General features: G+C 33.8%; 1 protein-coding gene and 3 long non-coding RNA genes across 4 annotated transcripts in view; 2 read left to right on the top strand and 2 right to left on the bottom strand.

Annotated features, from left to right (window-relative positions):
* Positions 1–8,448: 8,448 nt before the first annotated feature.
* Positions 8,449–9,822, bottom strand: LOC130049967 (uncharacterized). Its single transcript, XR_008798307.1, has 2 exons — positions 9,107–9,822; positions 8,449–9,048 (listed from the first exon to the last, which is right to left on the bottom strand). It is a non-coding gene; the product is annotated as an uncharacterized LOC130049967 (long non-coding RNA).
* Positions 9,823–17,241: 7,419 nt separating this feature from the next.
* LOC130049966 (uncharacterized) lies at positions 17,242–18,718 on the top strand. The gene is made up of 2 exons (XR_008798306.1): positions 17,242–17,360; positions 18,499–18,718. It is a non-coding gene; the product is annotated as an uncharacterized LOC130049966 (long non-coding RNA).
* Positions 18,719–23,588: 4,870 nt separating this feature from the next.
* Positions 23,589–24,491, bottom strand: LOC130049965 (uncharacterized). Its single transcript, XR_008798305.1, has 2 exons — positions 23,814–24,491; positions 23,589–23,709 (listed from the first exon to the last, which is right to left on the bottom strand). It is a non-coding gene; the product is annotated as an uncharacterized LOC130049965 (long non-coding RNA).
* Positions 24,492–63,495: 39,004 nt separating this feature from the next.
* LOC125679910 (uncharacterized) overlaps positions 63,496–64,852 on the top strand; it is a 2,607-nt gene continuing 1,250 nt past the window's right edge. The window contains exons 1-2 of the mRNA XM_056148229.1: positions 63,496–63,860; positions 64,519–64,663. Coding sequence (XP_056004204.1) covers positions 63,518–63,860; positions 64,519–64,663 — 488 coding nt within the window. The 5' untranslated portion in view covers positions 63,496–63,517. The remainder of the gene's footprint in view (positions 63,861–64,518; positions 64,664–64,852) is intronic.

Here is a 64,852-nt window from a genome sequence, read left to right as displayed (position 1 = left end):
CGTTCAAAAGTTTATCTGGCGCGACTTGTAATTTAGTTTTAACGGATACAAGAATTGCTGAAAGCAGTGATAAGCCCCAATTCGAAGGATCCAAATTAATCATTTCTTTAGTTCACTCTATGACTTAAAAAATTCTTGCAGTGCTCCTTTTCTGCAGCTGTAGTTAGTAGTTAGTGGCAATGACTAAACTTATAAAAATTATATTGTGTTAGACAATTCTTCACATAGCAAATCTCCTATAAGTGTCTAAATGGTATTCCATCGTACAAAGTCGATATGACATCGACACCAGAATATATCTTTTTCTCTATGAAATCCTCATATAGGAAGGTGAAGATAACGAACAGTGATCCATCTCGTAACTCCTATAAGCAATACAAAATAGAGAGGTGGGCAAACACGGACCCCTGGATATACCAGAAGTGGGATCAGATGTATATGGGCTATAAGGAGTAAGCACCCCCTGTTGACCGGTTACACCCGCCGTGAGCTCTATATCTTATTAAGGCAAACGGAGTTACCCTTATTCAATATCATTGTGCCAAAAACGGCCTAACAATCTATATGAAACAAGTCAGACAGATTTGACCCAATGATAGGTTGTATTGGCAAAGTAGATTGTTATAACGACCATATAATTCGCGAAATGCTGACTTTAAACGAAACAGTTGAAACTCCTTCACCATCAACTTGTTTGTCAGTAGCCTGCCTCCATATAAAAACTAATCATATACAGAATTTTTTCGCGATTTGTCTACATTTTGACTATACAGGACCTGTTCCGATGCCGAACATTCTTGACGTTGTGTCGCATCCTGTGAATGCATGTAGAAAGGGAAAGGATTGACAAACTTCGTTTCCTAAAAAGACGTCTGGTTTTAACGATAGTCTTCACTTATATTAGGGGCAAGATCAAAAATTCAATGTCTCACAAAAAACTAAGTTCACATAGTTTTCACCAAGACCCCCCCCCCCCTTTTTAAAACTTAATATGACAAATGTTGAAACTAATCGAATAACAAGAAAAGAAACGCACGATTATAAATAACACTCCCTATACCTTTTCTACTGTTTATTCACAAATGAAAGTGTACATTAAATCTATTAAATGTTCATTAATGTTTTAAATATTATGTGGTATTCAACAGTCGCTTGTTTTTTTCCTTTTTCCACTAAAGTGTAATCGATGTCGGATGACAGAAACTTGCGGGAGTTTTTATTCCCCTCCCCCTAACTAATTGAATTTAATTTTTCATCCGACATTGATTTCGTCCCTTAGGGCAGTTATGTTTATTTCAGAGTTCGTTGCTATTTCTGTGCTTTATATATAGACATTTCAAACACAATATGCATTTTGTATGATCCTCTAAAATTTACGATAAATAACTGTATCGTGTGCCAGCGTGGTGAGAATTCCATCGTCATCGAAAACAAGTGTTGTCTTGAATAGATGGCCGGGCGGTCTAGCGTGCTGTTCGCATGCTGCTAGGAGATATGGTTCCGCAGGTCGTGAGCCCAAGACTAATTAAAAAGAGTAACTACTCGATTTTACATCAAATCATGATACTATGCGCAAGTGTTTACTTACATTGATTTTTATTATTTATATTATCAATGTTTTATTATCATTATTATTACCCATGAATGACTCCCCAAATCTGAATTTGAAAAAGAAAAGCAAAAATACTTTACTTACATAGTTTTATAAAAGTTTTTAATACAAAACGCTTGCTCAAATGATGAAGATACAAAATAACTGAAACTTTTAACCCGAATGGCTTTCCATACTTTCTTTTTTAACAACCATAATTAACCCTTGTATCTTTAAGATTTCATTTATAATTGATTATTCATAACTTCTAAAGTAAATATTGTGTTTTATAATTAAAATTAATTCAGTAGAGGGTCAAACAAAATATTTTGAAGCTTTATTCGCGAAAGTTCCCCGGGAATGGAAGTCGGCAAAGAATATGAGATGCTGAGCAATATTGTATGTATAGAGAAGGTCTTAAAATCACCTGTTTAATACAACTGTTAAGCTGTTTAATCGCGTTTTTTATTACATGCACTTTAGATCGTTGTGTATAACTATTCCGATGACTGTCACAGTTAAGTTACTCCCCTTTACGTGTACGGCGTGCCGTAAATACCACAAAATATCGATGGTTTACTAAAATATTTAAGTCTAAATGTTAAATATTTCCCAATGTCCGATTTTGTCCGATTTTTTGTATGTTGTTAATCACGCTTTTGTTTATTAAATTCCGTCGAGTTTGTTTCTGTTGCAATTACTTTGAGGTGATTTGCTAGATTGACTAGACTACTAGCTTAAAGCACGCGACTGAGAGAGCGTAATGATTTGAAAAAAAAAATAGAACATCTGTTTACAAAGATCTCGCAGGTCACACCTTTGGATTAAGATTGTAAACTTACGTGGATTATCATCCCAATCTTGCGGTCTCCTACCTCCAAAATACAGTGCACCTTGCAATGTTGATAAAAGACATGGTGAGACGAAATGTGACGTCATGTCTATGTGTTGACGTACGTCATAATAACTACTGTGACAGAGGCTAGGAGTTCGTTTTATGCAACAAAATAGAAGCAATGTAAACAAACGGTGTTTTAGTACATAAATATAAGAAATGAACGTCACTTTTGAGCTGTTCATGGTCAGTATGAACGGATTTGGATTTGAGGCAAATTTCCTGTGAATCGCTAACGCGATTCACAGAATTTGCCTCAAATCCAAATCCGTTCATACTGACCATGAACAGTTCAAAAGTGATGTTCATTTCTTAAATATTTATATTGCAAATTGCATTTTCCTCTATGAACCAACCATTTTCAGCGCGCGACACAATCCGTTCACATTGCCTATGAACGGATTATGAACTAGCTTAAAGCACGCGACCGAGAGAGCGTAATGGTTTGAAAAAATAGAACATCTGTTACAAAGCTCTCGCAAGCCACACCTTTGGATTAAGATTGTAAACTTACGTGGATTATCATCCCAATCTTGTGGTGTCCTACCTCCAAAATACAGTGCACCTTGCAATGTTGATAAAAGGCAAGACGAGACGAAATGTGACGTCATGTCTATGTGTTGACGTACGTCACAATAACTACTGTGACAGAGGCTAGGAATTCGTTTTATGCAACAAAATAGAAGCAATATAAACAAACGGTGTTTTAGTAAATGAATATAAATATAAGAAATGAACATCACAATCACTAGCGCGATTCACAGAGAATTTGCCTCAAATCCAAATCCGTTTATATTGACCATGAACAGCTCAAAAGTGATGTTTATTTCTTAAATACACAGGGACTAGCTATATTAAGATGCGCATGCAGCACTGAAAACAGTTTGCAACACAAACATAAAAATATGGATATATACATAGAATAAATAAATATGCATACCTAAGAGACAGAGCGGAGTAAAAATAAAACAGTTAAATGTGTACATGTAAGCTTAGAAGCATAGTTAGAAGTTAGATCAAAACTTTAAGATTTAGGCAGGAGAGGCTGGAATTTGCATGAGCTGCATTTACAATTTAATTCCCCACACCAATTTTGAATATAATTTGAGAATAGATTATATGGTGTAATATTTCTTGCTTCGTTTGGCAAAGAGTTTCAGAGCTTTGCTGCCTCATATCTGAAAGATTTAATCCCGTACCTGGTTGTTCTAGGTCTTGGTACTTCCGCTGTATTTGTATATCTAAAATTGTATGAATGGTTTTTTATAACAACTAGATCTTGTAAAAAAAAAGTGGGGACAGTTTGTTGATAATTTTAAAAGTTTCTAAAGCTATTGTTCGCATTCTTCTGGTTTTTAGTGAAGGCAATTTAGATTGTTTTAATAGGTTTTCGTAAGTACTTTTATAGTTACCATAGATAAACCTCAGAGCTCTTTCCTGAATCTTTTCAATTTTGTGGGTGTTTTGTTCAGTGCAGAAGTGCCATGTCAACGGGCAATAACTAGAATTTGACATAATAAATGAATGATATATGGTTAATTTACCTAATTTGCTAAGATGTTTGCCTATTCGTTTAAGTACATTTAATTGCCTTGCATATGAGTGTAATATTCTCGAGAGCGACGTTAAACAATATACAGTGGAGCCTCGGTAATCCGGACGCTTCACCTCCCGGACGATTTTTCTAGGGAACGGAATTTTTATACATTATTTTGCATCATTAATCCGGAAATTCGCGTTCCGGATCCGGACGGTTACTTTTTACTATAAAATTGAAATTTGTACCATTATTCCGGACTGTAATTTCTTTAGAGAAGGTCTACATTGAAGAATTTTAGCAAGACGTAAATTATAAAGAAAACAAGCCAAACTGTCTAATTGAAGCGATTACTTGTACCCTGTCAACACCTCCCTATAATTAGGTGGTGTGTAATGATATGTCAGTTAGATAGCACGTGCCGATCGAGACATTGTATTGCCAATTTTCGCACATAAGATCTTTATTGCGTGTAGTGTTGAATTTTGTAAATAAACTTGTAGCATATTATTTTATAGTCTAGATCAATAGCCTAATAGTATTAATAAATTAAACATCATGCCGTAATGATAATGTTTTAACTGCTACACATATCAGTTATACTGATTCGTAAATTGATTATCGGCTTATGCAAATCTAAAGAGTGTAGATTATATTTCTAGATTCTGGATTTTATACTGTTGATTGGCGTGAATTATACTTATATGTTTATGCACATGTATATGTAGTACATTTTTAACGTTTAGAATGTCACGTATGTAGAATGTACCTGTGTACGATTGATTCTTGTTACGATGTTGTAGAGCTTTATTGCTTTCGAATTTTTAAACTCTGGGTAAAAGTGAGAAAATTACCATTTTAAGGAAAATGACAATTAAATTTTGTATGTACCCGTAATGTTAGTTTCACCCGAGTTTTGTTCCGTTATTATCACATCATGAAAATAACAGATGCGCGTGGCTAGATCAAAGCAGTAGTAAGTCTAGATATAATGAACTTAAATGATTTTGTCTTGGATAATACTAGAATAAGAAATATAAACTCTGGCAGATGGAATTTTGGTTAAAGAATAATGTCAATTGACATGATAATCACGAAATTCTTATATCAACTTTGGACGATGAGGATTGTCTTAACAGACCGCCGAATCCGTAACAGATGGAAATTACTGGCCTCTTTAAGAAGTAAAAATGTAATGAATTGTTCGAAGTGTAAATGATTATGTTAGTTACTATTTATTTACCAATAGTTACATAAAGTGCTTCATTATTTTAGTGCATACGGTGCACAGTTTTGTATATTTATTTGTAGGGCTCATATTTATGTACAATGTAAGCACAGGCAAATACACTGAACACGTACATTAAATTTTAGTGCTTTGAAATACATGTAAATATTAACATTATCATAATTTATTTACTAATGCAAATGGTTAAATCCAATGATAGAATGTGTTTAGTTTAATTCACTATGCATCAATAAAGTAGGCATATATTGGTTACTTATGTAAAGATAGAAAATATGCGATTCAGTTATCCGGACGCTTCATTTATCCGGACGATTTTGCTGGGAACCAAAGTGTCCGGATTAATGTGGCTCCACTGTACAATCAATCAATCTAGGAGTTTTGCTGTGGACATGGTCGCCTTGCAGGGGATGTGAAATTGTGCAGGCTAAATAAGCATGATAAATGTGGAGTTTTGGAAAAAGACGAAATATCAATACCCCCCCCCCCTCCCTAATATGTTTTTTAGCATTTTGAGACAAAACTTCCAACGATTACAAAAGCTATATATATATATATATATATTGTGTTTTTGAGAATACCAGGCTTTGAAAATTTTTCTTTTAGTTTTCTAACCATCCTTTCGTCATTAAAATATCCCTAAATGTACTGTTTGATAATAATTTGTACTGCAGGCAATTCCTGATTTGAATGTGAATTAGTATATTCAGACCCCCCCCCCCCTCCTAAAATTTTCAAATTTACAGTAAATCGTTGTGTCTTGTTTAGAAAAATTTACTAAACGATAAAATAAGCAATAATTTCCTCCACTCCCGGAGAAATAAATGACAAAATCTTTTGATTACTTGAATTACTTTATTAGGAGAACTTAATGTTTTCCAAAACCCCTAAACTTTGCATTATTTTACTAATTTCACGTTATTAAAAATGATAGAAAATATTACAAATGACTTAGATAGAAAACATATTTCAAGTCCTATAAAATCTGTAAAATCCAGGAACCTCTGAGGGCCTCGCCCCCTGGCCCCCATCAGAACTTTGCCTGGACCCACTGGGGGTCTCAGAACGGCCCCAGACTCCCTGCCTTATAAAGTGGCGCCCCCGTAAGCGCAAGTCCTGGATCCGCCCCTGCACACTACATGTAATAGGGGCAGTGGTGAAAATACACGGGCATATTCTTAAAAATAACATTTTACAAGAGTTGTAATCTGATCACGTTTGAAGAATGGACAATTCACTTCTGTTTTATTTAAACATAAAAATCTAAAAGTATCAGGACAACGTTAGCACCTTAAATTAAACAAACGCGTAATCTGAACTCGATGTAGGAATTGTTAACCTTGAATTGAACAAACACGTAATCTGAACCCCATGCAGGAATTCTTAAGCATGGTATTTCAATATTACAAGAGCCAATTATCCAGAAAACATAAATCTGATGCAAAGCTTCCGTAATAAGAAGAGATTTAGAGTTCTTCTAACCACGCCCTCGGAGGGAGTGGGCAAGAGCTGGGTTACACGAATGCATCACTTCGATATACCCCTGTGAGCTCGAAATAAAAGACACCACAGAGTCGCCCACTTCTGCTTCATACTTTGATATTTTATTGAAAGATATTAACGGCACACTAACGTTACTCAACTTTATTACAAACGGGAGGATTTCAACTTTTCCATCGTCAACATCCTATATTTAATTATACCCCCGAACAAAGTTCAGGGGGGTATATAAGAATCACTCTGTCTGTCCGTCTGTCTGTCTGCAGATTCGTGTCCGGGGCATGACTTCTTTGTTCTTTGACTTAGGCATAACATATTAGACACACAGGTGGATCACCATGAGACGATGTGTCGAGTACCTTCGTGACCTCTATATGACCTCGAACCTTGACGTCAAGGTCAAAATTAAAGGTTTTTTTTTAATAATGGATTCGTGTCCAGGCCATAACTTCTTTGTTCTTTGACATAGGCATACGATATTTGACACATGCGTGTATCACCATGAGACGATGTATCATGTACCTTCATGAACTCCATATGACCTTCACTTCAAGGTCAAAATTAAAGGTTTTTACAATGGATTCGTGTCAGGGCCATTACTTCTTTGTTCTTTGACATGGGCATACTATATTTGACACATGAGTATATCACCATGACACAATGTGTTGGGTACCTTCATGACTTCTATATGACATTGAACTTTGACCTCAAGGTCAAAATTGATTATAGGGTTTTGTCATACTATAAGACATGGATGTATCATCATGAGACTATATGTCATGTACATTCATGACCTTGACCTTTGACCCCAAGGTCAAAATTATAGGTTTATGCCATGGATTTGTGTTCGGACTATATCTTCCGTTTTCTTCTACAAAGGCATCCCATATTTTGACACTCAGGAAAGATGTAATTTATACCTATTCACAACACCCTTTGGGAGATTGGGGTAAGCGGGGAGTATTAATGACCATTGCTCACAGTACCTCTTGTTTTATGTAGAAATAAATCATTGTCACTTTCATATGGTCAGGAGACATATGGTGTTTATATATCTCATATGATTTGATACGCAAGAGCTTGTTCTGCTTACGGTCAGTTTTTAAATTGAAGTAGGCTACTGACAAGCAATTTGATTCTGCAGGGGTTCCAACAATCTCAATATCAAAGCATCTACAAGGAGTAAGGATGGACCACAATAGGCGAAACAAGTATTTTACGGGACAGAAAAGGACCCACTATAAAGAATTTCTCAATAGGAACAGTACTACCGAATAGCAGTTGATATTAAAACATGGACAGAAAGCGCGGATTTAAGTTTGATCAAACCATGGCCCTGTGGGATATAGTTTACAATTTAATAGGGGCGGATGCAGAATTGAAATTATAGGGGAGGTAACAGGGAGTGTCTCCTGTGTATTTTTTTTTTAAAATTCTGTCATTGAGATGTAAAACTTATACGGTACCAATTTTGATGCACCAGATGCGCATTTCGACAAATAATGTCTCTTCAGTGATGCTCAACCCAAATGTTTGAAATCCGAAATAACTATGAAGTTTTAGATCTAAATATAGCCAAAAACAGCGTGCCAAACAAGTGGAGCCAAATTCGTCCAAGGATAAGAGCTATGCATGAGGGAGATGAAATTAATGAAAATGACATAAAATTAAGTTGTTGGTTTTTTTTTTTTTTTTTTTTTTTTTTAATTGAATATAATTTCTCCCAATAAAAATAACAATATATCAAAAAATCTTCTCATGTATTTCTATAAGTGGATTTTTTTTATTGTTTATTTTTTATTTCTATCTAAGAGACTATGGTCTACATTAGATTTGAAAATGTATGGGAGAGGCTCCTTAAATCCGCATCTGAAAATAGGGGATAGAAGTTTTTTTGTGATGGCACTGAATGAAAATGCTAATTTCCGGAAAACTAAAAGCCAGAAAACCTGACGTCAATCTGTCATGTATAGTTTCGGTGGTGCGGAAACAATTATATAATCTCCGCCAAATTTCAATCTGTGAAAACTGTAAACAAAAGGAAACATCAGATCAGAGGAAATAGCTCTACAGAACGCGAAAACTAAACAGAACAGTGGATATATCGTACCCTCACCTGGATTTTCAATGTGTGAAGACTAAACAGAACAGTGGATTTATCATATCCTCACCCGAATTTGCAATGTGTGAAGACTAAACAGAACAGTGGATATATCGTACTTCACCTGGATTTTCAATGTGTGAAGACTAAACAGAACAGTGGATATATCGTACCCCACCTGGATTGTCAATGTGTGATAAAAGACCCAACAGAACAGTGGATATATCGTACCCCACCTGGATTGTCAATGTGTGATAAAAGACCCAACAGAGCGACCGTGGGTGTATTTTGAACCAGCAAACAGACAGGGACTTGCATGCAGTGGTTTAAACTTTAAATCTAACGTTCGTACTATGAATAAAAAGCCCGTATGTATATCAATGCGTGAAGCTGATGACTTCAGTATAACCATAAGGTATCTAAAGAGTTCTCTTGTATCTCTCGCTTAAAATCATCGACTTGGTATTGTTCATGTTAAACACTATCATAAACTCCAACAGACAATTTGTATTGAGTGGTTGTTAGATTTAAAGATTTGTGTCACTGATTTGCTCTGGTCGGTTGCAACAATATCTAACATGGATTGGAAGTTTAAATTTAAGAATTTGTAAAAAAAAAAAAAAAAAAAAAAAAAATATGAACGTTAGAATGGCAGCTCACTTCTCGCGAAGATCAAGACTTGGGTAACCAGAGGATGAAACTTTATGAAGGTTATATACGTTACGCATTTAGATAATCTGATAACCAGTTAGAACCGCCGGTGTTGCAGCATAGACTCCCCCCGCATAGACTTTCTCTCGCATAGACTTTCCCCCTGGAAAACAGGTCCGGGATATATTCTGTAATGAAGTGCAGTGTTTAAGGCAACAAATTCACCGTACCGACATTTTGTATGTATATACCCATATATTTTTTTCTTCTAAATCTAGTATCCCTTGAGTAGAGGTACATATGCACCCTCTTCTACGACCTAACATTTACTACAATTAAATGCAGCACAATGTGGCATTTTTCAAAGCTATGCGGTTAATACTTACATGTAGTTATACAATGTTACATCGGTCGGTAGCCAAACAATGTGGACACAAATAAATCCATTTCAAATCAGACGTTGTGCCAATCATTTCTTACTTTCCAAAGACTGAGACAAATCAAAATATAAATTAAAGTCAACTGCTTAGTTAAAAAACAACTCGAAGTATGTAGGCCCTATTACTAAATTACATAACGGACGATCATCATTGTAATCACAAAAACACATTCCATCAGTGTACGTAAACTTTGAATAAATCTACTCAAAATCATATTATATTATATCGCTATTTAAGATTTCAAACATTTCGGTTGAGCATCACTGAAGAGACATTATTTGTCGAAATGCGCATCTGGTGCATCCAAATTGGTACCGTATAAGTTTTACATTTTTATATTTTATTTACATTACAAACTCTATTAGTCAACAATATTCGTATATTTTCATGATTATTAGGCCTATACGTGTAATATACCTACACTAGTACACATTCCATCAGTGAACGTGAACTTTGAATAAATCTACTCAAAATTATATTCTATTTTTATATTTTATTTACATTACAAACTCTATCAGTCAACGATATTCGTATATTTTCATGATTATTAGGCCTAGGCTTTCTAAATACGTGTAATATACCTACACTAGTATCCCAAAAGTGTGTAACTTTTATTTTCTTATTATTCATTGTAAAATTCAGTTGAATTAAAATTGCAATAAACCTTTCATTCTGAAATTCAAAAAGAAAATCATGAAGTATCGTCCAGAAATTATAACTTATACTCCATATACTATATCAGTACTGATAACTAAAAATGCTTATTAAGAAATTGATATATTTTTTTTCTACCATTAAAATAATACTTGAACAGCGGGGATGTAAAGTGAGAAAGTAAATACCTGCTATATAATTAAACACAAGCAATTTTTATATACAACTTACGATTGTAAAATATAGACACCCCCCCCTACTCTACCATTAAAAACAACGATTTGTGAATTTTATACTTCCATTGGGAAACACGTGGAAAACAACTAGCTGCTTATGAAGAACCGTGCGTCAGTACAACAGATGATATCCATGATACATTTGCCACATTTAGGGTACTCTACATCTACAAGAACATTTTAAATGACGCTATTTCAATATTGTGGTGATTCGTATCTCGTGGGGTTCCGGTTAGAATAGTACCCCTTTGTTTGTCGATAGAGGCGGTCCTTCGCATAAGACCACAAAAACCGAGGTCCCGTGTCACAGCAGGTGTGGTGACATGATAAGTAACAACACGGTATGTAACAATGACACGGTGTGTAACAATGACACGGTATCTAACAATGACACGGTATGTAACAATGACACGATATGTAACAATGACATGGTATGTAACAACAACACGGTATGTAACAACGACGCGGTATGTAAAAACGACACAGTATGTAACAATGACACTGTATGTAACAATGACACGGTATGTAACAACGACACAGTATGTAAGAATGACACGGTATGTAACAATGACACAGTATGTAACAATGACACAGTATGTAACAATGACACGGTATGTAACAATGACACGGTATGTAACAATGACACAGTATGTAACAATGACACAGTATGTAACAATGACACAGTATGTAACAATGACACAGTATGTAACAATGACACGGTATGTAACAATGACACAGTATGTAACAATGACACAGTATGTAACAATGACACGGTATGTAACAATGACACGGTATGTAACAACGAGACGGTATGTAACAACGACACGGTATGTAACAATGACACAGTATGTAACAATGACACGGTATGTAAGAATGACACGGTATGTAACAACGACACAGTATGTAACAATGACACAGTATGTAACAATGACACGGTATGTAAGAATGACACGGTATGGAACAATGACACAGTATGTAACAATGACACAGTATGTAACAATGACACGGTATGTAAGAATGACACGGTATGGAACAATGACACGGTATGTAAAAATGACACGGTATGTAACAATGACACAGTATGTAACAATGACACAGTATGTAACAATGACACGGTATGTAACAATGACACGGTATGTAAGAATGACACGGTATGGAACAATGACACGGTATGTAACAATGGCACAGTGTGTAATAATGAAACGATGTGTAACAATGACACGGTATGTAACAATGACACAGTGTGTAATAATGACACAGTGTGTAACAATGACACAGTATTTAACAATGACATGGTATGTAACAATGACACAGTATGTTATTATACGTATGTATTTTGTAAACTTCTTTTTATGACGAACATTTAGATGCAATGTCGCAGTTTATATGTATGCAGGCCTGCTGCATACTATTATATTTAATATATGTAAGCTTGTTGGATGTATGCGATTTGTGATTTTGCATCTATTCTGTATTTTCATTATTTAATCAAATCTATATATTATGTAATTAAGTATACCACTTCTTATGGTTGGTATTTTATCTGCCATACAATTTTATCATAAGTACTAACTCACCACTTACTACATTATACATCTTTAGTTTTATACACATAATACATACTATCGAATAAGAATTATGGAGCCATGTCGTGCTACGAGCTGGATCCAGTTACAGAAACATGGTACAGGGTCTGAGGTGTAGCACCTGACGACGACCTCAAAATTCTTGCCTGATGACGATCTCAAAATTGTTGTCTGGCATAATTTTATAATTAATGATTAACAAAGTAATAACTAGTGGCACTCTATTATCAAAATTTTCTTTGGCGACCCTACCCTAATTCTTTTCTGTATATATTTTAGTTATTTCACATGTATATACACACCTACATCCATATTGCTATCACCTGTTACTAATATTAATAATTATGTAATAGTTATGGTATATTTATTTCGGTGTATCTTGAATTGGACGAAGGACGGAGACTCGTGCGATTACTAATTATTACCTTCTATTAGAATCCAAATAAATAACAAATATTTTAAATATCTAATTTTATATTTACTTATTATATTTTTAGAATTTTAATATACTTAAGGAATAAATTAAATAAAAATCATTATTAAAATTATTTTATAAATAAAAATGATAATTTATTTCATTAATTTTTGCTTTTTATTTAGTTTTTATAAATATAAGTTACTTCTTTATTTCATTATAATTTATGACATACGACCATCACATGTATGTGTCCGGCCATCAAAAGACAGTACCGCAGTCATCAGACGTGTTGGTACACGATGGTCCTTATTTATTTATATTTATTTATTTTTAAACCATGGGACAACCCATACGTCCCATACGGAGCATATGGAATGTTACTACAACACACTTCAACTTCACTATGTTGGTGCATTTGGGAGGTGTTGGAGGGTGAGGCTGGATTGCAATGAGATGGATAGTATTATGGCAGATAATACAGTCACCAATCGGTTAACGATATATAGTTAACCAATCCTACGAATATCAAACAAACAATGTAACAATGACACAGTATGTAACAATGACACGGTATCTAACAATGACACGGTATGTAACAATGACACGGTATGTAACAATGACACGGTATGTAACAATGACACAGTATGTAACAATGACACGGTATGTAACAATGACATGGTATGTAACAATGACACGGTATGTAACAATGACACGGTATGTAACAATGACACGGTATCTAACAATGACACGGTATGTAACAATGACACGGTATGTAACAATGACACGGTATCTAACAATGACACGGTATGTAACAATGACACGGTATGTAACAATGACACGGTATCTAACAATGACACGGTATGTAACAATGACACGGTATGTAACAATGACACAGTATGTAACAATGACACGGTATGTAACAATGACATGGTATGTAACAATGACACGGTATGTAACAATGACACGGTATGTAACAATGACACGGTATCTAACAATGACACGGTATGTAACAATGACACGGTATGTAACAATGACACGGTATGTAACAATGACACGGTATGTAACAATGACACGATATGTAACAATGACACGGTATGTAACAATGACACGGTATGTAACAATGACACAGTATGTAACAATGACACAGTATGTAACAATGACATGTATGTAAAAACGACACGGTATGTAACAATGACACGGTATGTAACAATGACACGGTATGTAACAATGACACGGTATGTAACAATGACACGGTATGTAACAATGACACGGTAGGTAACAATGACACGGTATGTAACAATGACACAGTATGTAACAATGACATGGTATGTAACAATGACACGGTATGTAACAATGACACAGTATGTAACAATGACACAGTATGTAACAATGACACAGTATGTAACAATGACATGTATGTAAAAACGACACGGTATGTAACAATGACACGGTATGTAACAATGACACGGTATGTAACAATGACACGGTATGTAACAATGACACAGTATGTAACAATGACATGGTATGTAACAATGACACGGTATGTAACAATGACACAGTATGTAACAATGACACGGTATGTAACAATGACACAGTATGTAACAATGACATGGTATGTAACAATGACACAGTATGTAACAATGACATGGTATGTAACAATGACACAGTATGTAACAATGACACGGTATGTAACAACAACACAGCATGTAACAATGACACGGTGTGTAACAATGACACTGTATGTAACAATGACACAGTATGTAACAATGACACAGTATGTAACAATGACATGGTATGTAACAATGACACGGTATGTAACAATGACACAGTATGTAACAATGACATGGTATGTAACAATGACACAGTATGTAACAATGACATGGTATGTAACAATGACACAGTATGTAACAATGACACAGTATGTAACAATGACATGGTATGTAACAATGACACGGTATGTAACAATGACACAGTATGGAACAATGACATGGTATGTAACAATGACACAGTATGTAAAAACGACACGGTATGTAACAATGACACAGTATGTAACAATGACATGGTATGTAACAATGACACGGTATGTAAGAATGACACGGTATGGAACAATGACACGATATGTAACAACGACACGGTATGTAAAAACGACACGGTATGTAACAATGACACGGTATGTAACAATGACATGCTATGTAACAATGGCACAGTGTGTAATAATGAAACGATGTGTAACAATGACACGGTATGTAACAATGACACAGTGTGTAACAATGACACAGTATTTAACAATGTAACAATAACAGGGTATTTAACAACGACACGGTATGTAACAATGACACGGTATGTAACAATGACACGGTAGGTAACAATAACACGGTTTGTAACAATGACACGGTATGTAACAATGACATGCTATGTAACAATGGCACAGTGTGTAATAATGAAACGATGTGTAACAATGACACGGTATGTAACAATGACACAGTGTGTAACAATGACACAGTATTTAACAATGTATTAATAACAGGGTATTTAACAACGACACGGTATGTAACAATGACACGGTATGTAACAATGACACGGTAGGTAACAATAACACGGTTTGTAACAATGACACGGTATGTAACAATGACACGGTATGTAACAATGACACAGTGTGTAACAATGACACAGTGTGTAACAATGAAACGGTAGGTAACAATGACACGGTTTGTAACAACGACACAGTGTGTAACAATGACACAGTGTGTAACAATGACACAGTGTGTAACAATAACACGGTATGTAGCAATGACACGGTATGTTACAATGACACGGCGTGTAACAATGACACGATATGTAACAATGGCACGGTATGTAACAACAACACGGTATGTAACAATGACACGGTATGAAACGATGACACGGTATGTAACAACAACACAGCATGTAACAATGACACGGTGTGTAACAATGACACGGTGTGTAACAATGACACGATATGTAACAATGACACGGTGTGTAACAATGACACGGTATGTAACAATGACACGGTATGTAACAATGACACGGTGTGTAACAATGACACGGTATGTAACAATGACACGGTGTGTAACACCGAGGTGAATGACTAACACAATTTTATTGATTTATTTTTGCTGTAAAGCGTCGCCATTTGTGCAACATTTTGTAGCAAATAGTTTCATACCGAGCGGGGACTGTACCTTTTTATATCCGTGTGTCTTTCGTGTAAATTCACACTCAACATGTTCAGGACGATGCTATAACTACACAAATACTTTTGTATCTCTGAGATACGGAGGCATTGAGGTTTATGTTTATGTTTAAAATCCATTAGGGTAGTGCATAACAGGCATCTAACCTATTGCACATCCTCGGGCTTCTCTCGAGAGAAAAAAAAAAAAGAGAGAGAGAGAGAGAGAGAGAGAGAGAGAGAGAGAGAGAGAGAGAGAGAGAGAGATTACTTTTCCCCTTAACCCTTAAAATGGGTGTGCGTTTTTTTTTATTTTTACTTTATTTAAAATGATATAAAGCAGTAAAAATGACTAAATAGGGGACATATTTAAACTTATATAATTTGTAAAATCCAGGACTCCTCGACACATAAAATTGTGCCCCCACTAACCGCAATTCCTGGATCCGTACCTGATTGATATAAAAGAAGAAGCGTAATTATTCCATTGATCTTCTCTATTGTGTGTTTTCGTCCATAAAGGAAAGTATAGTTTAAGTAATGGTAGATACGGTGCTCAATTCAAGAGTCATTCAGATTAAATGTCGTCATTATAACAAATTAAAAAAAAAAAGCAGAAACATTTACTTCAATCATTATTTGATGGTGTCATATTTTATGTTCAAACTACTTTCCCTAGTTTTAACCTTGTACAAAAGAATTAGGTTTATATAAATTTATTATTATATACTTTCAATTTCATCTCTTCTTTTTTCTTTAAAAGTTTGCGGGCATATATCACACGATATATGCCCGGAAACATTCCGGCCCGCAAACATTACGTCACAATCAAATTTCTACGCCGTTAAATTTCAAATTTTTCGTGTTTTTCATCTTTTACTCAGTTAAACCGATTAAGTTATTGTTAAAAATAAAATTATTGTTAGTTTCTAAATGAAATTGAAAGTATATAATAAAAAGGTTATAGACTTTGTATGGAAAATATGACGACCTCGTTTTTTGTCGCGAACGGACCTCGCAAGCTCGGTCCGTCTACGCGCCAAAAAACTCGGTCGTCATATTTTCCCATACAAAGTCTATAACCTATAATTCCTAACTTGCTTCCATACAGGTACAGTTAATGATGTTCACAAGGACCAGGTCTAAAGTTAGATGTCTGTGTTTATATTCACTTGAAATTCCAGTTGCGAGTTAGTTTGGGCGTAGTAGGCAAGGCGTGCACAGATATAGTTGGCACCCAGTGTTTTGTATATTGAAAATTTCACTTAATAATTTCTCTTATAGACCAGATTGTCATCGCTTCACTTCTGAGGTAAGTTTATCTTTATTCAATATATTTAGTAAATACCGTTATGCATTGCAAACAACTTTGTCATTTTCTCTTATCCTACAACTTTATAGTAAAAGTAATCTCAAGTTTGCATATTGTATATGCAATATTGTTTAACACGTCATAGTAGTAGAGGGTATATTATATCAAAGTAATGAGTAAATATGGGTAGAAATTTATGCTCATAGAGTCACGGCTACCCATGTCCTAAATCATAATGTATCGGTTATGCAAGAAAATTCGTTTGGAGTGTTTCCGGTTATGAGTTAAAAGAGAACAACACGTCGCTTCGACGGGTAGGTAGATCTGAGTTTTTCTTGCTTTTAATAATTTAACCACTGTTGACAAAAATCGGGGAATGTAGTCAGCTGTAGAAATGATTAAAGTATACGAAATAACCACAATTACCCATATCTAAAGCGGCTAGAGGACATGCCATGATTTTCCGAGAGGAAAAAAGGGTTGAATTTTGAATATTTCTCACGATTCTCGATTGTCGGGGTCAATATTGGCTCAATCAGCTAACCAGTCGAAATAAGTTGACACTCTAGGGACGATTTGTGCAAGTTGAAATTAAAATATTCTACTTTTTTGATGTTGGTGTTTGAAATTTGTGAAAATTTGATAATGCTGTTTAAGGAAAATTGCAAATTTCTGATGTTGAAATATGATTCTGTTTATGTATGTCTCAAATCTTAAAAAGTGTGATGACTTACACATCTTATTTGTTAATTCATTAGTTTGAACTCTAATAAACGGAAATAGAAAACCCCTTTTTTCCTCTCGGAAAATCATGTCATGTCGTCTAGCCGCTTTAGATATGGGTAATTGTGGTTATTTCGTATACTTTAATCATTTCTATAGCTGACTACATTCCCCGATTTTCGTCAACAGTGGTTAAATTATTATCAACATGAAAAACTCAGATCTACCTACCTGTCGAAGCGTCGTATTGTTTTCTTTTTTTCTTGCATAACCGATACATTATGATTTAGGACATGGGTAGCCGTGTATTAACGTTATGGTGGATTTATCAAATGTACAGTATGAAGTTTACGTAAATAGTAAACTGTTGTGTAACGATACAGTATGTATTCTTGAAGTGACATTTATATTATAGGTCCAAGATACAAGTAGATCAAATACAGGAAATATTGCCATTCGCACGTAATACCTCTGCCCGCCAAAGTTTGGGAAGAAGAGCATATGTGGAAACAGAAACCAACTTTAATTATTTAATGAACTGTAGTAAACAAAATAATGTAATATATATTATAGATTGTAAAGTAAACCAAAAATGTAATCTGTAAAAGTGGAGAAAATATATATGTTGTAAAGTGTTGTGCAATGTGTCATTTCTTTTATATTTATTTTGTATTATATATTTTATATTTATTTGGACAAGAACTCGGTCAATCTGTGACCGATGGTACGGTGACAATTTCATTTACCTCTCCAAAAGTGCGTAAAACTTATTTATCCGATGTATAGAGAGATCATCTCATTACTCCCCCTTATCGAATTATCCCCCGTTTACCGGAAATGCCTATTCATGTCTTTTAAAAAACCGACAGTACATAGCGGAGAAACAACATGACTTCTTTCTCATACTAGTGAGTGTATGTTTGTGTGTGTACCAAGGTCAATGTTCAAATCACGTCTTTCGCTTCACTGACCTGGTGTAAGGCCACTCAGGCGGTGTTGTAGAAATGCTATACCGCTACCAAGAAACGATTCCTTGTAAAACCCGAGTATTTTAAAACCTGGACACATGGGGAGACGGAAATGTTAAACTTGGAACAGTTTTGTTAATTTCTCTTTTATTTGAGGGAAAGCGGACATTTCCATGGGAAAAGATTTCCTCTATTCTTTTTTTCTTCGTCATTTTATTGAATCTTGAAATTTTACAAGTAAAAGAAAAAATGCTTAAACCTAAGACACACAAACTCATTCTTAATTGATATTTAATAACTATTTTGCAAAGCATTCCGTCTGTATTTTAATAAATTGTTAGACTTAAAGTCCGTGTGACTGATGTAGTGAATATCGGTAATTGTTTTTAAGTTTTTGTAATGCTCCCTGTCATACAGACAATAAATTGTTAGATTTAAAGTTCGCGTGACTGATATAATATTGTGTCGGTGATTGCTTTTAATTTTTTGTAATGGTCTCGGTCGTGAAATTGAAAAGGCTGCAAGAGACAGGGAGGAGCGGAAGAAACTAGTCCTTGCCCTATGCAACAAGGACTAGGTAGGTAGGTAATGCTCTCGGTCATACAGACAAAAGCCTTCTGGGTGAAGTTGGTGTGTCCTTTGCGGTGGCAGTGATATCTGTTTATTCAGGGACAGCTAAAAGTACTGAATAAAAAATTCGAAGAAAATGTAATAAATAAAACGCACTGCCTTATAACTTCCCTTAACCGTAATTCCTGGGTCCGCCCCTGACCACTACACTAAATTTTGATAAATTGCATTTAGTTATACACGAGCAGCACAGGCGTTTGTTATCTGCTCTGTTCTCTATCATAATAAATGTGTGTTAAGAAAAGATGTTACTGTGGTTCATTAGTCCACCTGTTAAATAATTAACCAAATCATAAAGATTAACGCGTATACTAATCGTGTATTTTCACAGCACGTGCTTTTTATAATAAAAAAGCCATGATTAACGTATTTTCATAAATAATTATCCGAGTCCAAATATTTATAATATTTCGCTTCAGGACAAACTTCGACCAAGATCCCGAGAAAAGGAGACGGAGTGGCTTGTTTTTATTTGCACTTTTGAATTCAAATTAAACGACACATCTTTTATCAACAAAATCAACCACAGATAGATGGGCAGACAAACAAAGGGACTGGTGATACCACTATACCTTCTTATAAACTAATAGAGTAGTTTTTGTGAAAGAACAGTTAATTGAAATGAATGTTAATAAATCTCGATAGAAATGACAGGATCACAGCTTCAGTATATATACATAATGATAATATAGACACATTTTAGTGTGAAGCAAACGTATCTGTTCATTTATTCTTCAAATATGCGCTGGGAACTGACAAAAAACCCTCAAAATGAAATAAAAGATATCCATAATGTCATTTAAATATTGTGTTTTAATATTTCAATATTACAAGAGCCAATAGACCAGAAAACACAAATCGGATGCGAATGTGAAGACAAAAGATATATCGCACCCCACCTGGATTTTCAATGCGTGATGAAATACCTTTAAAAGAAGACTAAGACTCGCATACAACGATTTAATCTTTAAATCTAAACGTTCATACTACAAGAACATGTTAGTTTATCAAGATGTGATGCCATACAAGATCCACTGAAGAGACATTATTTGTCGAAATGCGCATCTGGTGCATCAAAATTGGTACCGTATAAGTTTTACATTATGACCCCTGGGTCGAGGCCTCTGCTGGTGGACTGTTAGTCCCCGAGGGTCTCTACAGCCCAGTAGCTAAGTACTTCGTTACCTGCTTGAAAATACGGATGTATATTTAATTGCTGTTATAAAATTTAGAAATTCATTTCAAAATTAAGGATTATCTCCCTCATGCATAGCTCTTATCCTTGGACGAATTTGGCTCCACTTGTTTGGCACGCTGTTTTTGGCTATATTTAGATCTAAAACTTCATAGTTATTTCGGATTTCAAACATTTCGGTTGAGCATCACTGAAGAGACATTATTTGTCGAAATGCGCATCTGGTGCATCAAAATTGGTACCGTATAAGTTTTACATTATGACCCCTGGGTCGAGGCCTCTGCTGGTGGACTGTTAGTCCCCGAGGGTCTCTACAGCCCAGTAGCTAAGTACTTCGTTACTAGCTTGAAAATACGGATGTATATTTAATTGCTGTTATAAAATTTAGAAATTCAGTTCAAAATTAAGTATTATCTCCCTCATGCATAGCTCTTGTCCTTGGACGAATTTGGCTCCACTTGTTTGGCACGCTGGTTTTTGGCTATATTTAGATCTAAAACTTCATAGTTATTTCGGATTTCAAACATTTCGGTTGAGCATCACTGAAGAGACATTATTTGTCGAAATGTGCATCTGGTGCATCAAAATTGGTACCGTATAAGTTTTACTTTATCATACTACAAGAACATGTTAGTTTATCAAGATGTGAAGCCAATGACTTCAATAACAATCAGGCAACGTATCAAAATCACTCGTTTAGAATAAACCAGATGGTATCGTTTATATTCAACACTATTGTAAACTTTAAAGACAATTTGCATCGAGTGATTTTTAAAATATTTGTGTCAATGTTTTGTTCTAGTTGGTTGTAAAAAATACTTAACATGGGAGTTTAATTTATGAGAATTTGTATGATCTAAAAAAAAAAAAAAAAAAAAGAACCCCCCCCCCCCCACGAATGCGACAGATCGATCTAATTTCCTTTAATGGGTAGTTTTTATATCCACCCTAAAAGCAACATACGATAAGATCATCAGCTGAGAGTTCGTTTGATCGGCAGCTGACCTATAAATGATCTCCAACGTCAGGTTTATCGGCCTGCCCACTATTAACTCTGGCCCAGCGGGTCTTAAATGTCGTATATTGTTCAAATTTACCCCGAAGTGAATTTATAAGTAATTCATCAGTGGATCTCATAGCGAGCATTTTATCAATGACATCGTATTGAGGCTGTGTGTGTTCATCCACTGCATACTCATTCATATACTTTAATCTGTCCTCGATTCTCCTTTGAGTTTAAGACACCTCCTCTCTCGAAGATCAAAGTTTGGGTCACCCTGTGATGAGACGTTATGAAAGTGATATACTTTACACATTTTGATAACCTGTGTGAACCGTCGGCACGAGTTTTGGTGTATAACAGGTCCCTCGTCATACAGAGCTGCTCGTCCGAGCAAGGACAGAGGAGTTGTCTCCCGTTCTCCGCGTAATTCTGACACAGAGCAAACATTGGTTTACAGTTTATTTTCTGTGGTAACACAGGTTAGTAGAAGTTCCTAGATGATCTTTGACCTTTGCTATCCCAAAGTATTGTCTAATGCTATTGCGATTCTGGGTTAGGATTTATGAGTGTTTGCAGGGATATTTACACTATCTATCGACGGAAGGGTAGATAGAACAGAAATCTGAATAATGGATTTTCTCGCTTTCTTCAATTTTGCGGCATTAATCAGTCCCCCGAAAAAGACGTTTCCAGGATGAAGTTGGTTTTGAATGTCTAATGGGGCTATCTTGCGGTTATCGCACAGCACCTGTTCAAATTCATTGTTGTGTATCTGAGTATACTGGGTCACTGAGAGGGCAATTCGGATTGTATGTCGTTGTTGGTTTTACTATTACAATGTATTCCGGAAAAGACTGGGTTGGGTTTGTGCGTTATTAAAAAATGGCAGACGTTGAGTAGCATGTGTTTTGAGTTTGTGATAAGTGATCGCAATGTAGACTATATACATAAACACTCAGGATAGTAAATGAGTGATACAACATGGCGGAGAATCCAAAATTCCCCGATCCCAATAATATGTTGCTTAATGGTATGGGAACGTTTCAATTTGATGGGAGATCGATGCCTGTGTTGACCCCGTATTCGCGGGAAAATGAGCAAACCTTCGTGAAGAACTTATGTGACGAGAGTCCACCGTGGTCAGTTAAAACACCAGCGAACACATCGACTCCGGTAGTGAGTAGGTCTAATAAGCAAGGCATTAATGTACCTACATGTGGGGACAAACTTTCACTCCTTAAGTTTAGCGGATATTCACATGAAGATGCCGCCTTTAGGGCCGAATTTAAGGATGTATGGGACTGACATCAGAGTAATTAAAAAATCCTAAAAATGAGTGAAATAGATAGTATTGTACTCATTTTATCGAAAAAAGACATTTTTTTAGATAGGTTCGTGAGTTCGTTTCCATGGTAACGAACATCAAAGATACCCTTGCTGGAGACATTATAATTGACTGAAATTTACTATTTGTCTAAAAGGGGGTATGGAACTGACATCAGAGCAGTGAAAAAATTCCTAAAGTGATTAAAGTAATTAGCATTAGTTTTAATTTAACAGAAAAATTCATTTCTAAATAGGTCTTTGAGTTCGTTACCATGGTAACCATCATCAAACATATCCTTGCTGGAGACATCATATCTAGAACCTGTAGAGAACCCGGAAGTGTATGGCTGACATCAGAATAATTAAAAAATTCTAAAATTGAATGAAATGGATAGCATTATATTTATTTTATCAGAAAAAGACATTTTTGACATAGGTCCGTGAGTTCGTTTCCATGGTAACCGTCATCAAACATATCCTTGCTGGAGACATCATGTTCAAAACCTGTAAAAAAAAAACACCAAAAAACGGAAGGGTATGACTAATTTAAAAATTCTAAAATTGATTGAAATGGGTACCACTATATTTAATTTACCAAAAAAACCCACCTGTTTTGACATACATGTTGGTCTGTGAGTTCGTTTCCATGGTAACAATCGTCAAACATATCCATACTAGAGACATTATATTCAAAACCTGTGAAAAATATACGTGTAAGGTTGACATCAGAATAATTAAAAAATTCCAAAAATTACGTGAAATGGATAGCATTATATATATTTACTATCAAATAAATATATATATCAAATATAATAAATATTTATATATAATTATTGCTTTATGAAGGAGCTTTTTAAAGATTTGTTCCCTATATATTCAGATATAAAACTTTGATCCCCTATTGTAGCCCCGGGCATCCTACCCCCCAGGAGCCATGGTTTCAACAAACTTTAATCTACACTATGTCAGGAAGCTGCCATGAACATTTGAACTTTCCTTGCCCAGCAGTTCTTGAGAAGATTTTTAATTGACCCCTCCCTATTTTTGTAATTATCTCTTTTATACCTTTAAAGGTAGCATGGCCCTTCATTGCATGAAATTGGCCTGCTTGTTCTGGAAGTATTGTACTGGAGATTGATTGATTGAATATTGTTTTACGTCCCTCTCGAGAATATTTCACTCATATGGAGATGTCATCCATGCCGGTGAAGGGCTGCAAAATTTAGGCCTATGCTCGGTGCTTAGGGCCATTGAGCAGGGAGGGATCTATCTCGTGCCACATCTGCTGTGACACGGGACCTCGGTTTTTGCAGTCTCATCCAAAGGACTGCCCCATTTAGTCGCCTCTTGCGACAAGCAAGAGGGTACTGAGGATCTATTCCAACACAGATCCCCACAGGATTTTTGTGGAGAATTTTTTATAAATTTGTCAATATATATCTACTATTTCGCTATTATCTCCCCTTGGGGCAGGGTGTTACCCTTCATTTCATCAGACTGAACTTGCCTTAACCCAAGGATGCTTTTTGACAAGTTTGTTTGAAATTGGCCAAGTGGTTCTGGAGAAGAAGTCGAAAATGTGAGAAGTTTACAGACAGTCAGACGATAGACAATGGGTGATCAGAAATGCTCACTTGAGCTAAAAATGAGCTGCATTTCTTTATAAAATCATATCAAAGATAAAAATTCTGCAATCTAAAGTAAAATCAAAATTCCATTTGTAACTAGTTCTAATTGTAACTGGGACCATTACATATGTTCCCCAAACCAGTTAAAAAGTAAAGTCATTGTAAACCTATAGCAAAAATCATTTTATTTTAGCCTTTAATTACATGTAGTACGTTTACTATGATTTACTATGGTCATTTCAGTGCAAAGAAATAAAAGAAAGCAATGCACTTGCATACATGCACACACGAGTATGATTCCGTACTTTTGTTGATGTCATTCTAGTACAGGCCTTTCTATCATATACCCACAGAAAGAATTTCTTAATGTTTGCATCAAGTACAAGAAAGTTATAGTGATTTTAAAATCATCCAATCAGAAATCAGCACACGTGCGTGCACGTGCTGACCAGTAATTTTAACCACACCAATTTGTAAGGAGTACCAAGACACATGTAAAACCTAAAAATCAAAAGAATTTGATGAAAAACCAAAACATTATCGTCCTTCAAAAAATTAACTTTTGAAATATGATGCATGTGCATGCACGTTTGCGTTGGCATTTTTTGTTACACCAATATATAGATACACATATCATCTACTTATGAAGTGAATATCAACTCATTCACTTCATTAATAAGAGAGTTACAGATGTTTTAGTACATGTATTATCCAATCAAAAAGAAACGCACGTGCATGCGCGTGCAGATTGGTAATTTTGACAATGCAGATCAGTTAAGGATCTCAATATCTACCTATAATATGAATATCAAACCATTTGAATGAGCAACAAAAAAGTTACACTGATTACAAAATTCGTGTACGAAAAATGTGATGCATGTGCATGCACACGCGTGCAGACAACACAACTATCATTTTGCGTATATACAAATGATATACTATCATCCTAACAAGGTTTCATGTTGATTCCTTGTGAATTCTGATTTTCAATTTTTTTGTACCAAAATTGCAATGCACGTACGTGCGCGTACATGCGCATACAGACAAATTACTATTGTTTAGTTTTGCATCCCACACTCTTCCATGTTTCTTTCATGTGGGTGCATTGTTCAAATATTGACAACATGTATTTGAACAATTTTAGGTATCTATTAAAAGAATCAATAAATTATATACATGTAGTTGTGTATGTATAACTTAAAATAAGACATAAAATCGTAATGAAGTATGTGCCCCTATGATATATATTAATAGAATAAATAAACAATATTAAATTTTACAATGAATATCATAAGTATTCAAGATTATTACTTTAGAGGTTATTTTGTATGCAGGGTCCTGTATAAAAACTTATTACTAAGTATAAATTTTGTAGTAAGTTTTCTGGTTATTGGGTCAATGGCAGAGTCAACATAGAGAATTTGATCCATGGTTGTTGAGTGTCCATCATGTTTAGGGGCGAAATCAAAAGACCAATGTCAGGAAAAAAATTTAAATTCAAATAGTTAGGGGGCCTCAGGGGGAGTAAAAACTCAAATAAGTTTTTGTCATCCAACATCGATTTCACTTTAGTGGAAAAAAGACAAGTGGCTGTTAAAAACCACATAATAATATATTACATTTTACCGGTAATGAACATTAAATATTTTAAATGTACACTTTAATTTGTGAATAAACAGAAGTAAAAGTATAACAGTATTATTTATACTCGCATGTTTTGTAACACGTATACGGTACCAATTTTGATGTGAATTTAGTTTTTTGTCAGACATTGAACTTTTGATTTCGCCATCGCCCCTTAACGTGTTAAATGATTTAAGAATTCCTCTCAAAACTTAGAGGTACACTTGCATCAAATATTTGATGTGTGTCTTGCCCAAACTGCATTTAGTATTAGGACTAACTTATTGACAGGTGCAATTATATAAACCTAGATACATTGTACCTTAATGATAGCCAATAGCATATGATATAATGAAAAAGAGCCAAATTAATTCACTGAATATAACTTTCAATTAAGCTCAATAAAATAATTAGTTAAGGGTACAAATTCAATATATGTGAAACAATAATGGACTTTCAATATTTTGATATAGTCTGTTAAATTGTGATATTGATTTATTACAGTTGAAAAATCAAAGGGTCTTATAAAAGTTACTATATTCACATCAAATACAAAATAATATGTATTAGTAAATAGTTCGAAATAGTTTCAATTTAAATTTTACATAATATCTCTTATTTAGAGAATTCAGAAAATCAAGTATTTTAATAAAAAGACCAGAAGGATATGAAAAGTTAAAAGCCTACCATTATATATTTATTTGCAAGAGTTATGTATTTGCATCAAAATATCTGTATCTATGATGTAACCCATGTTTCTTTTTTATGCACAAGTAACTTATTTTGGTGAGTGTATACTTATTCATGGTGGGCAGTATATACATGTAGGTATGTATGCATTTAAAAAAAACTAGAGTTCCTTGCAAAATTATGCATATATAACAAAAATGTACATATTTATCATAACACCATGCTTGTCATTTTTTCATTATAGGACTTGGGCAATCTTTAATTTGCATATATATTTTAAAAACAAGCACAATATGATATCATGATATCAAATGCCTTGCAGCAAAATTATCCAGCTACCTTGACAATTCCCAAATATTGTTTACATGAAATAGATATAGAACAATTATATTTTACTCTCACATGGTATGTGTAACACAAAAAAGGTGAATACAACTAGATTTCATCATTGAATCTGTCTACATGGTCTAGCTGACATTTAATAGTGGACACTTTGGCCCGAAGAAACTAGATAATACATTAGGTGAATAGAAAACTAATAATGTTAAATAAATTTCTTTAATGAAGCGTCTTGTTAAAAAAAATATTTAGTGTTGTACATGTATAATAGTAGTGTCATAGTGTTGAAATTAATGAGGTTTATTGAAAAACCTGGCCGGAATGGACCGATCTCGACAAAAATACTACTTTAAAACTGATGGAATAGACTCGTTGAACTGGCAGTATCTCCTAAAATATTTTGAGTATTTTTATTCGGTAATGTTTCTGCACATCTGTGAAACCAGGGCTATTAGAATATATAAAAAGATTGGAAATGAATTAATAAGGTATATAAAAAAATCTTGCCGAAACGGACCGATTTCGACAAAAAATACTACTCTAAAACTGATGGAATAGACTCGTTTAACTGGCATTATCTCTTAAAATACTTTGAGTATTTTTATTCGATAACGTTACCGCACATCTGTAGAACCAGGGCTATTAGAATATATAAAAATATTTGTAATAAATTAATGAGGTATATTGAAAAACCTGGCCGAAATGGACCGATCCCGACAAAAATACTACTCTAAAACTGATGGAATAAACTCGTTGAACTGGCACTATCTCCTAAAATATTTTGAGTATTTTCATTCGGTAATGTTTCCGCACATCTGTAAAACCAGGGCTATTAAAATATATAAAAATATTGGAAATAAATTAATGAGGTATATTAAAAAACCTGACCGAAATGAACCGATCTCGACAAAAAATACTACTCTAAAACTGATGGAATAGACTCGTTGAACTGGCATTATCTCCTAAAATACTTTGAGTATTTTCATTCGGTAATGTTTCTGCACATTTATGAAATCAGGGCTATTAGAATATATAAAACGATTGGAAATAAATTAATGAGGTATATTGAAAAACCTGGCCGAAATGGATAGATCTCGACAAAAATACTACTCTAAAACTGATGGAATAGACTCGTTGAACTGGCACTATCTCCTAAAATATTTTGAGTATTTTCATTCGGTATTGTTTCTGCACATCTGTGAAACCAGGGCTATTAGAATATATAAAAAGATTGGAAATGAATTAATAAGGTATATAAAAAAATCTGGCCGAAACGGACCGATCTCGACAAAAAATACTACTCTAAAACTGATAGAATAGACTCGTCTAACTGGAATTATCTCTTAAAAAACTTTGAGTATTTGTATTCGATAACGTTACGGCACATCTGTAGAACCAGGACTATTAGAATATATAAAAAGATTGGAAATAAATTAATGAGGTATATTAAAATCCTGTCCGAAATGAACCGATCTCGACAAAAAATACTACTCTAAAACTGATGGAATAGACTCGTTGAACTGGCATTATCTCCTAAAATACTTTGAGTATTTTTATTCGGTAATGTTTCTGCACATCTATAAAAACAGGGCTATTAGAATATATAAAAGGATTGGAAATAAATTAATGAGGTATATTGAAAAACCTGGCCGAAATGGACCGATCTCGACAAAAATACTACTCTAAAACTGATGGAATAGACTCGTTGAACTGGCATTATCTCTTAAAATACTTTTGAGTATTTTTATTCGGTAAAGTTTCCGCACATCTGTAAAACCAGGGCTATTAGAATATATAAAAAGATTTGTAATAAGTTAATGAGGTATATTGAAAAACCTGGCCGAAATGGACCGATGTCGACAAAAATACTACTCTAAAAGTGATGGAATAGACACGTTGAACTGGCACTATCTCCTAAAATACTTTTGAGTATTTTCATTTGGTAAAGTTTCCGCACATTTATGAAACCAGGGCTATTAGAATATTTAAACACATTGGAAATAAATTAATGTGGCATATTGAAAAACCTGGCCGAAATGGACCGATCTCGAGAAAAATACTACTCTAAAACTGATGGAATAGACTCGTTGAACTGGCACTATCTCCTAAAATACTTTGAGTATTTTCATTCGGTAATGTTTCCGCACATTTGTGACACCAGGGCTATTAGAATATATAAAAAGATTGGGAATAAATTAATGAGGCATATTGAAAAACCTGGCCGAAATGGACCGATCTCGACAAAAATACTACTCTAAAACTGATGGAATAGACTCGTTGAACTGGCATTATCTACTAAAATAATTTTGAGTATTTTTATTCGGTAAAGTTTAAGCACATCTGTAAACCAGGGCTATTAGAACATATAAACATATTTGTAATAAGTTAACGAGGTATATTGAAAAACCTGGCCGAAATGGACAGATCTCGACAAAAATACTACTCTAAAACTGATGGAATAGACTCGTTGAACTGGCACTATCTCCTAAAAAACTTTGAGTATTTTCATTCGGTAATGTTTCCGCACATCTATGAAACCAGGGCTATTAGAATATATAAAACCATTGGAAATAAATTAATGAGGTATATTGAAAAACCTGGCCGAAATGGACCGATCTCGACAAAAATACTACTCTAAAACTGATGGAATAGACTCGTTGAACTGGCATTATCTCTTAAAATACTTTTGAGTATTTTTATTCGGTAAAGTTTCCGCACATCTGTAAAACCAGGGCTATTAGAATATATAAAAAGATTTGTAATAAGTTAATGAGGTATATTGAAAAACCTGGCCGAAATAGACCGATGTCGACAAAAATACTACTCTAAAAGTGATGGAATAGACTCGTTGAACTGGCACTATCTCCTAAAATACTTTTGAGTATTTTCATTCGGTAAAGTTTCCGCACATTTATGAAACCAGGGCTATTAGAATATTTAAACAGATTGGAAATAAATTAATGTGGCATATTGAAAAACCTGGCCGAAATGGACCGATCTCGAGAAAAATACTACTCTAAAACTGATGGAATAGACTCGTTGAACTGGCACTATCTCCTAAAATACTTTGAGTATTTTCATTCGGTAATGTTTCCGCACATTTGTGACACCAGGGCTATTAGAATATATAAAAAGATTGGGAATAAATTAATGAGGCATATTGAAAAACCTGGCCGAAATGGACCGATCTCGACAAAAATACTACTCTAAAACTGATGGAATAGACTCGTTGAACTGGCACTATCTCCTAAAATAATTTTGAGTATTTTTATTCGGTAAAGTTTACGCAAATCTGTAAACCAGGGCTATTAGAATATATAAACATATTTGTAATAAGTGAACGAGATAGATTGAAAAACCTGGCCGAAATGGACCGATTTCGACAAAAAATACTACTCTAAAACTGATGGAATAAACTCGTTGAACTGGCACTATCTCCTAAAATACTTTGAGTATTTTCATTCGGTAATGTTTCCGCACATCTATGAAACCAGGGCTATTAGAATATATAAAACGATTGGAAATAAATTAATGAGGTATATTGAAAAACCTGGCCGAAATGGACCGATTTCGACAAAAACTACTACACTAAAACTGATGGAATAGACTCGTTGAACTGGCACTATCTCCTACAATACTTTGAGTATTTTTATTCGGTCAGATTTCCGCACATCTGTAAAACCAGGGCTATTAGAATATATAAAAATATTTGTAATAAGTTAATGAGGTATATTGAAAAACCTCTCCGAAATCGACCGATCTCGACAAAAATATTACTCTAAAACTGATGGAATAGACTCCTTGAACTGGCATTATCTCCTAAAATACTTTGAGTATTTTTATTCGGTAATGTTTCTGCACATCTATAAAAACAGGGCTATTAGAATATATAAAACGATTGTAAATAAATTAATGAGGTATATTGAAAAACCTGGCTGAAATGGACCGATCTCGACAAAAATACTACTCTAAAAGTGATGGAATAGACTCGTTGAACTGGCATTATCTACTAAAATAATTTTGAGTATTTTTATTCGGTAAAGTTTAAGCACATCTGTAAAGCAGGGCTATTAGAACATATAAACATATTTGTAATATGTTAACGAGGTATATTGAAAAACCTGGCCGAAATGGACAGATCTCGACAAAAATACTACTCTAAAACTAATGGAATAGACTCGTTGAACTGGCACTATCTCCTAAAAAACTTTGAGTATTTTCATTCGGTAATGTTTCCGCACATCTATGAAATCAGGGCTATTAGAATATATAAAACGATTGGAAATAAATTAATGAAGTATATTGAAAAACCTGGCCGAAATGGACCGATCTCGACAAAAATACTACTCTAAAAGTGATGGAATAGACTCGTTGAACTGGCAATATCTCTTAAAATACTTTTGAGTATTTTTATTCGGTAAGATTTCCGCACATCTGTAAAACCAGGGCTATTAGAATATATAAACATATTTGTAATAAGTTAACGAGGTATATTGAAAAACCTGGCCGAAATGGACCGATCTCGACAAAAATACTACTCTAAAACTGATGGAATAGACTCGTTGAACTGGCACTATCTCCTAAAAAACTTTGAGTATTTTCATTCGGTAATGTTTCCGCACATCTATGAAACCAGGTCTATTAGAATATATAAAACCATTGGAAATAAATTAATGAGGTATATTGAAAAACCTGGCCGAAATGGACCGATCTCGACAAAAATACTACTCTAAAACTGATGGAATAGACTCGTTGAACTGGCATTATCTCTTAAAATACTTTTGAGTATTTTTATTCGGTAAAGTTTCCGCACATCTGTAAAACCAGGGCTATTAGAATAGATAAAAAGATTTGTAATAAGTTAATGAGGTATATTGAAAAACCTGGCCGAAATGGACCGATGTCGACAAAAATACTACTCTAAAAGTGATGGAATAGACTCGTTGAACTGGCACTATCTCCTAAAATACTTTTGAGTATTTTCATTCGGTAAAGTTTCCGCACATTTATAAAACCAGGGCTATTAGAATATTTAAACAGATTGGAAATAAATTAATGTGGCATATTGAAAAACCTGGCCGAAATGGACCGATCTCGACAAAAATACTACTCTAAAACTGATGGAATAGACTCGTTGAACTGGCACTATCTCCTAAAATACTTTGAGTATTTTCATTCGATAATGTTTCCGCACATTTGTGAAATCAGGGCTATTAGAATATATAAAAAGATTGGGAATAAATTAATGAGGCATATTGAAAAACCTGGCCGAAATGGACCGATCTCGACAAAAATACTACTCTATAACTGATGGAATAGACTCGTTGAACTGGCACTATCTCGTAAAATAATTTTGAGTATTTTTATTCGGTAAAGTTTACGCACATCTGTAAACCAGGGCTATTAGAATATATAAACATATTTGTAATAAGTGAACGAGATAGATTGAAAAACCTGGCCGAAATGGACCGATTTCGACAAAAAATACTACTCTAAAACTGATGGAATAGACTCGTTGAACTGGCACTATCTCCTAAAATACTTTGAGTATTTTCATTCGGTAATGTTTCCGCACATCTGTAAAACCAGGGCTATTAGAATATATAAAAATATTTGTAATAAGTTAATGAGGTATATTGAAAAACCTGGCCGAAATGGACCTATCTCGACAAAAATACTACTCTAAAACTGATGGAATAGACTCGTTGAACTGGCATTATCTCCTAAAATACTTTGAGTATTTTTATTCGGTAATGTTTCCGCACATCTATAAAAACAGGGCTATTAGAATATATAAAACGATTGGAAATAAATTAATGAGGTATATTGAAAAACCTGGCCGAAATGGACCGATCTCGACAAAAATACTACTCTAAAAGTGATGGAATAGACTCGTTGAACTGGCATTATCTACTAAAATAATTTTGAGTATTTTTATTCGGTAAAGTTTAAGCACATCTGTAAACCAGGGCTATTAGAACATATAAACATATTTGTAATATGTTAACGAGGTATATTGAAAAACCTGGCCGAAATGGACAGATCTCGACAAAAATACTACTCTAAAACTGATGGAATAGACTCGTTGAACTGGCACTATCTCCTAAAATAATTTTGAGTATTTTTATTCGGTAAAGTTTACGCTCATCTGTAAACCAGGGCTATTAGAATATATAAACATATTTGTAATAAGTCAACGAGATAGATTGAAAAACCTGGCTGATATGGACCGATTTCGACAAAAAATACTACTCTAAAACTGATGGAATAGACTCGTTGAACTGGCACTATCTCCTAAAATACTTTGAGTATTTTCATTCGGTAATGTTTCCGGACATCTATGAAACCAGGGCTATTAGAATATATAAAACGATTGGAAATAAATTAATGAGGTATATTGAAGAACCTGGCCGTAATGGACCGATCTCGACAAAAATGCTACTCTAAAAGTGATGGAATAGACTCGTTGAACTGGCATTATCTCTTTAAATACTTTTGAGTATTTTTATTCGGTAAAGTTTCCGCACATCTGTAAAACCAGGGCTATTAGAATATATAAAAAGATTTGTAATAAGTTAATGAGGTATATTGAAAAACCTGGCCGAAATGGACCGATGTCGACAAAAATACTACTCTAAAAGTGATGGAATAGACTCGTTGAACTGGCACTATCTCCTAAAATACTTTTGAGTATTTTCATTCGGTAAAGTTTCCGCACATTTATGAAACCAGGGCTATTAGAATATTTAAACAGATTGGAAATAAATTAATGTGGCATATTGAACAACCTGGCCGAAATGGACCGATCTCGACAAAAATACTATTTTAAAACTGATGGAATAGACTCGTTGAACTGGCACTATCTCCTAAAATACTTTGAGTATTTTCATTCGGTAATGTTTCGACACATCTGTGAAACCAGGGCTATTAGAATATATAAAAAGATTGGGAATAAATTAATGAAGCATATTGAAAAACCTGGCCGAAATGGACCGATCTCGAGAAAAATACTACTCTAAAACTGATGGAATAGACTCGTTGAACTGGCATTATCTCCTAAAATAATTTTGAGTATTTTTAATCGGTAAAAGTTTACGCACATCTGTAAACCAGGGCTATTAGAATATATAAAAATATTTGTAATAAGTTAATGAGGTATATTGAAAAACCTGGCCGAAATGGACCTATCTCGACAAAAGTACTACTCTAAAAGTGATGGAATAGACTCGTTGAACTGGCACTATCTCTTAAAATATTTTGAGTATTTTCATTCGGTAGTGTTTCGACAAATCTGTGAAACCAGGGCTATTAGAATATATAAAACGATTGCAAATAAATTAATGAGGTATATTGAAAAACCTGGCCGAAATGGACCGATTTGGACCAAAAATACTACACTAAAACTGATGGAATAGACTCGTTGAACTGGCACTTACTCCTAAAATACTTTGAGTATTTTTATTCGGTCAGATTTCCGCACATCTGTAAAACCAGGGCTATTAGAATATATAAAAATATTTGTAATAAGTTAATAAGGTATATTGAAAAACCTGGCCGAAATGGACCGATCTCGACAAAAATACTACTCTAAAACTGATGGAATAGACTCGTTGAACTGGCATTATCTATATAATAATAATAATAAGACCTTTATTTAACCAGGATTACATATTTAGCGATAACGCTAGTTTTCAATATGGTCCTGCATATAACATACATACAGACAGATATTAGTAAAATAAACACAGATTAAAAGAAGTAGAATACATATAAACTTAAGAAATAATTATGAATGTAAGATAAATAGAATACAAAATGAAGCTTAAAAAGTATGGTGATAATCTCTAAGATAATTTCTCTTAAAACACGCAACACTCGTTGAGTTTCTTATGTTTTGATTCAAGGCATTCCACACTGTGCTCCCTGAAATGCTGAAAGATCTTCTATAATATTCTGTTTTTGCCCTGGGTATATACAAAATATTTGAATAAGAATTTCTAGTTTGCCTCTGACTGACTCCTGATACATATTTAAAAACATTTAAATAATCTGGCATTAAACCATGTAAAACTTTATACACTAAAATGACTTTTCTATAGACAAAGTAATCTGATAGAGGCAACCAGTTAAGTTCTGTAAACATGACATTAGATGGTGTTTCAAAATTTCTGATGTTAAGAATTACCCTTGCAGCTCGTTTTTGCAATATAAAAAGCTTATTCACATTTTCAGCATTTCTTGGATTGCTCCATATAGTACAACAATATGTAAAATGTGGAAAAATCATAGTATTAAAAATCTTCAGCAGCGCATCGTTTGACATAAAATATCTTATTCTTCTTAAAATGCCAATTCTCTTGGAAATCTTGTTCATAAGTGATTCTATATGACTTTTCCAGGACAAAGTTTCATCAATAATAATACCAAGTAATTTTGACTCCTGAACACATTCTATGACATGGTTATTTATCACTAAATTTAATTTTCGATACTTTGATAATTTTTGTGCCGATCCAATAAGCATACATTGAGTTTTAGACAGGTTTAAGCTTAATTTATTTTCCTTAATCCACATTATACTGCGCTGAAGATCTTCATACATCTTTGACTCAATATTTTCCACTGACTTATCTGTTACATCTTGTGAAGTATCATCTGCATACATATTTACATGAGAATGTTTCAGTGCTTGTGGATAGTCATTAATATACAGGATAAAAAACAATGGGCCTAAAATAGAGCCTTGCGGAACTCCAATGGTTACATTTCTTTCCTCCGATAAATTGCCTTTCCAAATAACTCTCTGTGTACGATTTGTTAGATATGATTTAAACCATTCAAAAGTATCATTGCATATGCCAAATGACTTGAGTTTGTGTAATAAAACCTTGTGATTTATAGTGTCAAATGCTTTCCGTAAGTCTATAAAAATTACACCAGTAAGTTTACCTTCATCAATATTTTTAAGCCATCTATCTACTAGAGAAATAAGAGTACTTTCACATGAGTGTTTTGGCCTAAAACCAGACTGACAATCTGTAATTAGAGAATTTACTGACAAATACTCATAAAATGAATTAAAAACATGCCTTTCTAAAATTTTGCTCACACAAGGTAAAATGGATACAGGCCGATAATTATTAACTAGACATTCATCCCCTGATTTAAAAAGTGGTACAACTCGTGCCTTTTTCCAGTCATCTGCACAAGTACATGAAGATATGGAATAGTTGAAAATATATGCAAGAATATCACATACACTGTTTGATGAAAGTTTTAGAAGTTTGACAGAGATACCATCCAATCCTGTTGCCTTTGATGCAGACATACATTTTATCTCATTTTCAATAAATTCTGCAGTTATACCTGGTATTGTATAAGAATTTTTAGGCATTTGTTCTTCAACTGTAGGTAAAGTGTCATCAAAATGTTTTCCTAGCTCTCCTAAAATAATTTTGAGTATTTTTAATCGGTAAAAGTTTACGCACATCTGTAAACCAGGGCTATTAGAATATATAAAAAGATTGGGAATAAGTTAATGAGGTATATTGAAAAACCTGGCCGAAATGGACCTATCTCGACAAAAATACTACTCTAAAAGTGATGGAATAGACTCGTTGAACTGGCACTATCTCTTAAAATATTTTGAGTATTTTCATTCGGTAGTGTTTCGACAAATCTGTGAAACCAGGGCTATTAGAATATATAAAACGATTGCAAATAAATTAATGAGGTATATTGAAAAACCTGGCCGAAATGGACCGATCTCGACAAAAATACTACACTAAAACTGATGGAATAGACTCGTTGAACTGGCACTTACTCCTAAAATACTTTGAGTATTTTTATTCGGTCAGATTTCCGCACATCTGTAAAACCAGGGCTATTAGAATATATAAAAATATTTGTAATAAGTTAATGAGGTATATTGAAAAACCTGGCCGAAATGGACCGATCTCGACAAAAATACTACTCTAAAACTGATGGAATAGACTCGTTGAACTGGCACTATCTCCTAAAATACTTTCAGTATTTTCATTCGGTAATGTTTCCGCACATCTATGAAACCAGGTCTATTAGAATATATAAAAAGATTGGAAATAAATTAATGAGGTATATTGAAAAACCTGGCCGAAATGGACCGATCTCGACAAAAATACTACTCTAAAACTGATGGAATAGAGTCGTTGAACTGGCAGTATCTCTTAAAATATTTTGAGTATTTTCATTCGGTAATGTTTCGACATATCTGTGAAACCAGGGCTATTAGAATATATAAAACGATTGGAAATAAATTAATGAGGTATATTGAAAAACCTGGCCGAAATGGACCGATTTCGACAAAAAATACTACACGAAAACTGATGGAATAGACTCGTTGAACTGGCACTATCTCCTAAAATACTTTGAGTATTTTTATTCGGTCAGATTTCCGCACATCTGTAAAACCAGGGCTATTAGAATATATAAAAAGATTAGAAATAAGTTAATGAGATATAGTGAAAAACCTGGCCGAAATTTACAGATCTCGACAAAAATACTACTCTAAAACTGATGGAATAGACTGGTTGAACTGGCACTATCTCCTAAAATACTTTGAGTATTTTCATTCGGTAAAGTTTCCGCACATTTGTGAAACCAGGACTATTAGAATATTTAAACAGATTGGAAATAATTTAATGAGGTATATTGAAAAACGTGGCCGAAATGGACCGATCTCGACAAAAATACTTTTCTAAAACTGATGGAAAAGACTCGTTGAACTGGCATTATCTCCTAAAATACTGTTGAGTATTTTTATTCGGTAAAGTTTACGCACATCTGTAAAACCAGGGCTATTAGAATATATAAAAATATTTGTAATAAGTTAATGAGGTATATTGAAAAACCTGGCCGGAATGGACCGATCTCGACAAAACTACTACTCTAAAACTGATGGACTAGAGTCGTTGAACTGGCAATATCTCCTAAAATACTTTGAGTACTTTTATTCGGTAAGATTTCCTCACATCTGTAAAACCAGGGCTATTATAATATATAAAGATATTTGTAATAATATAATGAGGTATATTGAAAAACCTGGCCGAAATGGACCGATCTCGACAAAAATACTACTCTAAAACTGATGGAATAGACTGGTTGAACTGGCACTGTTTCCTAAAATACTTTGAGTATTTTCATTCGGTAAAGTTTACGCACATCTTTAAACCCAGGGCTATTAGAATATATAAACAGATTGGAAATTAGTTAATGAGGTATATTGAAAAAAATGACCGTAATAAACCGATCTCGACAAAACTACTACTCTAAAACTGATGGAATAGACTCGTTGAACTGGCACTATCTCCTAAAAAACTTTGAGTATTTTCATTCGGTAATGTTTCCGCACATCTATGAAATCAGGGCTATTAGAATATATAAAACGATTGGAAATAAATTAATGAAGTATATTGAAAAACCTGGCCGAAATGGACCGATCTCGACAAAAATACTACTCTAAAAGTGATGGAATAGACTCGTTGAACTGGCAATATCTCTTAAAATACTTTTGAGTATTTTTATTCGGTAAGATTTCCGCACATCTGTAAAACCAGGGCTATTAGAATATATAAACATATTTGTAATAAGTTAACGAGGTATATTGAAAAACCTGGCCGAAATGGACCGATCTCGACAAAAATACTACTCTAAAACTGATGGAATAGACTCGTTGAACTGGCACTATCTCCTAAAAAACTTTGAGTATTTTCATTCGGTAATGTTTCCGCACATCTATGAAACCAGGTCTATTAGAATATATAAAACCATTGGAAATAAATTAATGAGGTATATTGAAAAACCTGGCCGAAATGGACCGATCTCGACAAAAATACTACTCTAAAACTGATGGAATAGACTCGTTGAACTGGCATTATCTCTTAAAATACTTTTGAGTATTTTTATTCGGTAAAGTTTCCGCACATCTGTAAAACCAGGGCTATTAGAATAGATAAAAAGATTTGTAATAAGTTAATGAGGTATATTGAAAAACCTGGCCGAAATGGACCGATGTCGACAAAAATACTACTCTAAAAGTGATGGAATAGACTCGTTGAACTGGCACTATCTCCTAAAATACTTTTGAGTATTTTCATTCGGTAAAGTTTCCGCACATTTATAAAACCAGGGCTATTAGAATATTTAAACAGATTGGAAATAAATTAATGTGGCATATTGAAAAACCTGGCCGAAATGGACCGATCTCGACAAAAATACTACTCTAAAACTGATGGAATAGACTCGTTGAACTGGCACTATCTCCTAAAATACTTTGAGTATTTTCATTCGATAATGTTTCCGCACATTTGTGAAATCAGGGCTATTAGAATATATAAAAAGATTGGGAATAAATTAATGAGGCATATTGAAAAACCTGGCCGAAATGGACCGATCTCGACAAAAATACTACTCTATAACTGATGGAATAGACTCGTTGAACTGGCACTATCTCGTAAAATAATTTTGAGTATTTTTATTCGGTAAAGTTTACGCACATCTGTAAACCAGGGCTATTAGAATATATAAACATATTTGTAATAAGTGAACGAGATAGATTGAAAAACCTGGCCGAAATGGACCGATTTCGACAAAAAATACTACTCTAAAACTGATGGAATAGACTCGTTGAACTGGCACTATCTCCTAAAATACTTTGAGTATTTTCATTCGGTAATGTTTCCGCACATCTGTAAAACCAGGGCTATTAGAATATATAAAAATATTTGTAATAAGTTAATGAGGTATATTGAAAAACCTGGCCGAAATGGACCTATCTCGACAAAAATACTACTCTAAAACTGATGGAATAGACTCGTTGAACTGGCATTATCTCCTAAAATACTTTGAGTATTTTTATTCGGTAATGTTTCCGCACATCTATAAAAACAGGGCTATTAGAATATATAAAACGATTGGAAATAAATTAATGAGGTATATTGAAAAACCTGGCCGAAATGGACCGATCTCGACAAAAATACTACTCTAAAAGTGATGGAATAGACTCGTTGAACTGGCATTATCTACTAAAATAATTTTGAGTATTTTTATTCGGTAAAGTTTAAGCACATCTGTAAACCAGGGCTATTAGAACATATAAACATATTTGTAATATGTTAACGAGGTATATTGAAAAACCTGGCCGAAATGGACAGATCTCGACAAAAATACTACTCTAAAACTGATGGAATAGACTCGTTGAACTGGCACTATCTCCTAAAATAATTTTGAGTATTTTTATTCGGTAAAGTTTACGCTCATCTGTAAACCAGGGCTATTAGAATATATAAACATATTTGTAATAAGTCAACGAGATAGATTGAAAAACCTGGCTGATATGGACCGATTTCGACAAAAAATACTACTCTAAAACTGATGGAATAGACTCGTTGAACTGGCACTATCTCCTAAAATACTTTGAGTATTTTCATTCGGTAATGTTTCCGGACATCTATGAAACCAGGGCTATTAGAATATATAAAACGATTGGAAATAAATTAATGAGGTATATTGAAGAACCTGGCCGTAATGGACCGATCTCGACAAAAATGCTACTCTAAAAGTGATGGAATAGACTCGTTGAACTGGCATTATCTCTTTAAATACTTTTGAGTATTTTTATTCGGTAAAGTTTCCGCACATCTGTAAAACCAGGGCTATTAGAATATATAAAAAGATTTGTAATAAGTTAATGAGGTATATTGAAAAACCTGGCCGAAATGGACCGATGTCGACAAAAATACTACTCTAAAAGTGATGGAATAGACTCGTTGAACTGGCACTATCTCCTAAAATACTTTTGAGTATTTTCATTCGGTAAAGTTTCCGCACATTTATGAAACCAGGGCTATTAGAATATTTAAACAGATTGGAAATAAATTAATGTGGCATATTGAACAACCTGGCCGAAATGGACCGATCTCGACAAAAATACTATTTTAAAACTGATGGAATAGACTCGTTGAACTGGCACTATCTCCTAAAATACTTTGAGTATTTTCATTCGGTAATGTTTCGACACATCTGTGAAACCAGGGCTATTAGAATATATAAAAAGATTGGGAATAAATTAATGAAGCATATTGAAAAACCTGGCCGAAATGGACCGATCTCGAGAAAAATACTACTCTAAAACTGATGGAATAGACTCGTTGAACTGGCATTATCTCCTAAAATAATTTTGAGTATTTTTAATCGGTAAAAGTTTACGCACATCTGTAAACCAGGGCTATTAGAATATATAAAAATATTTGTAATAAGTTAATGAGGTATATTGAAAAACCTGGCCGAAATGGACCTATCTCGACAAAAGTACTACTCTAAAAGTGATGGAATAGACTCGTTGAACTGGCACTATCTCTTAAAATATTTTGAGTATTTTCATTCGGTAGTGTTTCGACAAATCTGTGAAACCAGGGCTATTAGAATATATAAAACGATTGCAAATAAATTAATGAGGTATATTGAAAAACCTGGCCGAAATGGACCGATTTGGACCAAAAATACTACACTAAAACTGATGGAATAGACTCGTTGAACTGGCACTTACTCCTAAAATACTTTGAGTATTTTTATTCGGTCAGATTTCCGCACATCTGTAAAACCAGGGCTATTAGAATATATAAAAATATTTGTAATAAGTTAATAAGGTATATTGAAAAACCTGGCCGAAATGGACCGATCTCGACAAAAATACTACTCTAAAACTGATGGAATAGACTCGTTGAACTGGCATTATCTATATAATAATAATAATAAGACCTTTATTTAACCAGGATTACATATTTAGCGATAACGCTAGTTTTCAATATGGTCCTGCATATAACATACATACAGACAGATATTAGTAAAATAAACACAGATTAAAAGAAGTAGAATACATATAAACTTAAGAAATAATTATGAATGTAAGATAAATAGAATACAAAATGAAGCTTAAAAAGTATGGTGATAATCTCTAAGATAATTTCTCTTAAAACACGCAACACTCGTTGAGTTTCTTATGTTTTGATTCAAGGCATTCCACACTGTGCTCCCTGAAATGCTGAAAGATCTTCTATAATATTCTGTTTTTGCCCTGGGTATATACAAAATATTTGAATAAGAATTTCTAGTTTGCCTCTGACTGACTCCTGATACATATTTAAAAACATTTAAATAATCTGGCATTAAACCATGTAAAACTTTATACACTAAAATGACTTTTCTATAGACAAAGTAATCTGATAGAGGCAACCAGTTAAGTTCTGTAAACATGACATTAGATGGTGTTTCAAAATTTCTGATGTTAAGAATTACCCTTGCAGCTCGTTTTTGCAATATAAAAAGCTTATTCACATTTTCAGCATTTCTTGGATTGCTCCATATAGTACAACAATATGTAAAATGTGGAAAAATCATAGTATTAAAAATCTTCAGCAGCGCATCGTTTGACATAAAATATCTTATTCTTCTTAAAATGCCAATTCTCTTGGAAATCTTGTTCATAAGTGATTCTATATGACTTTTCCAGGACAAAGTTTCATCAATAATAATACCAAGTAATTTTGACTCCTGAACACATTCTATGACATGGTTATTTATCACTAAATTTAATTTTCGATACTTTGATAATTTTTGTGCCGATCCAATAAGCATACATTGAGTTTTAGACAGGTTTAAGCTTAATTTATTTTCCTTAATCCACATTATACTGCGCTGAAGATCTTCATACATCTTTGACTCAATATTTTCCACTGACTTATCTGTTACATCTTGTGAAGTATCATCTGCATACATATTTACATGAGAATGTTTCAGTGCTTGTGGATAGTCATTAATATACAGGATAAAAAACAATGGGCCTAAAATAGAGCCTTGCGGAACTCCAATGGTTACATTTCTTTCCTCCGATAAATTGCCTTTCCAAATAACTCTCTGTGTACGATTTGTTAGATATGATTTAAACCATTCAAAAGTATCATTGCATATGCCAAATGACTTGAGTTTGTGTAATAAAACCTTGTGATTTATAGTGTCAAATGCTTTCCGTAAGTCTATAAAAATTACACCAGTAAGTTTACCTTCATCAATATTTTTAAGCCATCTATCTACTAGAGAAATAAGAGTACTTTCACATGAGTGTTTTGGCCTAAAACCAGACTGACAATCTGTAATTAGAGAATTTACTGACAAATACTCATAAAATGAATTAAAAACATGCCTTTCTAAAATTTTGCTCACACAAGGTAAAATGGATACAGGCCGATAATTATTAACTAGACATTCATCCCCTGATTTAAAAAGTGGTACAACTCGTGCCTTTTTCCAGTCATCTGCACAAGTACATGAAGATATGGAATAGTTGAAAATATATGCAAGAATATCACATACACTGTTTGATGAAAGTTTTAGAAGTTTGACAGAGATACCATCCAATCCTGTTGCCTTTGATGCAGACATACATTTTATCTCATTTTCAATAAATTCTGCAGTTATACCTGGTATTGTATAAGAATTTTTAGGCATTTGTTCTTCAACTGTAGGTAAAGTGTCATCAAAATGTTTTCCTAGCTCTCCTAAAATAATTTTGAGTATTTTTAATCGGTAAAAGTTTACGCACATCTGTAAACCAGGGCTATTAGAATATATAAAAAGATTGGGAATAAGTTAATGAGGTATATTGAAAAACCTGGCCGAAATGGACCTATCTCGACAAAAATACTACTCTAAAAGTGATGGAATAGACTCGTTGAACTGGCACTATCTCTTAAAATATTTTGAGTATTTTCATTCGGTAGTGTTTCGACAAATCTGTGAAACCAGGGCTATTAGAATATATAAAACGATTGCAAATAAATTAATGAGGTATATTGAAAAACCTGGCCGAAATGGACCGATCTCGACAAAAATACTACACTAAAACTGATGGAATAGACTCGTTGAACTGGCACTTACTCCTAAAATACTTTGAGTATTTTTATTCGGTCAGATTTCCGCACATCTGTAAAACCAGGGCTATTAGAATATATAAAAATATTTGTAATAAGTTAATGAGGTATATTGAAAAACCTGGCCGAAATGGACCGATCTCGACAAAAATACTACTCTAAAACTGATGGAATAGACTCGTTGAACTGGCACTATCTCCTAAAATACTTTCAGTATTTTCATTCGGTAATGTTTCCGCACATCTATGAAACCAGGTCTATTAGAATATATAAAAAGATTGGAAATAAATTAATGAGGTATATTGAAAAACCTGGCCGAAATGGACCGATCTCGACAAAAATACTACTCTAAAACTGATGGAATAGAGTCGTTGAACTGGCAGTATCTCTTAAAATATTTTGAGTATTTTCATTCGGTAATGTTTCGACATATCTGTGAAACCAGGGCTATTAGAATATATAAAACGATTGGAAATAAATTAATGAGGTATATTGAAAAACCTGGCCGAAATGGACCGATTTCGACAAAAAATACTACACGAAAACTGATGGAATAGACTCGTTGAACTGGCACTATCTCCTAAAATACTTTGAGTATTTTTATTCGGTCAGATTTCCGCACATCTGTAAAACCAGGGCTATTAGAATATATAAAAAGATTAGAAATAAGTTAATGAGATATAGTGAAAAACCTGGCCGAAATTTACAGATCTCGACAAAAATACTACTCTAAAACTGATGGAATAGACTGGTTGAACTGGCACTATCTCCTAAAATACTTTGAGTATTTTCATTCGGTAAAGTTTCCGCACATTTGTGAAACCAGGACTATTAGAATATTTAAACAGATTGGAAATAATTTAATGAGGTATATTGAAAAACGTGGCCGAAATGGACCGATCTCGACAAAAATACTTTTCTAAAACTGATGGAAAAGACTCGTTGAACTGGCATTATCTCCTAAAATACTGTTGAGTATTTTTATTCGGTAAAGTTTACGCACATCTGTAAAACCAGGGCTATTAGAATATATAAAAATATTTGTAATAAGTTAATGAGGTATATTGAAAAACCTGGCCGGAATGGACCGATCTCGACAAAACTACTACTCTAAAACTGATGGACTAGAGTCGTTGAACTGGCAATATCTCCTAAAATACTTTGAGTACTTTTATTCGGTAAGATTTCCTCACATCTGTAAAACCAGGGCTATTATAATATATAAAGATATTTGTAATAATATAATGAGGTATATTGAAAAACCTGGCCGAAATGGACCGATCTCGACAAAAATACTACTCTAAAACTGATGGAATAGACTGGTTGAACTGGCACTGTTTCCTAAAATACTTTGAGTATTTTCATTCGGTAAAGTTTACGCACATCTTTAAACCCAGGGCTATTAGAATATATAAACAGATTGGAAATTAGTTAATGAGGTATATTGAAAAAAATGACCGTAATAAACCGATCTCGACAAAACTACTACTATAAACCTGATAGAATAAACTCGTTGAACTGGGACTATCTCCTAAAATACTTTGAGTATTTTCATTCGGTAAAGTTTCCGCACATTTGTGAAACCAGGACTATTATAATATTTAAACAGATTGGAAATAATTTAATGAGGTATATTGAAAAACCTGGCCGAAATGGACCGATCTCGACAAAAATACTTTTCTAAAACTGATGGAAAAGACTCGTTGAACTGGCATTATCTCCTAAAATACTGTTGAGTATTTTTATTCGGTAAAGTTTCCGCACATCTGTAAATCCAGGGCTATTAGAATATATAAACAGATTGGAAATTAGTTAATGAGGTATATTGAAAAAAATGACCGTAATAAACCGATGTCGACAAACCTACTACTATAAAACTGATGGAATAAACTCGTTGAACTGGCACTATCTCCTAAAATACTTTGAGTATTTTCATTCGGTAATGATTCCGCACATTTGTGAAACCAGGGCTATTAGAATATATAAAACGATTGGAAATAAATTAATGAGGTATATTGAAAAACGTGGCCGAAATGGACCGATCTCGACAAAAATACTACTCTAAAACTGATGGAATAGACTCGTTGAACTGGCACTATCTCCTAAAATACTTTGAGTATTTTCATTCGGTAATGTTTCCGCACATTTGTGAAACCAGGGCTATTAGAATATATAAAAAGATTGGGAATAAGTTAATGAGGTATATTGAAAAACCTGGCCGAAATGGACCGATCTCGACAAAAATACTACTCTAAAACTGATGGAATAGACTCGTTGAACTGGCACTATCTCCTAAAATAATTTTGAGTATTTTTATTCGGTAAAGTTTACGCACATCTGTAAACCAGGGTTATTGGAATATATAAACATATTTGTAATAAGTTAACGAGATAGATTGAAAAACCTGGCTGAAATGGACCGATTTCGACAAAAAATACTACTCTAAAACTGATGGAATAGACTCGTTGAACTGGCACTCTCTCCTAAAATACTTTGAGTATTTTCATTCGGTAATGTTTCCGCACATCTATGAAACCAGGGCTATTAGAATATATAAAACGATTGGAAATAAATTAATGAGGTATATTGAAAAACCTGGCCGTAATGGACCGATCTCGACAAAAATGCTACTCTAAAACTGATGGAATAGACTCGTTGAACTGGCATTATCTCCTAAAATACTTTTGAGTATTTTTATTCGGTAAAGTTTCCGCACATCTGTAAAACCAGGGCTATTAGAATATATAAAACGATTGGAAATAAATTAATGAGGTATATTGAAAAACCTGGCCGAAATGGACCGATTTCGACAAAAAATACTACACTAAAACTGATGGAATAGACTCGTTGAACTGGCACTATCTCCTAAAATACTTTGAGTATTTTTATTCGGTCAGATTTCCGTACATCTGTAAAACCAGGGCTATTAGAATATATAAAAAGATTAGAAATAAGTTAATGAGATATATTGAAAAACCTGGCCGAAATTTACCGATCTCGACAAAAATACTACTCTAAAACCGATGGAATAGACTGGTTGAACTGGCACTATCTCCTAAAATACTTTGAGTATTTTCATTCGGTAAAGTTTCCGCACATTTGTGAAACCAGGACTATTAGAATATTTAAACAGATTGGAAATAATTTAATGAGGTATATTGAAAAGCGTGGCCGAAATGGACCGATCTCGACAAAAATACTTTTCTAAAACTGATGGAAAAGACTCGTTGAACTGGCATTATCTCCTAAAATACTGTTGAGTATTTTTATTCGGTAAAGTTTACGCACATCTGTAAAACCAGGGCTATTAGAATATATAAAAATATTTGTAATAAGTTAATGAGGTATATTGAAAAACCTTGCCGGAATGGACCGATCTCGACAAAACTACTACTCTAAAACTGATGGAATAGAGTCGTTGAACTGGCAATATCTCCTAAAATACTTTGAGTACTTTTATTCGGTCAGATTTCCGCACATCTGTAAAACCAGGGCTATTATAATATATAAACAGATTGGAAATTAGGTAATGAGGTATATTGAAAAAAATGACCGTAATAAACCGATCTCGACAAAACTACTACTATAAAACTGATGGAATAAACTCGTTGAACTGGCACTATCTCCTAAAATACTTTGAGTATTTTCATTCGGTAATGATTCCGCACATTTGTGAAACCAGGGCTATTAGAATATATAAAACGATTGGAAATAAATTAATGAGGTATATTAAAAAACCTGGCTGAAGGGGACCGATTTCGACAAAAAATACTACTCTAAAACTGATGGAATAGACTCGTTGAACTGGCATTATCTCCTACAATACTTTGATATTTTCATTCGGTAATGTTTCCGCACATCTATGAAACCAGGGCTATTAGAATATATAAAACGATTGTAAATAAATTAATGAGGTATATTGAAAAACCTGGCCGAAATGGACCGATCTCGACAAAAATACTACTCTAAAACTGATGGAATAGACTCGTTGAACTGGCATTATCTCCTAAAATAATTTTGAGTATTTTTATTCGGTAAAGTTTACGCACATCTGTAAACCAGGGCTATTAGAATATATAAAAAGATTTGTAATAAGTTAATGAGGTATATTGAAAAACCTGGCCGAAATGGACCGATCTCGACAAAAATACTATTCTAAAACTGATTATATAGACTCGTTGAACTGGCACTATCTCCTAAAATACTTTGAGTATTTTTATTCGGTCAGATTTCCGCACATCTGTAAAACCAGGGCTATTAGAATATATAAACATATTTGTAATAAGTTAATGAGGTATATTGAAAAACCTGGCCGTAATGGACCGATCTCGACAAAAATAATACTCTGAAACTGATGGAATAGACTCGTTGAACTGGCACTTTCTCCTAAAATACTTTGAGTATTTTCATTCGGCAAAGTTTCCGCATATTTATGAAACCAGGGCTATTAGAATATTTAAAGAGATTGGAAATAAATTAATGTGGCATATTGAAAAACCTGGCCGAAATGGACCGATCTCGACAAAAATACTACTCTAAAACTGATGGAATAGACTCGTTGAACTGGCATTATCTCCTAAAATAATTTTGAGTATTTTTATTCGGTAAAGTTTAAGCACATCTGTAAACCAGGGCTATTAGAATATATAAACATATTTGTAATAAGTTAACGAGATAGATTGAAAAACCTGGCCGAAATGGACCGATGTCGACAAAAATACTACTCTAAAACTGATGGAATAGACTCGTTGAACTGACACTATCTCCTAAAATATTTTGAGTATTTTCATTCGGTAATGTTTCGACACATCTGTGAAACCAGGGCTATTAGAATATATAAAAAGATTGGAAATAAATTAATGAGGTATATTAAAAAAACCTGGCTGAAATGGACCGATTTCGACAAAAAATACTACTCTAAAACTGATGGAATAGACTCGTTGAACTGGCATTATCCCCTAAAATACTTTGAGATTTTCATTCGGTAATGTTTCCGCACATCTATGAAACCAGGGCTATTAGAATATATAAAACGATTGTAAATAAATTAATGAGGTATATTGAAAAACCTGGCCGAAATGGACCGATCACGACAAAAATACTACTCTAAAACTGATGGAATAGACTCGTTGAACTGGCATTATCTCCTAAAATAATTTTGAGTATTTTTATTCGGTAAAGTTTACGCACATCTGTAAACCAGGGCTATTAGAATATATAAAAAGATTTGTAATAAGTTAATGTGGTATATTGAAAAACCTGGCCGAAATGGACCGATCTCGACAAAAATACTATTCTAAAACTGATGGAATAGACTCGTTGAACTGGCACTATCTCCTAAAATACTTTGAGTATTTTTATTCGGTCAGATTTCCGCACATCTGTGAAACCAGGGCTATTAGAATATATAAACATATTTGTAATAAGTTAATGAGGTATATTGAAAAACCTGGCCTTAATGGACCGATCTCGACAAAAATACTACTCTGAAACTGATGGAATAGACTCGTTGAACTGGCACTTTCTCCTAAAATACTTTGAGTATTTTCATTCGGCAAAGTTTCCGCATATTTATGAAACCAGGGCTATTAGAATATTTAAAGAGATTGGAAATAAATTAATGTGGCATATTGAAAAACCTGGCCGAAATGGACCGATCTCGACAAAAATACTACTCTAAAACTGATGGAATAGACTCGTTGAACTGGCACTATCTCCTAAAATACTTTGAGTATTTTCATTCGATAATGTTTCCGCATATTTGTGAAATCAGGGCTATTAGAATATATAAAAAGATTGGGAATAAATTAATGAGGCATATTGAAAAACCTGGCCGAAATGGACCGATCTCGACAAAAATACTACTCTAAAACTGATGGAATAGACTCGGTGAACTGGCACTATCTCCTAAAATACTTTGAGTATTTTCATTCGATAATGTTTCCGCACATTTGTGAAATCAGGGCTATTAGAATATATAAAAAGATTGGGAATAAATTAATGAGGCATATTGAAAAACCTGGCCGAAATGGACCGATCTCGACAAAAATACTACTCTAAAACTGATGGAATAGACTCGTTGAACTGGCACTATCTCCTAAAATAATTTTGAGTATTTTTATTCGGTAAAGTTTAAGCACATCTGTAAACCAGGGCTATTAGAATATATAAACATATTTGTAATAAGTTAACGAGATAGATTGAAAAACCTGGCCGAAATGGACCGATGTCGACAAAAATACTACTCTAAAACTGATGGAATAGACTCGTTGAACTGACACTATCTCCTAAAATATTTTGAGTATTTTCATTCGGTAATGTTTCAACACATCTGTGAAACCAGGGCTATTAGAATATATAAAAAGATTGGAAATAAATTAATGAGGTATATTAAAAAAACCTGGCTGAAATGGACCGATTTCGACAAAAAATACTACTCTAAAACTGATGGAATATACTCGTTGAACTGGCATTATCTCCTAAAATACTTTGAGATTTTCATTCGGTAATGTTTCCGCACATCTATGAAACCAGGGCTATTAGAATATATAAAACGATTGTAAATAAATTAATGAGGTATATTGAAAAACCTGGCCGAAATGGACCGATCACGACAAAAATACTACTCTAAAACTGATGGAATAGACTCGTTGAACTGGCATTATCTCCTAAAATAATTTTGAGTATTTTTATTCGGTAAAGTTTACGCACATCTGTAAACCAGGGCTATTAGAATATATAAAAAGATTTGTAATAAGTTAATGAGGTATATTGAAAAACCTGGCCGAAATGGACCGATCTCGACAAAAATACTATTCTAAAACTGATGGAATAGACTCGTTGAACTGGCACTATCTCCTAAAATACTTTGAGTATTTTTATTCGGTCAGATTTCCGCACATCTGTGAAACCAGGGCTATTAGAATATATAAACATATTTGTAATAAGTTAATGAGGTATATTGAAAAACCTGGCCGTAATGGACCGATCTCGACAAAAATACTACTCTGAAACTGATGGAATAGACTCGTTGAACTGGCACTTTCTCCTAAAATACTTTGAGTATTTTCATTCGGCAAAGTTTCCGCATATTTATGAAACCAGGGCTATTAGAATATTTAAAGAGATTGGAAATAAATTAATGTGGCATATTGAAAAACCTGGCCGAAATGGACCGATCTCGACAAAAATACTACTCTAAAACTGATGGAATAGACTCGTTGAACTGGCACTATCTCCTAAAATAATTTTGAGTATTTTTATTCGGTAAAGTTTACGCACATCTGTAAACCAGGGTTATTGGAATATATAAACATATTTGTAATAAGTTAACGAGATAGATTGAAAAACCTGGCTGAAATGGACCGATTTCGACAAAAAATACTACTCTAAAACTGATGGAATAGACTCGTTGAACTGGCACTCTCTCCTAAAATACTTTGAGTATTTTCATTCGGTAATGTTTCCGCACATCTATGAAACCAGGGCTATTAGAATATATAAAACGATTGGAAATAAATTAATGAGGTATATTGAAAAACCTGGCCGTAATGGACCGATCTCGACAAAAATGCTACTCTAAAACTGATGGAATAGACTCGTTGAACTGGCATTATCTCCTAAAATACTTTTGAGTATTTTTATTCGGTAAAGTTTCCGCACATCTGTAAAACCAGGGCTATTAGAATATATAAAAATATTTGTAATAAGTTAATGAGGTATATTGAAAAACCTGGCCGAAATGGACCGATCTCGACAAAAATACTACTCTAAAACTGATGGAATAGACTCGTTGAACTGGCACTATCTCCTAAAATACTTTAAGTATTTTCATTCGGTAATGTTTCCGCACATCTATGAAACCAGGGCTATTAGAATATATAAAAAGATTGGAAATAAATTAATGAGGTATATTGAAAAACCTGGCCGGAATGGACCGATCTCGACAAAAATACTACTCTAAAACTGATGGAATAGACTCGTTGAACTGGCACTATCTCTTAAAATATTTTGAGTATTTTCATTCGGTAATGTTTCGACATATCTGTGAAACCAGGGCTATTAGAATATATAAAACGATTGGAAATAAATTAATGAGGTATATTGAAAAACCTGGCCGAAATGGACCGATTTCGACAAAAAATACTACACTAAAACTGATGGAATAGACTCGTTGAACTTGCACTATCTCCTAAAATACTTTGAGTATTTTTATTCGGTCAGATTTCCGTACATCTGTAAAACCAGGGCTATTAGAATATATAAAAAGATTAGAAATAAGTTAATGAGATATATTGAAAAACCTGGCCGAAATTTACCGATCTCGACAAAAATACTACTCTAAAACCGATGGAATAGACTGGTTGAACTGGCACTATCTCCTAAAATACTTTGAGTATTTTCATTCGGTAAAGTTTCCGCACATTTGTGAAACCAGGACTATTAGAATATTTAAACAGATTGGAAATAATTTAATGAGGTATATTGAAAAGCGTGGCCGAAATGGACCGATCTCGACAAAAATACTTTTCTAAAACTGATGGAAAAGACTCGTTGAACTGGCATTATCTCCTAAAATACTGTTGAGTATTTTTATTCGGTAAAGTTTACGCACATCTGTAAAACCAGGGCTATTAGAATATATAAACAGATTGGAAATTAGGTAATGAGGTATATTGAAAAAAATGACCGTAATAAACCGATCTCGACAAAACTACTACTATAAAACTGATGGAATAAACTCGTTGAACTGGCACTATCTCCTAAAATACTTTGAGTATTTTCATTCGGTAATGATTCCGCACATTTGTGAAACCAGGGCTATTAGAATATATAAAACGATTGGAAATAAATTAATGAGGTATATTGAAAAACCTGGCCGAAATGGACCGATCTCGACAAAAATACTACTCTAAAACTGATGGAATAGACTCGTTGAACTGGGATTATCTCCCAAAATACTTCTGAGTATTTTTATTCGGTAAAGTTTCCGCACATCTGTAAAACCAGGGCTATTAGAATATATAAACATATTTTTAATAAGTTAATGATGTATATTGAAAATCCTGGCCGTAATGGACCGATCTCGACAAAAATACTACTCTGAAACTGATGGAATAGACTCGTTGAACTGGCACTTTCTCCTAAAATACTTTGAGTATTTTCATTCGGCAAAGTTTCCGCATATTTATGAAACCAGGGCTATTAGAATATTTAAACAGATTGGAAATAAATTAATGTGGCATATTGAAAAACCTGGCCGAAATGGACCGATCTCGACAAAAATACTACTCTAAAACTGATGGAATAGACTCGTTGAACTGGCACTATCTCCTAAAATAATTTTGAGTATTTTTATTCGGTAAAGTTTACGCACATCTGTAAACCAGGGTTATTGGAATATATAAACATATTTGTAATAAGTTGACGAGATAGATTGAAAAACCTGGCTGAAATGGACCGATTTCGACAAAAAATACTACTCTAAAACTGATGGAATAGACTCGTTGAACTGGCACTCTCTCCTAAAATACTTTGAGTATTTTCATTCGGTAATGTTTCCGCACATCTATGAAACCAGGGCTATTAGAATATATAAAACGATTGGAAATAAATTAATGAGGTATATTGAAAAACCTGGCCGTAATGGACCGATCTCGACAAAAATGCTACTCTAAAACTGATGGAATAGACTCGTTGAACTGGCATTATCTCCTAAAATACTTTTGAGTATTTTTATTCGGTAAAGTTTCCGCACATCTGTAAAACCAGGGCTATTAGAATATATAAAAATATTTGTAATAAGTTAATGAGGTATATTGAAAAACCTGGCCGAAATGGACCGATCTCGACAAAAATACTACTCTAAAACTGATGGAATAGACTCGTTGAACTGGCACTATCTCCTAAAATACTTTAAGTATTTTCATTCGGTAATGTTTCCGCACATCTATGAAACCAGGGCTATTAGAATATATAAAAAGATTGGAAATAAATTAATGAGGTATATTGAAAAACCTGGCCGGAATGGACCGATCTCGACAAAAATACTACTCTAAAACTGATGGAATAGACTCGTTGAACTGGCACTATCTCTTAAAATATTTTGAGTATTTTCATTCGGTAATGTTTCGACATATCTGTGAAACCAGGGCTATTAGAATATATAAAACGATTGGAAATAAATTAATGAGGTATATTGAAAAACCTGGCCGAAATGGACCGATTTCGACAAAAAATACTACACTAAAACTGATGGAATAGACTCGTTCAACTGGCACTTTCTCCTAAAATACTTTGAGTATTTTTATTCGGTCAGATTTCCGTACATCTGTAAAACCAGGGCTATTAGAATATATAAAAAGATTAGAAATAAGTTAATGAGATATATTGAAAAACCTGGCCGAAATTTACCGATCTCGACAAAAATACTACTCTAAAACCGATGGAATAGACTGGTTGAACTGGCACTATCTCCTAAAATACTTTGAGTATTTTCATTCGGTAAAGTTTCCGCACATTTGTGAAACCAGGACTATTAGAATATTTAAACAGATTGGAAATAATTTAATGAGGTATATTGAAAAGCGTGGCCGAAATGGACCGATCTCGACAAAAATACTTTTCTAAAACTGATGGAAAAGACTCGTTGAACTGGCATTATCTCCTAAAATACTGTTGAGTATTTTTATTCGGTAAAGTTTACGCACATCTGTAAAACCAGGGCTATTAGAATATATAAACAGATTGGAAATTAGGTAATGAGGTATATTGAAAAAAATGACCGTAATAAACCGATCTCGACAAAACTACTACTATAAAACTGATGGAATAAACTCGTTGAACTGGCACTATCTCCTAAAATACTTTGAGTATTTTCATTCGGTAATGATTCCGCACATTTGTGAAACCAGGGCTATTAGAATATATAAAACGATTGGAAATAAATTAATGAGGTATATTGAAAAACCTGGCCGAAATGGACCGATCTCGACAAAAATACTACTCTAAAACTGATGGAATAGACTCGTTGAACTGGGATTATCTCCCAAAATACTTCTGAGTATTTTTATTCGGTAAAGTTTCCGCACATCTGTAAAACCAGGGCTATTAGAATATATAAACATATTTTTAATAAGTTAATGATGTATATTGAAAATCCTGGCCGTAATGGACCGATCTCGACAAAAATACTACTCTGAAACTGATGGAATAGACTCGTTGAACTGGCACTTTCTCCTAAAATACTTTGAGTATTTTCATTCGGCAAAGTTTCCGCATATTTATGAAACCAGGGCTATTAGAATATTTAAACAGATTGGAAATAAATTAATGTGGCATATTGAAAAACCTGGCCGAAATGGACCGATCTCGACAAAAATACTACTCTAAAACTGATGGAATAGACTCGTTGAACTGGCACTATCTCCTAAAATACTTTGAGTATTTTCATTCGATAATGTTTCCGCACATTTGTGAAATCACGGCTATTAGAATATATAAAAAGATTGGGAATAAATTAATGAGGCATATTGAAAAACCTGGCCGAAATGGACCGATCTCGACAAAAATACTACTCTAAAACTGATGGAATAGACTGGTTGAACTGACACTATCTCCTAAAATAATTTTGAGTATTTTTATTCGGTAAAGTTTACGCACATCTGTAAACCAGGGCTATTAGAATACATAAACATATTTGTAATAAGTTAACGAGATAGATTGAAAAACCTGGCCGAAATGGACCGATGTCGACAAAAATACTACTCTAAAACTGATGGAATAGACTCGTTGAACTGACACTATCTCCTAAAATATTTTGAGTATTTTCATTCGGTAATGTTTCGACACATCTGTGAAACCAGGGCTATTAGAATATATAAAAAGATTGGAAATAAATTAATGAGGTATATTAAAAAACCTGGCTGAAGGGGACCGATTTCGACAAAAAATACTACTCTAAAACTGATGGAATAGACTCGTTGAACTGGCATTATCTCCTACAATACTTTGATATTTTCATTCGGTAATGTTTCCGCACATCTATGAAACCAGGGCTATTAGAATATATAAAACGATTGTAAATAAATTAATGAGGTATATTGAAAAACCTGGCCGAAATGGACCGATCTCGACAAAAATACTACTCTAAAACTGATGGAATAGACTCGTTGAACTGGCATTATCTCCTAAAATAATTTTGAGTATTTTTATTCGGTAAAGTTTACGCACATCTGTAAACCAGGGCTATTAGAATATATAAAAAGATTTGTAATAAGTTAATGAGGTATATTGAAAAACCTGGCCGAAATGGACCGATCTCGACAAAAATACTATTCTAAAACTGATTATATAGACTCGTTGAACTGGCACTATCTCCTAAAATACTTTGAGTATTTTTATTCGGTCAGATTTCCGCACATCTGTAAAACCAGGGCTATTAGAATATATAAACATATTTGTAATAAGTTAATGAGGTATATTGAAAAACCTTGCCGTAATGGACCGATCTCGACAAAAATAATACTCTGAAACTGATGGAATAGACTCGTTGAACTGGCACCTTCTCCTAAAATACTTTGAGTATTTTCATTCGGCAAAGTTTCCGCATATTTATGAAACCAGGGCTATTAGAATATTTAAAGAGATTGGAAATAAATTAATGTGGCATATTGAAAAACCTGGCCGAAATGGACCGATCTCGACAAAAATACTACTCTAAAACTGATGGAATAGACTCGGTGAACTGGCACTATCTCCTAAAATACTTTGAGTATTTTCATTCGATAATGTTTCCGCACATTTGTGAAATCAGGGCTATTAGAATATATAAAAAGATTGGGAATAAATTAATGAGGCATATTGAAAAACCTGGCCGAAATGGACCGATCTCGACAAAAATACTACTCTAAAACTGATGGAATAGACTCGTTGAACTGGCACTATCTCCTAAAATAATTTTGAGTATTTTTATTCGGTAAAGTTTAAGCACATCTGTAAACCAGGGCTATTAGAATATATAAACATATTTGTAATAAGTTAACGAGATAGATTGAAAAACCTGGCCGAAATGGACCGATGTCGACAAAAATACTACTCTAAAACTGATGGAATATACTCGTTGAACTGACACTATCTCCTAAAATATTTTGAGTATTTTCATTCGGTAATGTTTCGACACATCTGTGAAACCAGGGCTATTAGAATATATAAAAAGATTGGAAATAAATTAATGAGGTATATTAAAAAAACCTGGCTGAAATGGACCGATTTCGACAAAAAATACTACTCTAAAACTGATGGAATAGACTCGTTGAACTGGCATTATCTCCTAAAATACTTTGAGATTTTCATTCGGTAATGTTTCCGCACATCTATGAAACCAGGGCTATTAGAATATATAAAACGATTGTAAATAAATTAATGAGGTATATTGAAAAACCTGGCCGAAATGGACCGATCACGACAAAAATACTACTCTAAAACTGATGGAATAGACTCGTTGAACTGGCATTATCTCCTAAAAATAATTTTGAGTATTTTTATTCGGTAAAGTTTACGCACATCTGTAAACCAGGGCTATTAGAATATATAAAAAGATTTGTAATAAGTTAATGAGGTATATTGAAAAACCTGGCCGAAATGGACCGATCTCGACAAAAATACTATTCTAAAACTGATGGAATAGACTCGTTGAACTGGCACTATCTCCTAAAATACTTTGAGTATTTTTATTCGGTCAGATTTCCGCACATCTGTGAAACCAGGGCTATTAGAATATATAAACATATTTGTAATAAGTTAATGAGGTATATTGAAAAACCTGGCCGTAATGGACCGATCTCGACAAAAATACTACTCTGAAACTGATGGAATAGACTCGTTGAACTGGCACTTTCTCCTAAAATACTTTGAGTATTTTCATTCGGCAAAGTTTCCGCATATTTATGAAACCAGGGCTATTAGAATATTTAAAGAGATTGGAAATAAATTAATGTGGCATATTGAAAAACCTGGCCGAAATGGACCGATCTCGACAAAAATACTACTCTAAAACTGATGGAATAGACTCGTTGAACTGGCACTATCTCCTAAAATACTTTGAGTATTTTCATTCGATAATGTTTCCGCATATTTGTGAAATCAGGGCTATTAGAATATATAAAAAGATTGGGAATAAATTAATGAGGCATATTGAAAAACCTGGCCGAAATGGACCGATCTCGACAAAAATACTACTCTAAAACTGATGGAATAGACTCGTTGAACTGGCACTATCTCCTAAAATACTTTGAGTATTTTCATTCGATAATGTTTCCGCACATTTGTGAAATCAGGGCTATTAGAATATATAAAAAGATTGGGAATAAATTAATGAGGCATATTGAAAAACCTGGCCGAAATGGACCGATCTCGACAAAAATACTACTCTAAAACTGATGGAATAGACTCGTTGAACTGGCACTATCTCCTAAAATAATTTTGAGTATTTTTATTCGGTAAAGTTTAAGCACATCTGTAAACCAGGGCTATTAGAATATATAAACATATTTGTAATAAGTTAACGAGATAGATTGAAAAACCTGGCCGAAATGGACCGATGTCGACAAAAATACTACTCTAAAACTGATGGAATAGACTCGTTGAACTGACACTATCTCCTAAAATATTTTGAGTATTTTCATTCGGTAATGTTTCGACACATCTGTGAAACCAGGGCTATTAGAATATATAAAAAGATTGGAAATAAATTAATGAGGTATATTAAAAAAACCTGGCTGAAATGGACCGATTTCGACAAAAAATACTACTCTAAAACTGATGGAATAGACTCGTTGAACTGGCATTATCTCCTAAAATACTTTGAGATTTTCATTCGGTAATGTTTCCGCACATCTATGAAACCAGGGCTATTAGAATATATAAAACGATTGTAAATAAATTAATGAGGTATATTGAAAAACCTGGCCGAAATGGACCGATCTCGACAAAAATACTACTCTAAAACTGATGGAATAGACTCGTTGAACTGGCATTATCTCCTAAAATAATTTTGAGTATTTTTATTCGGTAAAGTTTACGCACATCTGTAAACCAGGGCTATTAGAATATATAAAAAGATTTGTAATAAGTTAATGAGGTATATTGAAAAACCTGGCCGAAATGGACCGATCTCGACAAAAATACTATTCTAAAACTGATGGAATAGACTCGTTGAACTGGCACTATCTCCTAAAATACTTTGAGTATTTTTATTCGGTCAGATTTCCGCACATCTGTGAAACCAGGGCTATTAGAATATATAAACATATTTGTAATAAGTTAATGAGGTATATTGAAAAACCTGGCCGTAATGGACCGATCTCGACAAAAATACTACTCTGAAACTGATGGAATAGACTCGTTGAACTGGCACTTTCTCCTAAAATACTTTGAGTATTTTCATTCGGCAAAGTTTCCGCATATTTATGAAACCAGGGCAATTAGAATATTTAAAGAGATTGGAAATAAATTAATGTGGCATATTGAAAAACCTGGCCGAAATGGACCGATCTCGACAAAAATACTACTCTAAAACTGATGGAATAGACTCGTTGAACTGGCATTATCTCCTAAAATACTTTGAGATTTTCATTCGGTAATGTTTCCGCACATCTATGAAACCAGGGCTATTAGAATATATAAAACGATTGTAAATAAATTAATGAGGTATATTGAAAAACCTGGCCGAAATGGACCGATCACGACAAAAATACTACTCTAAAACTGATGGAATAGACTCGTTGAACTGGCATTATCTCCTAAAATAATTTTGAGTATTTTTATTCGGTAAAGTTTACGCACATCTGTAAACCAGGGCTATTAGAATATATAAAAAGATTTGTAATAAGTTAATGAGGTATATTGAAAAACCTGGCCGAAATGGACCGATCTCGACAAAAATACTATTCTAAAACTGATGGAATAGACTCGTTGAACTGGCACTATCTCCTAAAATACTTTGAGTATTTTTATTCGGTCAGATTTCCGCACATCTGTGAAACCAGGGCTATTAGAATATATAAACATATTTGTAATAAGTTAATGAGGTATATTGAAAAACCTGGCCGTAATGGACCGATCTCGACAAAAATACTACTCTGAAACTGATGGAATAGACTCGTTGAACTGGCACTTTCTCCTAAAATACTTTGAGTATTTTCATTCGGCAAAGTTTCCGCATATTTATGAAACCAGGGCTATTAGAATATTTAAAGAGATTGGAAATAAATTAATGTGGCATATTGAAAAACCTGGCCGAAATGGACCGATCTCGACAAAAATACTACTCTAAAACTGATGGAATAGACTCGTTGAACTGGCACTATCTCCTAAAATAATTTTGAGTATTTTTATTCGGTAAAGTTTACGCACATCTGTAAACCAGGGTTATTGGAATATATAAACATATTTGTAATAAGTTGACGAGATAGATTGAAAAACCTGGCTGAAATGGACCGATTTCGACAAAAAATACTACTCTAAAACTGATGGAATAGACTCGTTGAACTGGCACTCTCTCCTAAAATACTTTGAGTATTTTCATTCGGTAATGTTTCCGCACATCTATGAAACCAGGGCTATTAGAATATATAAAACGATTGGAAATAAATTAATGAGGTATATTGAAAAACCTGGCCGTAATGGACCGATCTCGACAAAAATGCTACTCTAAAACTGATGGAATAGACTCGTTGAACTGGCATTATCTCCTAAAATACTTTTGAGTATTTTTATTCGGTAAAGTTTCCGCACATCTGTAAAACCAGGGCTATTAGAATATATAAAAATATTTGTAATAAGTTAATGAGGTATATTGAAAAACCTGGCCGAAATGGACCGATCTCGACAAAAATACTACTCTAAAACTGATGGAATAGACTCGTTGAACTGGCACTATCTCCTAAAATACTTTAAGTATTTTCATTCGGTAATGTTTCCGCACATCTATGAAACCAGGGCTATTAGAATATATAAAAAGATTGGAAATAAATTAATGAGGTATATTGAAAAACCTGGCCGGAATGGACCGATCTCGACAAAAATACTACTCTAAAACTGATGGAATAGACTCGTTGAACTGGCACTATCTCTTAAAATATTTTGAGTATTTTCATTCGGTAATGTTTCGACATATCTGTGAAACCAGGGCTATTAGAATATATAAAACGATTGGAAATAAATTAATGAGGTATATTGAAAAACCTGGCCGAAATGGACCGATTTCGACAAAAAATACTACACTAAAACTGATGGAATAGACTCGTTGAACTGGCACTATCTCCTAAAATACTTTGAGTATTTTTATTCGGTCAGATTTCCGTACATCTGTAAAACCAGGGCTATTAGAATATATAAAAAGATTAGAAATAAGTTAATGAGATATATTGAAAAACCTGGCCGAAATTTACCGATCTCGACAAAAATACTACTCTAAAACCGATGGAATAGACTGGTTGAACTGGCACTATCTCCTAAAATACTTTGAGTATTTTCATTCGGTAAAGTTTCCGCACATTTGTGAAACCAGGACTATTAGAATATTTAAACAGATTGGAAATAATTTAATGAGGTATATTGAAAAGCGTGGCCGAAATGGACCGATCTCGACAAAAATACTTTTCTAAAACTGATGGAAAAGACTCGTTGAACTGGCATTATCTCCTAAAATACTGTTGAGTATTTTTATTCGGTAAAGTTTACGCACATCTGTAAAACCAGGGCTATTAGAATATATAAACAGATTGGAAATTAGGTAATGAGGTATATTGAAAAAAATGACCGTAATAAACCGATCTCGACAAAACTACTACTATAAAACTGATGGAATAAACTCGTTGAACTGGCACTATCTCCTAAAATACTTTGAGTATTTTCATTCGGTAATGATTCCGCACATTTGTGAAACCAGGGCTATTAGAATATATAAAACGATTGGAAATAAATTAATGAGGTATATTGAAAAACCTGGCCGAAATGGACCGATCTCGACAAAAATACTACTCTAAAACTGATGGAATAGACTCGTTGAACTGGGATTATCTCCCAAAATACTTCTGAGTATTTTTATTCGGTAAAGTTTCCGCACATCTGTAAAACCAGGGCTATTAGAATATATAAACATATTTTTAATAAGTTAATGATGTATATTGAAAATCCTGGCCGTAATGGACCGATCTCGACAAAAATACTACTCTGAAACTGATGGAATAGACTCGTTGAACTGGCACTTTCTCCTAAAATACTTTGAGTATTTTCATTCGGCAAAGTTTCCGCATATTTATGAAACCAGGGCTATTAGAATATTTAAACAGATTGGAAATAAATTAATGTGGCATATTGAAAAACCTGGCCGAAATGGACCGATCTCGACAAAAATACTACTCTAAAACTGATGGAATAGACTCGTTGAACTGGCACTATCTCCTAAAATACTTTGAGTATTTTCATTCGATAATGTTTCCGCACATTTGTGAAATCACGGCTATTAGAATATATAAAATGGACCGATCTCGACAAAAATACTACTTTAAAATTGATGGAATAGACTCGTTAAACTGGCGCTATCTCCTAAAATACTTTGAGTATTTTCATTCGGTAATGTTTCCGCACATCTGTGAAACCAGGGCTAGTAGAATATATAAAAATATTGGAAATAAATTGATGAGGTATATTGAAAAACCTGGCCGAAATGGACCGATCTCGACAAAAATACTACTCTAAAACTGATGAAATAGACTCGTTGAACTAGCGCTATCTCCTAAAATACTTTGAGTATTTTCATTCGGTAATGTTTCCGTACATCTGTGAAACCAGGGCCGGGATTCATAAAGATTCTAAGATTTTTCTTAGATTTCCTACTTAAGTACTAAAAAAATTCTTAGCTAAGAAAAATACTTAAGTATCAATTCATAAAAAAGTTAAGCACTGTTCTTAGCTAAGTACAGTTCTTAGTAATTTAGAAAACTTAAGTTGAGTCACCCTAGCAACGCAGAGTATTTCCCAAACTAAAGGTGGAACTCTTGTGCGATGGAGGTCGTATTTTTAACATGTTTTACGTCACATCTGTCAAATTTCGCAGACGTAAACATGGAAAGCCACAAACTCAAACGAAAGCCAAACTGGAGTAGTGAGGAGTCCTTGGCACTCACTACTCTTGTTGAAGAATACAAGGATGTTGTGAGAGGGAAACTAAGTCCCCAGTTAACCTCTCAAATGAAGTCGAAAGCGTGGGGGGAGATTGCGGTAAAACTTCGTGCTATGAGTGTTGGGCCAACTCGAACGGCAGCAGAAGTTGAGAAAAAGTGGCACAACATCTTCTCGAAGACAAAAACGGAGATTTCCAACCACAGACGTATAATTACTGGTACAGGTGAGTTGGTGATGAAATTGTAAATTATGGTGAATACAAGTTTTATGACCAATAGATAGGTGCATAGACCTACATATACTGACGAGTACGCGAGTGTTAGGAGAACTTGTGTATCACATTAAATATACAAGTATACTTATGCATCCCATTAACACAGTGAGATTAAAATGCGTATTTTATCCAGGCAAATCTTTCATTTCATTTTCATTGCAAGGAATTATACCGATGAAAAGATAATGTGGGGTATTTACCTTTGTTCGTTTTGGCCACTCATTTCGCTCACAAGTCGTTTCGGCCCCTAGTTGTTTCGACCCCTTTATCTTTTAAATTGTCTTAATCATTTAAGGAACTTGAAAATCATAACAGCATTCCTTATGACATTGTTATTCAACAATCATACATGATTTCAGAAATTAATGTAACATTTCATGTGATAAAAAAGACCCCCCCCCACCCACCCCCGCCAATTAAATATTTGACATGTCATATGCTTTTAAATTCATGTTATTTAAAACACGTACATTTCTTTTATAATTCTATACAGTGCATTACAGTAATATTATATTTTAACACTTTATAAATCCTGTAGGATAAAAAGAAATCCACACAGTATGTAGCAATTCAATACATTTTTACAGAAGACATTTTTTTTTTGCAGGTGGTGGTCCTCCTCCGAAGTCATTGAGTGCTGTAGCGGAAGCTGTTACTAGTGTAATTGGGGCAAATAACACTTGCCTAATGGGTATAGAGGGAGGCATTGATACGTCCCTGCTAAACCTAGATATACTTGGTGATGAATCTGTGTAAGTAACTTAATGAGTAACATCATTTACTATTTAAAATTGTATCATAATAGGTGTCAAATTCTTTGATTGATTGGAATCTACCATGACAGAATTAATGTTTGTAATTTGATTTGTGTAAATAAATTAATGATATATCATATAAACATCAAAATAGAAATAGAACAACAATTATTAAACTAATCATCC

This window comes from Ostrea edulis, chromosome 9 (assembly GCF_947568905.1).
Source record: "Ostrea edulis chromosome 9, xbOstEdul1.1, whole genome shotgun sequence".
NCBI classification, from domain to species: Eukaryota; Metazoa; Mollusca; class Bivalvia; order Ostreida; family Ostreidae; genus Ostrea; species Ostrea edulis.
Note: the sequence above shows the minus strand (reverse complement) of the source record. Positions and strands in the feature narration are given on the sequence as shown.